The following is a 72,089-nucleotide window of genomic DNA, read 5'->3' as shown; positions in this document are numbered from 1 at the left end:
CTCAAGAATGTGTAATTATGGCTACTGTAGCCTATATATATATATATATGTCACTTTACAGTTTACTGCGACATAGAATGTATGTGTCCATTGCATGCATAGAGATATGCTCTACTGTCCGAGCGTCCTGTTATGGAATGCCTTCTGCCTACATAAATCTATTACGCATTTGTCCCATTTCAGGACATTTACCGACTTCTATCCACAGTATAGACGCTTTCTGTTTTACAACTGAATTATTAGGTAACAGGGTTAAAAACCTGTCCAATTGGAACGGCTGGCCGTGGTCACATGACACTTTTGTTTACGTAATATATATATTTTTTTACAATGATTGTATCATTCATTGTGTTTTATGATATTGTCTCAAAGTAGTGAGTTGAACAGAGGGAAAAGACTTCAGAAAATAAGATAAATACAAATCGACCAGTTACTTCTAAAAAGGGAAGATTGATTTAGCGACTATACTACACAACCGCAGTCATTATGGGAACGGATAATACCGATTGTATGCTGCTTCTTGCGGCAGAAGCTTTTCAATCTAAAAACTTCGGGCTCGCCGCGGACATATACGAATGCCAACTGCTGAACCTCTGCGACCCAAGTACGCAGCAACATCTCTTGGTGAAACGGGCGGATGCCCTGGCATTTGCTGGCAAATTGACCGATGCCTTCGAGATCTACCGAAAAGCCGCTGAAATCGAGAGACTACGACCAGTCCATCTGGATAATCTTATTGAATATCTCTCTAACAGTATTAAAAGACAAGATGGGACAGACAGTCAAAACAACAAGCAGGAGACACGCTCTGATTGCGTTGGATATGATGCAATTACCTGCAAAATATGTTATGGATTTCTATACGAGCCAGTTACCTTGCCTTGTGGACACTGCTTTTGCAAAAAGTGCCTGGACAGAGAAAAAATGCCTGTCTGCTGCAAAGAATGTAATGACAGAAGGCACACCAAACTCAATGATGTGGACAATTATAGAGTAAATGTTGTTCTTAGTAACTTGTTGTCAAAGTGGTTTCCAGTTCAATTACTTGCTGTTCAACTGAGACGTGAGGGGAATGGACTATATTCAGATAAAATAATGGATGCTACTTTGGAAAAATACAACGAAGCAATACAAATAGGTATGGTATTTTAACTTTTCATTTAAACTAATTCTAAATTCAATTAAACATCTGAAATGGATGGCCTATATCTTATGCAATGTTGCAACAGTATGTAGGCTTCTGTTTCCATGGGCTGGTTTTAATTGACAGCTGAATCCGCAGGTGTGTGATGTAACGTCCGTGTGGTGTAAGCTGCTCTACATTTGAGAAATTCTGTGGGGAAATTATTATAACAATGTATCCTGTTTATTACTAGGCTATAAATGTCCCCTTAATTCAGAGACATTCATGCTTATGACATACATGGGAAGATGTATGGAGGGTGATTAGGGCCAGTTCGAAACTGCTAAATAGGAATGTGAAATAATAAATCCCTTTTTATTTTCATATCAGTGCGTATGATTCATGCTACAATTAAATTGCAAAGTTTAAAATGAAATCCAAAAAGGTTAAAGGAAAATTGTAAATGGTAAACATAAATTCTAAATAAAAATAGTAAACGGAAGAAGCCAAATGGTAAACAGAAATTCGTAAATGCAATGTGCATAGTGAGATTGAAATACCTATTTTCATTTTTCAACTACCCAATTCAGCATTCTCTTTTCAATTAATATTTTCAAAGTGTATGCACATTTCTTCTTGGAGGCGTGAACCAGGAGAGCACCACCACACCCACATGTAGTAGTACATCCTAGCCATGCTGTGTTGTAGATTGATTTGAGACTAGTGTAACCAACACCCGGTGCGAACCCAGGTCTTTTGCGCACCAAAAAAAGCATAGGCGTACTAAGCTGAAGCCTAGGCATTGACTCTGGGAGCCAATGCAACTCTTCAGGTCTCAGGCAAGGTTAGGCCTAGTCATCATGCATGTGTGGTAACTGAACCACCCCAGTTACCGATCACCATCCTTTGACCTCCTCCTCCTCCTCCTCCTCCTCCTCCTCACAGAGACCCATCTGAGTCATGGCACAAATATGATTGACAGGGTTCAAACAAGTGTCTTCTGCACATCAGAAGAGCACATTAGTACGCTAAACCAACGCTTATAGCCAAATCTTAAGGTATCAGGTAAGGTTACTCATCATGCGAACAACTAGGAAAAAAGTGGTTCGGTGACCACACACGTGATGAGTAACTTTTCAGAGTGTTGAGTAACTTTGCCTGAGACCAGAAAGATTGCTTTGCCTCCTAGGATTTGGCTTAGCAGGCTCATATGTTCTTCTGGTGTACAGGACACCAGGTTCGAACCCCGTCGGTTACACTAGTCTAAAATGAATGCACAGAGAGCGTGTCATGTTTCTCTCCTGGTTCACGCCTCCAGGAAGTAATTTGCATACATTTTACAAATTAAAAGAGAAACGAGAATGCTCAAATGGGCAATTGGAAAATGAAAAAAGCCACTTTCCATTTCATTTTGAACATTGCATTTACCATTTTCTGTTGACCATTTTCATTTAGAATTTCTGTTTACCGTGTCATGAATCATGTGCACTGATATGAAAATATGAAGGCATTTATCATTTCCACATTTCAATTGAGCATTTAAGCATTTTCAAACTGGCACTGATCACCCTACATACAGATGGGCGTGTGAAGGTTGAATAAGATGTTATGTAGGCTAGGGGACCAAACATTGCTTAAGGTAACAAACAGTAAAACAAATCTAGGTCAAGGGTAGTAAAAGTTAAACAGCAGACACAGTTGTATTGGTTTCACTCTCGTGTGCCGCACTGATATTGTTATTGATTAGAGATATACGCTACCGGTCAAAAGTTTTAGAACACCTACTCATTCAAGGGTTTTTATTTATTTTTACAATTTTCTACATTGTAGAATAATAGTGAAGACATCAAAACTATGAAATAACACATGGAATCATGTAGTAACCAAAAAAGTGTTAAACAAATCAAAATATATTTTATATTTGAGATTCTTCAAATATTCACCCTTTGCCGTGATGACAGCTTTGCAGACTCTTGGCATTCTCTCAACCAGCTTCATGAGGTAGTTACCTGGAATGAATTTCAATTAACAGGTGTGCCTTCTTAAAGGTTAATTTGTGGAATTTCTATCCATCTTAATGCGTTTCAGCCAATCAGTTGTGTTGTGACAAGGTAGGGGGAGTATACAGAAGAAAGACCTATTTGGTAAAAGACCAAGTCCATATTATGGCAAGAACAGCTCAAATAAGCAAAGAGAAACGACAGTCCATCATTACTTTTTTATTTTTATTTTTTGTACCTTTATTTAGCTAGGCAAGTCAGTTAAGAACAAATTCTTATTTACAATGACGGCCTACACCGGCCAAACCCGGACGACGCTGGGCCAATTGTGCGCCGCCCTATGGGACTCCCAAACACGGCCGGTTGTGATACAGCCTGGAATCGAACCAGGGGGTCTGTAGTGACGCCTCAAGCACTGAGATGCAGTGCTTTAGACCACTGCACCACTTGGGAGCCCAAAACTTTAAAACATGAAGGTCAGTCAATACGGAACATTTCAAGAACTTCGTGCAGTCGCAAAAACCATCAAGCGCTATGATGAAACTGGCTCTCATGAGGACCGCCACAGGAATGGAAGACCCAGAGTTACCTCTGCTGCAGAGGATAGGTTCATTAGAGTTACCAGCCTCAGAAATTGCAGCCCAAAAAAATGCTTCACAGAGTTCAAGTAACAGACACATCTCAACATCAACTGTTCAGAGGGGACTGTATGAATCAGGCCTTCATGGTGAATTCCTGCAAAGAAACCACTACTAAAGGACACCAATAATAAGAAGAGACTTGCTTAGGCCAAGAAACACGAGCAGGAAATGTGTCTTTTGGTCTGGAGTCCAAATTTGAGATTTTTGGTTCCAACCGCTGTGTCTTTGTGAGACGCAGTGTGGGTGACCGGATGATCTCTGCATGTGTATTTCCCACCGTAAAGCATGGAGGAGGAGGTGTGATGGTGTGGGGTTGCTTTGCTGGTGACACTGTCTGTGATTTATTTAGAATTCAAGGCACACTTAACAAGCATGGCTACCACAGCATTCTGCAGCGATATGCCATCACATCTGGTTTGGGCTTAGTGGGACTATCATTTGTTTTTCAACAGGACAATGACCCAACACACCTCCAGGCTGTGTAAGGGCTATTTTACCAAGAAGGAGAGTGATGGAGTGCTGCATCAGATGACCTGGCCTCCACAATCTCCTGACCTCAACCAAATTGAGATGGATTGGGATGAGTCGGACCGCAGAGTGATGGAAAAGCAGCCAACAAGTGCTCAGCATATGTGGGAACTCCTTCAAGACTGTTGGAAAAACATTCCTCATGAAGCTGGTTGAGAGAATGCGAAGAGTGTGCAAAGCTGTCATCAAGGCAAAGGGTGGCTATTTGAAGAATTTCAAATATAAAATATATTTTGATTTGTTTAACACTTTTTTGGTTACTACATGATTCCATATGTGTTATTTCAATATTTTGTTGTCTTCACTATTATTCTACAATGTAGAAAATAGTACAAATAAAGAAAAACCCTTGAATGAGTAGGTGTTCTAAAACCTTTGACCGGTAGTGTACTTCTTCAAATGTTGAACAACAATTATCACTTTCAACAATAATCCAAAATCTGCACATTTTCACTGTGAACTAAAGAAAACTAGTCTTGTGTGACATAGAATGATGGTTTAATGAATAGATTATCAGTTTCAGCCCCTATTTCAATTTCTATTGAATTTGACCATGTACAGTTATAGTTCTGGTACAAAGTAAATCTCTGTCTATCCAAGTAAATATATGTTTTATTTATTTTCCAGCTCCACGGGACCATGTGCTGTACAGCAACCGATCACAGATCAATTCCAGTCTGAAGAATTACGAGGATGCACTTCATGATGCAGAGATGGCATGCAAACTCATGCCTCTTTGGTCAAAGGTGAGGGTTGGACTTTTTCCTCAATGTTTAATTTAGATCTACCATCAGAGCTTCACAATGCAATATAATGGTATGGTTGTTCTGATTACTAAACATGTGTTTATTTTTCTTCCAGGGACATATTAGAAAAGCACAAGCTTTAGTCAGTCTGGGAAAATGTGAAGAAGCGTTAAGAGAGTACCTGGTCGTCATTACATTAGATCCTGAAAGTAAACTGGCAAAAAAGGAAGCGGAAAAGCTTCTGAGTGATCTTCTGTCCCCTGTCACTGATCAAGTACACAACAGAATCCTGGACGGCACAAGTCTACTATCTTCCAGAAATAAAATTAAAGGTGGCATCCTGAACACCTCAACCTCAAGCTGCAACACCACCACTTCCTCCAAGTCTTACAAGGTAAGAGAAATCCTCCATCTTTTAGGTTTTTAAATATAATAAAGTATTATCATCTAGTGCATTGAGTTGAAATCATGAACTAATTTAAATGTCCTATCATCACCTTTCTCACAGGATTACAAGAATATCATCGCCTCTGATGAGAAGTTGACATCGTATGTCTGCCATCCCACCGTCATCGACAGGAGCGTCTTCCTCAAACGCAAACGTAGCTCGTCCGAGGACAGCCAAGTGGATAGTAGTGACACCTGCAAGTGCTCCAAATCTGGTAAGTTTTAAGACTTTTTGTCTCGCTTCTTAAAATGCCCTTCAATTCAATGGAGCTTTATCGGCATGATATTTACTATAAGGGAAGCAGTTGTTGAGATTCACTATCTTAACTCAAATGTTTCTCCTCCTTAACAGAAGTGACCCAGAATGAAGAGGCGACTTCCTGGAGTACAGTGCTTTCTGACCTCATAGACCCGACTGACCTGGAGTGTTCTCTTTGTATGAGGTGAGAACATCTCCATGCAGCCATCCATCCGTGACAAAACTTGTAGCTGAATTGTAGTATTTTCCACTTTGCGAAGGATAGTAATATAGTATTCTGCTTTTGAATCAGATTTTCTATGATTACTGAAACTCCTTTTCTCATAGCCTCACAAAAGTCATAGTTATTTTACAAGTGAACACAATATATTCATCTTCCTTTCTGATAGTATGAAGCAATAAAGATTCAGTATGAAGCAATAAAGATTAATAGGTAAACATTTAGCCTTTTTTTCATGCTTATAGCCTACATTTAATTATCAAACAATGTAATGAAAATGCAATGAGCTATATGTAAATAAGAACCTGAAAGTAATCAATAATAGAGTAGCGAGAGACATTGTACCACTCTATTGTACAATATTGTGTCCTTTCTCTCCATGGTATACCCTAGGCTCTTTTATGAACCAGTCACCACTCCTTGTGGCCACACCTTCTGTCTGAAATGCCTTGAGCGATGCCTGGACCACAACCCCAAGTGTCCCCTCTGCAAGATGGAGCTGGAAGAGTATCTGGCAGAAAGTAAATACAACAAGACTGTCTTGATGGAGAACCTCATCTGCAAGTATCTGCCAATCGAGCTCATGGACAGGCAGAAAGTCAACGCGGAGGAGATTGCAGATTTATCCAAGTAAGATTAAAAGCAGCATACAGACATTATCCGATTGCTTCCGTACTGTGTAACAATGACATCAGAAACTTTATAAAATGTTACTTCATCTGTAACTTTGGATGTATTATATCCTCAAACCTTCTTCTTTTGCAGTCTAAACAAGAACGTGCCTATATTTGTTTGCACCATGGCCTTCCCCACCGTTCCATGCCCTCTTCACATCTTCGAGCCCTGCTACCGGCTGATGATCCGCAGGTGTATGGAGATGGGTACCAAGCAGTTTGGAATGTGCCTCGGCGATAACCTCAAAGGGTGAGTAAAGCCTGGAGAAAGCAGAGAAACATTGTGTTTTGTGTTCCTTAGTCAGGCAGGGGATATTGGTGCCACCTGGCAGTAAATTTGAATAGCTGCTTGAGGGCCTTAGGCTATTATCAGAGCTGAGCAGGTTTTGCACGTTGTATTGCAGCGTATCCCAAACTCAGTCCTGGGGAGAGGTCTTCTCAGGTCCAAAAAGTTGTGCCCATTCAGAAATTGACCCGGGGCTTTCCTCCCAGGACCCTACCCGATACATTTATGTTTTAAATATGGAGACCCGGTCCGAATGGATCTGAGGACAACCAGACCCGGCCCGTATAGAGCCAGTCGGGTCCAGATCCAGTCCCGATCAGAGTCAGGGAAGCAGCAGAAGATATACATTTTTAGCTACGCTATTAACTGAAGCTGTTAATGCACACACTGAGGAATAGAGGAACGGAGCTATTATCAGGCGGGGGGCGGCACCATGCTGTGTGGACCGAGTTGTTTAAGCAGATAGTTTATATAGCCTACTTTGTTGTTTCTGTCCTCCTGTGAATGCCTTAGACACATTTTGGGTCTTATTTGCTTACCATATCTACTTATTTGCCTTCCCCATAGATTTGCCGATTACGGTAGCCTCCTGGAGATCCGAAACGTGGAATTCTTTGCAGATGGCCGCTCCATTGTGGACACCATTGGGATAAGAAGGTTCAAGGTCATTGAGCACAACCAGAGAGATGGATACAACACAGCAAACATTGAATACTTGGAAGACGTTAAGGTCATTATTAATCACAAACTAAAGGATTGCATGAATGTTGTCTGAACAATTTTTTATGTGTATTAGTGTATCTCGTTGTGCTAATAAAGGCTTTTCTTGTTCTGTATAGGTGGAAGTTGTGGCAGAGAAGGAGCTTCAGAGTCTCCATGATGCAGTGTACGACCAGGCCTTAATCTGGGTCAACTCCCTCGAAGCAGAACAGAAGGAGAGGATTGTGGTGCACTTTGGGCGCATGCCAGAGAAAGACTCTGAGCCACAGGTAAATAAGTGAATCCTGGATATACAGTGCATTCGGAAAGTATTCAGACCCCTTGACTTTTTGCACATTTTATTACGTTACAGCCTTATTCTAAAATTGATTAAATACTTTTTTCCCTCATCAATCTACACACAATACCCCATAATGACAAAGCGAAAACAGGTTTTTAGAAATGTTTACAAATTTATTAAAAATAAAAACAGAAATACCTTATTTACATAATTATTCAGACCATTTGCTTGAGAGGATCTGCACAGAAGAATGAGACACTCCCCAAATATGTGCCAAGCTTGTAGCATCATACCCAAGACTCGAGTCTGTAATCGTTGCCAAAGGTGCTTCAACAAAGTATTGAGTGAAGGGTCTGAATACTTATGTAAATGTCATATTTCTGTTTTTTTAATGAATTTGCAAAAATGTCTAAAAACCTGTTTTTGCTTTGTCATAATGGGGTATTGTGTGTAGATTGATGAGAAAAAAACACACAATTTAATCAATTTTAGAATAAGGCTGTAACCTAACAAAATGTGGAGGGGGGCTGAATACTTTCCAAATGCACTGTAGATCACACATATGTTAACTCTATTTTGATTTGACACAGTTTATGTTGAACAGGTTATGGCTGGATTCTTAAGGTTATTCTCCTGCTCTCTCCCCCTATAGGCCAGTCCCAATGGGCCGTCCTGGTGTTGGTGGCTGCTGGCAGTCCTGCCCCTGGCGGGTCGAGCCCAGCTGCCCTTCCTGGCCCTGACGTCTCTGAAGGACCGACTCAGTGGTATCCGCAGAGTACTCCTCTTCATGTCCCGCAACCGCTCTTCTCGGTGACTCCAACCCTCACACAACCATCCATCTCCTCCATGTGGGTTTCTGTTTTGTCTGTTTTTTGTTTTTATCTGAAAGACCACATTTTAACGAAAGCCTTTGTGTAAATGGGTTACTATTGGCAAGTGGGCTTTGAATAGATTACCAAAATGTGATGAAGATGATTTCTTCCTTCCAAGGATTAGAAGAGGCTACTTATGGACTGAATCTTTTAAAGTGTGCTTTAAAGACGATAATGATTGATTTTGTGTTTTGACTTTGTTTTTGTTATTATTGTGAACGTCGCGTGTGCATGCAACATGTTTACACAACTGGGTGTACAATGATGACTTATTATTTCCAAAGGGTTTATTAACCACAAATTACATATTATAAAACCCAAAACCCCTTAGAATATGTAGAAAATTAGAGGGGAAAATTACAATACAGAACAGTACAAGTTCTGATGACACTTTAGCTGTATCATTCAAAGGATAATGCGATTTTCTCCCTGTTTTGGTGTATATGAGTGCAATACACCTTCAGTTAAAATGAACCATCTCCTATATGTATTGGTATTTATATGTTCTACTTAGCACTGTAGTTGCATCAACAGCATAACTGATACTCACTGTTTTCCATGCATGGTGAGCAAAGATAGGTTGTGAGCTTTGCCTTCAAGAAAGGAAAACATTTATAGTTTTGTTGGATTTGACATATTTCTTTGTCTGCCAGACTTTTTTCATAGTTTTCTACAGTTCTTTTTATGTTATAATGATCACATTTTTATACAGACGATATTGAACCAGGATGGTTATGCTGTGAAATCTTGGGCAAATGTGTTAATTAACAAACATTACATTTTTTATTGCAAGGGCCAATTTTAAGTTATTGCATTTATATAGGGCTTCCTTGGCTCTGCTATTATTTGCATCATAATGTAGGGACGACACAAGTGACAAACAAACAAAAAGTGATTGCAATAACGGTTACCACTTGTGCTGCGTGATTCCTGGCTATTATACAAAAGACAACGACGTGAATGTGAAAATGCAAATAATTGTAGACAAGGGAAATATAAACTTTTAGAGTGTAGAGAGTGCCGGATTTATCAGCCCTGCTGCTTTTACCACTTTCCAATATTCTCTGTTTGATTTGAGATGTTTTACATTTGGTTGTCTTGTCCTAAGCCAAAGACACTCTGAAATGATTTTCCTAACATGCATTACATTCAGTTTAAATAAGCAGCAATCAAACCATTCTAAAAACTCACGAAGGAGTTGGAAGACTGCTTTCTGTCATTTGAACCTCATCATGTTCTCTTTCAAGCTATTGTCCACTGGAATCATAAACTGTAGCATCAAACACTGTGATTTCTAATATTTTTCTACATTTAGTGCCTTTAGTTGGATTTCTTCCATGATGCCAGTACCATGAACTAAGTAGAAGAATTTAGACAAAGACATCATTCCAGCGAGGAAGACTTCAAAAGTTCAAACTATTTAGCTGAATATGTGGTCTTCTCTTTCGAGGACACAAACAGTAAATTAAAAACATTCCAGTCCTGGTTCATTGTATGACGAGTCTTACGGTTGTGGTTACAAATATTGGTAAAACTCCAATCCTGGTTCATTGTATGACGAGTCCTGCGGTTGTGGTTACAAATATTGGTACTATAGTTCTTATATCGTATCACAACTAAATGAAAGTCATCTCATTGCAAGAACACAATGTGAATATTTTCTATTGACTTTCATATACAACAACATTGAGACTTGGTTAAGTCCCGTGTAGCTCAGTTGGTAGAGCATGGCGTTTGCAATGCCAGGGTTGTGGGTTCGTTTCCCACGGGGGACCAGTATGAAAAAATAAATGTATGCACTCACTAACTGTAAGTCACTCTGGATAAGAGCGTCTGCTAAATTATTAAAATGTTAAGGGGATTTTTTTGGGATAAAAGTTAATTGATTGGCATGTCAATTCAAGTAGCTTATATTTCCTCACCAAAACCTCACACATTTACATGTATATTTGTTTGATCTGGCAGTTGCATGTTAGCCAAGTTGTCATTCATCAAAGGTAGTATCTTCCTGACCTTTTTGAATTCCACATTGAACCTTGCACTAGTGATCTAAGTCAATCTACCTCTGACACTCCGGTAGCTCTTCCACCACAGAACATGCTAATTTATTCATATTGACATGTCATTTGTTTCTATGGAGATGAAGTGACCATGTAGTCTTACTTTGGTGGTTGTGTAACACTTGTATAATTGCCTCTAACTGTATGTGTTTACAAAAATGAATGTATGTTGTTGGCATCTTATCCAATGTTATATTTCTGTTTTTATAGAAATGTAGTCATTGCAATGTTATACGAATAAAACTAATGAATAAAAAAGGTTATGCTCTTAATATGTGGAAATAAGAGCTAAACCGATGGTCTTTAATCTGAAGCGTCCCTAGTCCTTTGTTCTATATTTCTCTCCTTTGGTTGCGTGTATCAGTGTAGCTCTTTATAAACGTCTAGAATCTTGGGACATAACGAAAAGCTTATGAAGCGCTGCATTGAGTTTACGTAACACTGTGAATGTAGGTCACGGTTAGAAGGAAAGAAATGCTATTCCACTCCCCCTGCCCCACTGCCTCACATTCTGCAGCCCTGCCTTTTTTTCTGGAGGAGATGACCTGACCCATACCGCACCGAACCGCACCGGGAGGAATGATGGACTCGGAGGGAGGGGGGGACAAGTAGCACCAATGTAATTTGCAGGCTGTCTGTCTGATGGGAGTGAGGGAGAAGCCAGTGGGGATATGTTTAATAGGGCTTACATAACGGGGGCAGCGTCAGACGTTACGTAAACTTTAGGTTAGCGTCTGCAGAGTATCAGTGTATCTTGTTCTCCTGCCTTTGAGAGAGGGCATGTTTCAGCAGTAGGTCCAGGAATATTGCCAAAATGGGAAAGGGAAAGAAAATTCCCGGCATTGTTTTTGTATAAGGTGTCCTGCTCTGTTTATTCAGGACAGAAAAGAAAGTGGGATCTCAAAGGCGTGAAGCAAGGTATTATTAAACTACCGGGGGTCCCACTGGAAATAGATAGTATAAAGATACTATTTTTCAGCATCTGCCTTAAATCAGATCCTTCATCAGTGTGCCCTGGCCAGAGACTGGCCACATAACACTAATCTAATGTTACACGCCAAGTAAGGTTATAACTGAAAGGTTAAGGTCACTAGATGAAGGGGTTGCTATGGGAACTTGGCAGATACACCTACCCCCGATTTTATAAAACGTAGCACACTGACAGAAGTAGGGCAAAGCAGTGCATTGTGGGAAAACTGGTTACCTAACTCACCCAGAAAAGGCATCTGGGAGGTTAAGTTCCCTGTGTTGATGTGATGACAGAACACCCGCTTAGTGCTAGTTAGCCCATCGTAAACCGTGTGGGAAACTGCGTGAGAAGGCTGTGTCAGAGGGCTTGAGTGTGCCCATGTGAGAAGTGCATGACTGTGTGTGCCACAAGCGTATGCTGCCTGTGGATGGATGGCACAGAGGTTGGGCTCTGGCTGCAGTACTGTCTCCTATCGCCTCACTTCTGCAAACACTTACATACTGTGAGACTAACTGTGCTGTGCTTGTGTAATGTGCAGACAGCCTGCCCTCATGTCTCAGCCTTAAGCTGCTGGCGAGGCTGAGGCATCATTGCGAATTAATGCATAATAATGTTAATGTGCTTGAAGTGTTGTATAATGGTTAGACATCACATTGCAGCAGATATTGCAGGGTTTGTCTTTGTAGTCCTCAATGGAAAAGAAAAGCACAAATCCTATAGACCTGCAGCTTGCTCCTCTAAAAATCTTTACACAATCATTGGGCGGTGTCTCCACGGCTGTGTAAACTTGTTGAGTGTACACTGAGTGTGTACAGGCCGGGCCCCTGTGGCGGTCATTATACAGTCATTATACACCTACTGTGTAAGGACCACCACAGGGGCCCGGCCTGCACACATTCAGTTTGTAAAACTGATGTACAACACATTTTTAGGGCAGTTGAATTGTGGGTACATACCACAATGTTGTTGTGTTGTAATTTTAATCACAGACAGATTCCCCACAATGTTGTTGTGTTGTAATTTTAATCACAGACAGATTCCCATTCTATGTTTGATTTTAATAAATACTTTAAGATCAGAAGGAGCGAGCTGCAAAGCGACAGTCACCTGCTCCTGCCACTAGCCTTGCCCCTGTCCAATGGATAGAGAGGGACAGCAGAGGCAACATGATTCACCAAAGACCTGGACAAGAAAGGTCTAAGAAGACCTCAAGACGTAGTACATGTTATGTACCTATTTAGTTTTGTCTGTTTGTTTACGCATGTAAAGTGTAACCACTTTTTCTAAATAGATAGCATTGCCAGCCCTGGCTGCCTCATGTTAATTGTATGTTATTGTCATCAAAAGTCACAGCGGAGGACATGGACCTTACCGGAACAGGTGACCATATTGCAGCTAATGTCGGGGGTGAGTATCACCCTAAATAGAGCTTGACTCTGGGGCATCTGACCCTAAAACTGTGTTTCCCAACCCTCTCCACCGCCCACCCCAGATGTTTCACATTTTAGTTTGAACCCAAAACTGCCACACCTGATTTAATTAGTCAAAGGCTTGATGATTATTTGACTAACTGAACAAGGTGTGCCAGTTAAGGGTTAAAACAAAAATGTGAAACGTCTGGAGGGGCCTGAGGAGAGGTTTTGGGGAAACCCTGCCCTAAAGGAACCCCAAGGGAGATGCCAAGAGCGAGATCTCCCATGGGGGATTTCTTAACAGACTTATCAAGGCTAGGATTGTTACACTACTCCCTTGGTTTAGAAAACACAACCTGTACTTCTCTATCACAAATCCCTCACGCCTTAACAGGACATGCTTTTGACCCTCATACACTATCCTACTTTTGCTCATCAGAGTAGCAAATGGTAGGAGGGGGTATCGACCCGAGGTAGGCTTGAAGCCAGGTCGCTTGACCCTAAGGAAATCACGCTACAAACAACAACCCCAAGAGAGTAAGGGCCTCATCAAGGCTAGTGTCGTTGAACTTGTCATGCAGCATGACTACCTTGTTAGGAAATGTCTAACTAGTGCTAAATGCAGTTGCAATATACTGACCAATTTTAGCTGGCACGCTGGCTTTCATTTCAATGTGGGATTAAATACAAAGTAGTGCTATAAAACATTCAAATCCTCAGACCGATTGACTGTAACCTAAGCCTCTGTCTTGCAGGAATTAACTGTTAGGTTGCATGTATTGAAAATAGATTCCAAATATTATATTACTCTCAAAATAAGACGAACCACAACTAATGTACATTAAAACCACATAGTTATGCACATGTAATTTAATGACATACAGTGCCTTCGGAAAGCATTCAGACCCCTTGACTTTTGCCACATTTTGTTAGGTTACAGCCTTATTCTAAAATTGATTAAATCGTTTTTTTCCCCCTCTTCAATCTACACACACTACCCCATAATGACAAAGCATAAACAGGTTTTTAGAAACGTTCACTAATTTATTACAAATAAAAAAGAGAAATATTTCACATTTACATAAGTATTCAGACCCTTTATTCAGTACTTTGTTGAAGCACCTTTGGCAGCAATTACAGCCTCGAGTCTTATTGGGTATGACTCTACAAGCTTGGCACACCTGTATTTGGGGAGCAGCGTCGCTGCACAGCTATTTTCAGGTCTCTCCAGAGATGTTCGATCGGGTTCAAGTCGGGGCTCTGGCTGGGCCACTCAAGGACATTCAGAGACTTGTCCCAAAGCCACACCTGCATTGTCTTGGCTGTGTGCTTAGGGTCATTGTCCTGTTGGAAGGTGAACCTTCGCCCCAGTCTGAGGTCCTGAACGCTCTGGAGCAGGTTTTCATCAAGGATCTCTCTGTACTTTGCTCCATTCATCTTTTCCTCGATCCTGACTAGTCTCCCAGTCCCTGCAGCTGAAAAACACCCCCACAGCATGATGCTGCCACCACCATGCTTCACCATAGGGATGGTGCCAGGTTTCCTCCAGACGTGACGCTTGGCATTCAGGCCAAAGAGTTGAATCTTGGTTTCATCAGACCAGAGAATCTTGTTTTCCATGGTATGAGAGTATTTAGGTGCCTTTTGGCAAACTCCAAGCGGCCTGTCATGTGCCTCTTACTAAGGAGTGGCTTCCGTCTGGCCACTCTACCATAAAGGCCTGATTGGGGGAGTGCTGCAGAGATGGTTGTCCTTCTGGAAGGTTCTCCCATCTCCAAAGAGGAACACTGGAGCTCTGTCAGAGTGACCATCGAGTTCTTGGTCACCTCCCTTTCCAAGGACCTTCTCCCCCGATGGCTCAGTTTGGCCGGGCGGCCAGCTCTAGGAAGAGTCTAGGTGTTTCCAAACTTCGTCCATTTAAGCATGATGGAGGCCATGGTGTTCCAGGGGACCTTCAATGCTGCAGAATTGTTTTTGGTACCCTTCCCCAGATCTGTGCATCGACACAATCCTGTCTCGGAGCTCTTCGGACAATTCCTTCGACCTCATGGCTTGGGTTTTGCTCTGACATGCACTGTCAACTGTGGGACCTTATATAGACAGGTGTGTGCCTTTCCAAATCATGTCCAATGAATTGAATTTCCCACAGGTGGACTCCAATCAAGTTGTAGAAACATTTCAAGGATGATCAATGGAAACAGGATGCACCTGAGCTTAATTTCGAGACTCATAGCAATGGGTCTGAATACTTATGTAAATAAGGTTTTTTTGTTTTGTTTTTATAAATGTGCAAATAAAAATCATTATGGGTATTGTGTGTAGATTGCTGAGTATTTTTATTTTATTTAATCCATTTTAGAATAAGGCTGTAACGTAACAAAATGTGGAAAAAGTCAAGGGGTCTGAATACTTTCCAAATGCTCTGTATATGGTATGTGTCTTGTGCAATGCTGGACGGTTTTGTGCAATCACATACTCTGCTTTAAATTGAGGTAATAGCAATGTGAAACAAAACGTGGCAACGGTGTGCTTTAGGACCATGTGGATGCCTCCGAGCGGTCGGTTAGGCTGTTTAGAGTGTTTAAACGACTGGATTTAGGACCCTGGGAACACCACAGAGCTGGCTGACAGGCTGTGTGAAGTCAAAGCTTCTGGATGGCTGGCTGGACCAGCATGGGAGAATTTAGCATAGTTCAGTCAGTGTGTACGTGTTGAGCTCTTTCACCGAGTTGTAAAAGGAAGCAGAACAGATAATTGTATTTTACCTTTATTTAACTAGGCAAGTCAGTTAAGAACAAATTCTTATTTACAATGACGGCCTACACCGGCCAAACCAGGACGACGCTGGGCCAATTGTGCGCCGCCCTATGGGACTCCCAATCACAGCCTGGAATCGAACCAGGGGGTCTATAGTGATGCCTCAAGCGCTGAGATGCAGTGCCTTAGACCACTGCACCACTCGGGAGCCCAATAATGGCTACTCTTTAGCTGACTGATGTAGCTGGCAAGGTAACTGCTGTTTAACTCAACAGAAAAAAAACGAAACTAGTGTTTATTCGCAGTGCTGAGCTAGTATTGTAACTGACATGTAACATTAGCTAATGTTTCATCCCCTCTTGACTGAGGTGTATGAATAAGCTACGCTAGCCAGTAGCTCCCACAGCCAGGTCAGCTCTAGCCTCTAGTTATCTGTCAGATAGTAATAATAGCCACCTCATATCGCTATCTAACAGCAGTTGTTTGTATGGAAATGTCTGTAGCCTTTGTTTTGTCCCGTTTCAAAAGTAAATGAAGAGTGAGCGAGAGAGAGAGCTAGCCAAAAGTTGGCTTACATTAGCTATTATTTTTGCCTCAATCAAACTAGACCTAAATCAAACGATGAAACAATCGGCCAACTCACAGGCAGATTAAGGTATAAGCACATGCTGGCTTTCTGTCTGACTCCCACCCGCTAACACAAGAACTGGTCCCAAACCCAACCACAGTCCCGCAATGTTATTTTAGGCGTATGTGACGCAGCTCACTTGCCAGCCATGGTCCCAGCAATTTTGTGCCCTATAGGCAATATCAAATGGTCAAAAATAACTTAAGAAATAGGTTAAATTACCAGAGATTCTCACATGGCCCTTACATTGTATTAATGGGCTATATCAGCCAAAATGCTAGATGTAGTTTGAAGAGAGCAGAGTTGGAGAGACTTGGATTTTCTCGAGCTATTTTTATAGCCTAACTTTTAGGAATTGGGAGATTTTCAGACGGAGAAATATGGGTGATCAATATTTAGGCCTATTTAGGCCTAAGTGGTGGTCGAATGGCAGCCCGCTGTCTACCTTGGCAGGAATATGGTGTGGTTCGGACAAAAGTTTGATTCTGACATTTATTTGATAGCGAGGGACACATTTCACTTTACGTCTGGTAAGTAGAGTTCCTAGTGATTATACTATACATATGCTTTTGTTGACAGGAAACATTGTCGGGTGAAACTGGCTATATTGTGGTTTGGTTATTTTCCATCGCCAACCAGAATGACGCACAACTTAGGGAGTCCAACCAATACACAGACTCCCAATGTTGTGTCCCAAAGCTAGAAGAATGTATGAGAATTTAGCATAGACATTACCCCTACTTCTCATCATCATCAGATTTCTACAGTTTAGGCATATAGCTAGCTAGGCCTAGCTAGTTGTTGTGTTATCCAGCTAGCTTGTGTTGACACAAGTAGCTAGCTAGCTAATGTTAACATGCTGGGTGTGTCTCATGCAAAACCCTTGGGGAACGGATACCCTGAGAACAAGGTTCAGGGATGATAAGACCATCGAGCCCAGTTAACGTTAGCTAGCTAGCATCAACCATAGCATATTTGCCAGCTTTAGGTAGCTAGCTAGCTAGTCAAGGTTAGAAAACTAGCTAGCTAGCTAGAGTGCTAGCTAATCCATAAAACTGAACAGATTGCATAGAAAGTATATTCTGTTGATGGTAACTAGTTAGCTAGCCTAAATGGTAGGCTCAACAAAAATGCCAGCTAACGATAGCTAGCTAGCCAACACTAGGCTAGCTAGCTACAAAGATTGCAGATATACTGACAAGATACATGTCTTCTCCGCTCTAACAATGGGAGTAGTTGTCCACAAAGCGGCACCGCAAGCTGTCTAGCTCCTCCTGCCTATCCTTTCTTTGGATTGGTGGATACATCTCATTATTGTAATCCTTTTTTGAATATTCGATGAGGGTTGCTGATGTCAACGGCCTGTATTCAATGGAGATGCTATGCTTCTAGCCTCATACCATGAATATGCATAGCCATCTCGAGACAACGCCAATATAAAAGTGTTTTTTAATCAAAGTTGCCGGGATGACACGTGTCCTACTTATATCAGTACACTGGTAACAACTTAAACATTACGAAACTTCTGTTAGATCAAATAAACCTCACATAGTAAATAAGCCATTCATTTTTTTGTTGACCAAATTCAACACTCTCTCATTGACAATCATACAAAAACTCCTTGCTTGGTGGGCAAAACAATGAAAACCGTCCAGTAAAATTCATGTATCCAAAAAAGCAAAACAAATTGCATGGAAAACTTACTTTCTCTCTCCTGTGTTGACATTTCTGACCTATAACACTTTGTTTCATTCACGGCAAGCTTTCATGTCTGGATTTTGTGCAAGGCACTTTCCAAACTGTGATTTTGCTGCCTTTCACAGTTTGGAAAGTGCATTGCACATTTGTTCACAAAAAAAAGGAAATGGGGGAAAAAAGAAAAGTGCACCGCCATCTAACAGAGCATTGGGAAAGTATTCAGACCCCTTGACCTTTTCCATATTTTCTTTTGTTACAGCCTTATTCCAAAATGGATTAAACACTTTTTTTTCTCATCAATCTACACACAATACCCCATAATGACAAAGCAAAAACAGGTTTTTAGAAATTGTTGCAAATGTATTACAAATAAAAAAACTGAAATACCTTATTTACATAAGTATTCAGACCCTGCTATGAGACTCGAATTTGAGCTCAGGTGCATCCTGTTTCCATTGATCATCGATTAGATGTTTCTACAACTTGATTGAAGTCCACCTGTGGTAAATTCAATTGATTGGACATGATTTGGAAAGGCACACACCTGTCTATATAAGGTCCCACAGTTGACAGTTCATGTCAGAGCAAAACCCAAGCCATGAGGTCGAAGGAATTGTCCGTAGAACTCAGAGACAGGATTGTGTCGATGCACAGATCTGGGGAAGGGTACCAAAAAAAATTCTGCAGCATTGAAGGTCCCCAGGAACAGCCTCCATCATTCTTAAATGGAAGAAGTTTGGAACCATCAAGACTCTTCCTAGAGCTGGCCGCCCTGCCAAACTGAGCAATCGGGAGAGAAAGGCCTTGGTCAGGGAGGTGACCAAGAACCCGATGGTCACTCTGACAGAGCTCCAGAGTTCCTCTGTGGAGATGGGAGAACCTTCTAGAAGGACAACCATCTCTGCAGGACCCACCAATCAGGCCTTTATGGTAGAGTGGCCAGACAGAAGCCACTCCTCAGTAAAAGGCACATGACAGCCCGCTTGGAGTTTGCCAAAAGGCACCTAAAGGACTCTCAGACCATGAGAAACAAGATTTTCTGGTCTGAGGAAACCAAAATGGAACTCTTTGTCTTGAATGCCAAGCGTCACGTCTGGAGGAAACCTGGCACCATCCCTACGGTGAAGCATGGTGGTGGCAGCATCATGCTGTGGGGATGTTTTTCAGCGGCAGGGACTGAGAATCTAGTCAGGATCGAGGGAAAGATGAACAGAGCAAAGTACAGAGAGATCCTTGATGCTCCAGAGCGCTCAGGACCTCAGACGGGGGCGAAGGTTTACCTTCCAACAGGACAACGACACTAAGCACACAGACAAGACAATGCAGGAGTGGCTTTGGGACAAGTCCCAATGTCCTTGAGTGGTCCAGTCAGAGCCCGGACTTCAACCTGATCGAACATCTCTGGAGAAACCTGAAAATAGCTGTGCAGCGACGCCCCCCATCCAACCTGACAGAGCTTGAGAGGATCTACAGAGGAGAATGTGAGAAACTCCCTAAATACAGCTGTGCCAAGCTTGTAGCGTCATACCCAAGAAGACTCTAGGCTGTAATCACTGCCAAAGGTGCTTCGACAAAGTACTGAGTATAGGGTCTGAATACTTACGCAAATGTAATATTTCCGTCATGTAATATTTGGGGTATTGTGTGTAGATTGAGAATGGCAAAAAACAATTGAATCAATTTTAGAATACGGCTGTAACGTAGCAAAATGTGGAAAAAATCAAGGGGTCTGAATACTTTACGAATGCACTGTACATACACCACTATCCCCAACACACCCCACCACCCCTTCCCAGTACTTTGGCCCCAACAGAACCTACTCCAGGCAGTCGGCCTGGGAGGCAGGAACCCCTTTTCTTTTTTGAACTGTGCCTTTATTACTCCTGTTTTTTTTGGAGAAAAAAAAGTCCTCTGCACCCCCCACCCCCACTCCACCAAGTCTGCGTCGCACCAAACAGCGTGCATCACAGACGCTGGGGATCCCCAACTTCAGTTGATCCACCTTAACACTCAACCCCACCCCAATTATCACTCCTTTCAGCGTCGCTCTGGTCCAGAGAGCAAAGCAGGCCACCGCTTTCGTCCTGACTCTCGAAAAGTGCAGCGCCCTCTCCCTCGCAGCAGAAGACAGAAAACAATCAAGCTCTGTCCACCTCTGGATACTTTGACCAAAAAGGCATGGATCTACTTCCTCCACAAATCGTACTCCCATTGGGTCAAAGTCATCTCGGAAGCCTTCACCTCACCTGATGATGCAGGTTCTTTCTCCTTACTTTTGTCAGGGTCAATTTCAAGTTCACTATCCATCGACTGCTCAGGGCCTTCAGGCACGTAACATGTATTTTTATCTCCTGTACTTGTCTCAAAGGAGAAGGTACCCGGCTTGTCGGTTTGGGTTTGCCTTAATTCCTGGGATAAATAAATAATTGCACTAATGCATCCCATCCAAAAGTGAGAATGTTCCTCAACAGTGAAACCCTTGCAAGGTTGTATGATGAAATAAGATTTTGTCTTGTGACCCTTTTAAGTGCATTTATAAACCATTACAATTTGGCAAGCACAAATGACTGTCTCACAATTTTAACCATAACTGTTTATTAATGTGTCTAAGAAAATGTAATTGATGGTTAAAGTAATTGACCCATTGTCAAATGCACCGTTAAATTATTTAACAATAAAAAATATAAAACATTATGTGAACCGTTTGTGAACTGATTTCTGCCATTGGGCCTGAGCATCAGACTCCAGATCTTTATGGCAGAGTTGTGTCAATGAGGTGGTCGGTTTTCAATTGGCTAACACTCATCACGTGGTTTGTGCATGCTGTAATATGGTGCGTTGGGATGCATATCGGAAACGTTAACATTTGTAACAAGCATAGTAACAAGCATTCGTTGTTACACCCCTGTAATTACAAACTGCAATTACCACCAGTTACATGTTCTTACAGTGTAAATATTAATTATTACAATTACAATACTTGTTAGTGTAATTACATATGTAATTGCAATGTAATAAGGAACCCTTAAAATTAAGTGTTACCTCAAGTTCTAATTTTTCTGTGCCCACTATAACAAAAACAATACTTAAATACATGTAATTTTGTCCTTGAAACATTTCATTGAAATACTGTAGAATTCCATTCATTCCTATGGAGGACTGCTTCTTCTGAGGAGTGCCAATATGGCCGACCGGTGGCTTCAAAGCCTCTCATTGGCCAATACATAACATCAGCAATCCAGGGTTTATATAAATCAAAACACTCACTCAAAATAAAAAAGGTGCGTAAACACTGTTTGTGTGTTTACCCTCCACTACTCCACTGTACGAAGCACAGGTACGAGGCGGAGAACAACTGATCAAGGAGGAATTCAGTGGTATTTACCACCAGTGGAGTTTTGAGAAGGGTCCGACTGCTGCATGCATCTTTGCATGGGGGTTTCCTGCCATCTCTCATTGGCTATCCACAGGGCTGGCCTTGGCCAATAAGCGACACAAGCCGTCGTTGCTAGGTGCACCCCCCCCCATTAGCTAATGTTTACAGTTATCCTCACTAGGGCCATACACATTCAATTAACTGTTTAACAGATTTCATTTTTGAAAAGTGAGGCGAGTGAGAAAATAAAAAATAATAAGTATTTGAACCCCTTGTAAAAAATACTAAGCGTACTGTTCGCAATCCACAAATGCTTATTTTGATTCCCATGATTCGATTCACTCGGATTGAACTGAATCCCAACTACTAAAAGATATAATATATAATAATATCAAAGTGATTTGTTCAATTCATCTAAAATAATTGTTTAAAAGGAATCGTTCATATGAATCAAATACATACAAAAAATTTTGGGGGTAGAAATGTGAAGCGGGGCATCTGTTTAACAGTAAAACAATATTATACGGCCTAAGTATGCCTATACCTTTCAGATTAAACAGATGGCTATGATTATATCTTTGGTGCACTATTGGCAGTAGGTACAAAGAAGAGTAACATTCACAGTTTTTTGTATCTTACTGTTCTTAAGGAGAGATGACAAAGAGAAACAACGATTCCATTTGTTATTTTCTGCACATTTAATGTACACATGTTCAAAGGCCATACAAAAATAAAACAAAAATACATAAAACATACATGAAAGAGATTTAATAAATACAAAGAAAAAACCTTCAGTTCTTTCTCTCCATCTATGCTTTTTCATCCTCCAAATCAAAGATTAAGGCTAGGTTTAAAGATTTGACACACCGGACCCACACTCATACAAGGAATACTGACAATAACACTTAAGAAATTAAAACAAAAAACTATCATTCAATCATTGGTTGGTTTTACATAAAGATATATAATGTCAATGAATTCAATCTTATGCCATAACTTTTAATAATTTGGCCCATTTCCCAACTGACTCCTTTCACCGCGGCACGTGATTGGAGGGTTTCAGCATCTGTCCAATCAGAAACCCGAAGGTATTAGAAGACAAAAGATATACTCTGGTTGTGCAAATGCATTCTGATCCATCAGTGGACGGATGGTTCGGTTTGAGACGGCCCGTCTTTACTGCACTATCTGGGGCATCTCGCTCCAGGCTTTGGCTTTCTTTTTGGCCAGGGCCATCCATGGGGGCTCATCCTGGGCCAAGGCTGTAGGTGCAGGGTGAGCCAGGGCTCTCTTCCCCTCTTTCTCAACCACGGCAGGCTGGGAACACAACACTATGGGCAACGAGCAGAGAACAACATCTTTAGTGACACAATCACTCTGCATTCTCCTAAAGAGACTGTGATAAAATGAAGTCTCAGATACAGAACATTTTAAACGGGAACATTCTATTCACACGTTTCATCCACATGGGGGCAGCAGTGTATCAATCGCACTCAGTACTTCGTGAGAACAATGAAAACACTCTTTATAAGAAAGAGATATATGTGTGGTAGCAGAGTGGGATACTGATGAGTCAAACCTTTTATAGGAGGTCCTGGAGGCTTGGCTTGGTCTTTGTTGACAGGACTCGTCAATGTAGGAATGGAACCTTTTCTGTTAGGCTCCTCCTGGAAAGAGATTGAATGAACTGCTTATTCATTCCAACATGTATAACATAAAGTAAATGGCACTTACACAACTTCACAGTCATATAAAATCTGGATATTGCGTCAAAAGGTGGATCCTGTTGTGATAGCAGAAGAAATGCTAACAAGAGCTGAGGACTGGATGAATAAATGGATGGATGGGTTGATGACAAGTCAACTGTTTTCCTCTCTGAAACAGTGGGCTTCTCGTTAAACAAAAGAATACATGAAACAATGTGCACCATCCCTACCTTCTCCGCAGGGACCTTCTTCTCCGTGGTTTCCTCCAATGAGTTCTCTTTGAAGATCCTTTGCTTTTGTCTGGCCACTGAGATCCAGCTTGGCGATTCAGATCCCCCACTAGGCACTCGACCCACAGACAGATCTGAAACAGAAGAACACAGGAGAATGTCTTCAAATGGTGTGGAATATGTTATGAGTGGCCTGGTAATTTAATTTGGCATAATGTTTTTGTTTAGAGTGGAAATGTAAGATAAAGAGGTGCGAACCAATGAAAGACAAATGCAGAGAATCAATAGCATTCGAATACAGCTAATTAGTTGATCGAAATAGTCATAGGGATTTAGAGGAATCTCTCCTTGGTGTTTATAGGTCTCTTTTTAGATAGCTCTCAATAAGTCTGCTCTCAACAGCACTCATGGACCTGTTTCAGTATGAATTGTTAGTCCAGCAGGAGTCCATATTCCTAAAACATACATACACAGACTAAATGTTTTGTCATCTGAAGTCTATTGAGCTCAACATTTTAAAAATAGATATAAACAAAGCTGACATTGCGAGTGAAGGATATGCCATATATCACGTGTGTCTGTAAACACTGTGACTGGAGTGATGGTGACTAAGATGGTTTTAGTACCTGGTGTTCTCTTGGGCTTGACGACACCGTCCAGCTCTGAGGGCTTTCTGAGCAGGGCAGGTTTGCTTTGTGGCTGTGGCTGTGGTTCAGTGAACGAGACCCTCTGTGGTTCTATGGGAAGTGAGTGTCCTGGGGATGAGGGGGGAGTTTCACTCTCTGATCCTAAGCGCAGCATACCCACAGAGGTCTTCCTCAGCCTAACACCAAACGGATTCTCAGGGGTCCCTTCCTCCTGGGCTGCAGGGGGAGTGTCTTTAGGGGGAATGATGGGTGCCGTGGTGCTCTGTGTTCCGCTGGGACTAGCAGGGACTTCAGCCACCACAGGGCTAAGTGGCTCCACTCTACTTGGGGGATCTGTCTTTGCTGTAACCCCCGCTTCCACAGCCCCAGGCACAGTGACAGAGGGGGAGGGAGCGGGGGAGGGAGATGGAGAAGGGGAGGTTGGCTCTTTGGTGGCCAACCTTTGCCAGGCGGGGGAAATGGTGAACCTGGGTCTACTCTGCTCAGAGCCACAAGATGGCTTCCCATGATCCTCTGTGGCAGTTGGTCCACTACAGGGCTCCTGGGGGCTCTGCTCTGGGCCAGCAGCTGCACTGGGACTGGTTATACTGGGCTGGTCAGTCGTTACACTGGGCTCTTCCTGGTCCTGTGTGGTGTGTGTAGGGGACTCAGGCTGGTCTAGGGACTCTGGAGAAGGTGTTCTGCTATTTGGCAGCTGGGAGACACAGGCTTGGTCCCTAACTGTTTGGTCAGGCAGCTCAGTGGGGCACTCAGAGCTCTCACAAGCTCTCTCAGGGTCTGTGTCATTGTCTGGAACCTGCTGTGCATCATCCTCCACAGAGGTTGGTGTTACATCCTCTTCCTCCAATAAGGCTCTCTGCACTGGCACCTCTGAGATTGGCTCTGTTTTTTCCTCCTTCTCCCTCCTCTCATCTTTCTTTTCCTCCTCTGCCTCCTCTTGCACAACCTCCTCTGCTTCCTCTACTACCTCCTCCTCTATTTCCTTTTCCTCTACGTCTGCCTCCTCCCTCTCCTCTTCCTTCTCTTCTTCTTTCTCTTCCTCACTATCTTCTTCTTCCTCATTTTTCATATAAACTGAAGGAATGTCCTGATCTTCTTTGGTTAAGTATTCAGGGTTGATTTTCTCTGCATCCTCCTCTTCCTCCTCCTCTGGTTTGAAATGTTGTACCACTAACTCCTCCTCAGACTCATAAGGCTCACCCTCCACCTCTTCTTGGGACTCTGCTGGGCAGTCAGGTCCATCACTGGGGAGACAGGCTTCTTCCTGTTGGTTTGGGTCTGAAGGAAGGGACGGATGCTCAGGCTCATCAGCCAGCTCATCCACCCGGCTCTCAGGGTCTGAGCCCTTCGCATTCACCTCCACCTCCAGGGGCACAGCCTCCATCTCCAACCCCAGGACAGACGTCAAGGGACACTTGAGGGAGCTCAGCACCTCCTGGAGTAGAGAGCTACCCTCCTCAGCCGCCTCACACCCAGTAGGGGCCAGGAGGAAGTCATCGTAGTCTCTAGTAGGGGGCTCCAGAGAGTCCAGGGAGCCAGGCAGGGGGGCAGTCTGGGTCTGCAGCCGGGGCTGGGGAGTTGGAGCCTTAGCCAGGCCTGAGAGACATTCCTCAGAGTCAGACTCATTCTGTATGGAGGGGGATGGGGATGAGGAGGAGGCATCCTGAGACACTTCCTGTTGGTCCCCCTGCTCATCCTCCTCCTCCTTATCTGGGGCTGATCTCTCGGCCTGCTGGGATACCACGGCACCATCTGGCTGCTCCTTCTCCTCCTCGGCAACACCAGCCTGCTCACGTTTCACATCTGGAACACACATAACTACGTCTGAGCAGGGCCACTATAAGCAAGTCACTATAGCATTTTATCACATCATTCATTGTATTGAGTAAGAATGGTTATCTTTCTGATATTTCACCAATATGTTGTGTAATGTTACTGTAATAAGGATAATTTATATTACCTTCCTCCTTGTCCTCCTCCACAGATTCTGGAATGACAAAACTCAGTCTTTCCTCTTGGAATGATTCTCCCTCAGCCCTGCGATCAACCCTCTGAGCAAAAGAAAGATGGCAGAGATGAGTCATAATGTAATCTTAACGATACAGTTCATTTAAAGATAATTAATCTTTCCAGCTTCATATGGGGCACATGTTTTACACAGATCTGGTAGACTCATCAGCCATGCATGTTGACGGCAGGCTGGCGCGTTGTGGTTGGGCTAGATGGGCTGGACACTTGGCTCATGGGATGGATTTTTATGGGGTTCTGCTCTGGTGATCAGAGGGGACTTGGGCTGGGTATGGAATAGAAGCGGGTGGGTTTGGTGTGTGTTGGCCAGGGGAGTCGGGAGAGGGGCTGGTTGTGCTGGAAAGGGATGGGTATGTATATATCTTACAGTGGTGGGTTTCCTCATCTTGGAGCAGGCCTTGTGTCGGACGGCCAGGCGGTGGCGAGCAGCAGTGTTGTCCAGGCAGCCCATGGGACTTGCAGGCTGGCTGAAGTCTACAGGCAGGGAGACCAGGGGACTGACCGATCTGGAGCCCGCCTCACAGGACATCTACATATGAGGGGAGAGAGCGGCCATTTTAACACAGTAAATAATATAATTATTACAACCTCTTACAACTTACAACCTCAATGTCTTCAGACATCTCTGTCCACACACGTCATTTACTCTCTGCTGATGCCAGGTGCCAGCTAAACAGATTCAAGAATACTGTATTGTGGATCAAATATAGTTTATCTCCTGAAATGGATTAACCATATCCTAAGACATGGGTGAGTTTCCTACTCAAGACTAAGGAAAAGCATTAAGACACAGAGAAGAGGAGAGGAAAGGGAGGACTGACTGTCTGTCTGTACAGCTGGATAAACAATGTCAGGGACACCATTATCAAGACCTAGTAGTTTCGAGCGTCACAAAAAATTCCCAGCCTCTGAAGTCCCAGGCAGAGCTACATCCTGGCATGTTTCTGCCTGGCTCCCCCTGACATTAGCTGAACAAATACAGGCCTCTGCTCTCAGTGCTCTGGAATGTAGGTTTGCTCTACTGTTTCAGACAACAATTCACTCTGAAAGGTAAATAGATTGACAGAGGACTGGAGAGTGAATGGTCTTCAGTGACACCCTGATTTACTTTAAGTCACCTGTAATGACAACTTGTCTAACCTGAAGTGAGGAAGCTCAAAAGAAGACGCAAATGGGTCACCTCTGACCTAACATCTTGCTTTCATACTAGAAGTGGATTCTTACGATAAATAGCCATTTGTCATATACAATACAGATTTTACACAAACATGGAAATATTAGCAAATAGGATTGCTGCCATTATGGGCATCAAAGTATTTGTATTTGCCCTGTGTAACCAGAGACAGGTTGTCATAAGTGAAACTACCTATGTGTTTTTATTGTATCCAGCAGAGTGGATTAGATATACAGTCAATTAAATGTATTGTTTGCTCTATAGCCAGAGCTCGGCTTGGCAGGGCCTCCTGACTCTGTGAGTGGTGTAATATCCCCATTTGCAGCAGACAGCCTGACTGCCAGAGAAAACCAATGGAATGCATTCAGACCACACGGAAGACTCAATAGCAACCCTTTTCTCCGAGTCAAACAATACATCCTGTAGAAACAGACCAGCAGAATGACATGCAGCATTATTACTGTCAGGTCATCATCTTCAGCTGAAGATTTGTGGTGGGATTCTCAGTGGTGTTTGCGCAGGCAGACGAAGGGAGTGTACTGCCACCCCTTCCCATTTCAAAAGAGGTCAAACCAACAGCACGCTGCCTTTTATGGCTCGAAAAACAATCTTCTAGCTTGTTACAGCTCCGGGTCCAACTGAAGGCATCACAAGCGAGGCAAAACACAAGCGCATGACAACTATTTGGAATTCCGGGAACAAACAAGTGCATCTGTGTGTGTGTGCCTGCGTCATGTTTGTCATTCAGAACGAACAGTCAGAAACTACTGAAAATCACACATGGTAAGATAGTACACCAGTTCCTATGGGACTTTTCCCCCCCCATCTTCCTGTCATCCCACGAGGCAGCAATTGGAATGCTGAGTGGAGTGATTTACTCTGGAGGTTTTTCATTTTATTCTGACCCCTTTTTAAACTCGTGGAAAAGACAGCTCAAGAGAAAAATAGTCTACTATCGTATATACAAAAACAATAGAAGCTACTGTTGAATGTGCTATTGGAGGTCTGTGTAAGTCTTTTTAAGTCCATCAAATGCCAACTGTGGTCTTCCTTTTTAGGACATTCCTTTCACAACTTCAGAGGATTATTTGGAGTCCCTTGGCAGATTCCTTTCAATCAAATTCAATTGAGAAAGGATTAAAAGATTCAATCAACATTCATAGAAACTAGCCAAGTATCTATTCATCCCATTGGTCCCATTGTGCAGAGTGTGAGCGTGCCAGCTGAGATAATAACACCAGCTACACTTCACACAGCATTATACCACTGACTGTCTTGTTTACGCTAACTCATTAATAAGTTGCAGTAATTACATTTGATCATGAGACTCTTCTGCCAAATAATTCACAGACAGAGAGAGGCAGAAAAGAGCAGTATCTAAGGATCCTAAATTCTGATGTTTATAACAAACCATTGTGTACATGTATGGTGTAAATATGGCTTACACAACTCATGTAGCTGCTCTGAGCCTGTCGCATATGGTATACATATCATCGATGTATGAAGCTCAACAATGCCTCCATCCTGATTCACTCCTATTGCTTAACACTGCATCTGACATGGAAGCTTTCATTTCTCGAAGAGTACAAACTTCATCAAAAGACACACAGCTTTATACTTCATCAAAAGACGGATGTACTCTAAGACGTCAACTTGTGTAATACATCTGGGGAACATTTATTCTTCTTAAAATCAAATGACAATACAACCCACTCATCTTGATCCACATCATGTCCTTTTACAGACGATAGAGGAGCCTCCTCTCCTCCTCTTTGGGCTAATGATGCATTCTGATTGGTCATGATGGTCAAATGACCAGGAGGATCCTTCACTGTGTCCACTGAATAGGAAGCGCATGTCTAGATTAACAAAATAGCATACTGGAGACATGGATAACGGGTTATTACCTGGTCTTCATCGCTGTCTGTTCCCTCCAGACTCAGGGAGCTGTTCCTCTGCACCAGTTTGGAAGGAGAGACCGACAGGATGAGTGACAATGCACTTATAAAAGGGTGATATACAGTAATAGATCTGTAGACGTAAGCATGAGTGCATGGAGTCATCCTCACGGTAGCTTTCAAGAAACATGAATGTGTGGTATGTGCAGGTATGTATGGTATTGTACAGTGAAGGAAAAAAGTATTTGATCCCCTGCTGATTTTGTACGTTTGCCCACTGACAAAGAAATTGTCAGTCTATAATTTTAATGGTAGGTTTATTTGAACAGTGAGAGACAGAATAACAACAAAGAAATCCAGAACACCATCCCAAGAACACCATCCCCACCGTCAAACATGGAGGTGGAAACATTATGCTTTGGGGGTGTTTTTCTGCTAAGGGGACAGGACAACTTCACTGCATCAAAGGGACGATGGACAGGGTCACGTACCGTCAAACCTTGGGTGAGAACCTCCTTCCCTCAGCCAGGGCATTGAAAATGGGTCGTGGATGGGTATTCCAGCATGACAATGACCCAAAACACACGGCCAAGGCAACAAAGGAGTGGCTCAAGAAGAAGCACATTAAGGTCCTGGAGTGGCCTAGCCAGTCTCCAGACCTTAATCCCATAGAACATCTGTGGAGGGAGCTGAAGGTTCGAGTTGCCAAACGTCAGCCTCGAAACCTTAATGACTTGGTGAAGATCTGCAAAGAGGAGTGGGACAAAATCCCTCCTGAGACTACAAGAAACATCTGACCTCTGTGATTGCCAACAAGGGTTTTGCCACCAAGTACTAAGTCATGTTTTGCAGAGGGGTCAAATACTTATTTCCCATTTTATATATAACATGCGTTTTTCTGTATTTTTTTGTTGTTATTCTGTCTCTCACTGTTCAAATAAACCTACCATTAAAATTATAGACTGATCATTTCTTTGTCAGTGGGCAAACGTACAAAATCAGCAGGGGATCAAATACTTTTTTCTCTCACTGTATGTGACAGGTATCAAGTGACTGCAGTCACGTAGTACATACCACACAATTATAATCATAATAGGGACAGAAGACCAGAATTAGCTATGTAGCTAATCTGGTGCAATGATCGCTAACATGAAGTTGACCCCATGAATCCATGAAAACTATGCCAGTCCTGGCTGCATAATGATGCGTACCCTGTGGGACACCCCAGCCAGGACAGTGTGCAGGGTGGAGTACTCTGGTGGGCTGCAGGGAAGGCCGTCATCCTCAGACAGAGTCTCTGCGTCATCCCCCTTCTTCACACACAGAGACGGAGGAGAGCCTAGCCTGATTGCCTGTTTCAGCTGGAGCTGCAGGACAATAGCATACGTATCAACCTTGATTTTGCAATGTGTTAATGGCAAACTCCTTTACAAATATGACCCGTGTGCAGCAATAGTGTACTAAGATTGGCTTTTCCCTTTCAGATCACGTGTTTTCTGAGAGCATGCTACCCTACCTAGTGGTTAAGAACTCTTGTCAAAGTGGAATGATAAGTAAAGTGAAAGTGAGTTAAGCAGCAATAGGTCCATTCTAGCTGAAAAATTGACTTTGGGTGGTGAAAGAAAGCAGTATCACAGATACACACACTGAATGAACACTATCTGTATGAGCTCAGCTGCTCTCAAGGACACAGTCTCTGCTCTGTCTCCTTCCAAAAAAGGTTTTAGAATCCCTATCCTTCTCCAAATGGACTTATTATAGGCTGAACAACACCAGCCAAGTCGGTTTCTGTTCTCTCCTCTGTTTTAGCATGTTGTTGTGCCTAGCCAACACTAACTGTTGTGCATCAGACTGCTGTATGTATTAGCCTGCGCGTACACTCTGGCCCTCTGTGGGAGTCTGTCCAGAACACTCCAGGTAGTAAGACCTAAGGATGAGCCTTAGCTAGCTAGCGCCCAGTCTACCCGGCTTATGACCAGACTGGCACATTTTATACCCAGGTTCTACAGACAGAGTGCCTACGCTAATACCGATTAAGAGAGCTGAATATCGGATACTAACACGAGCCACGGAGACACATTGTTTTCACTTGTTGTGGGTGTATGATATAGGACTATAGGTACAACAGCCAGAATTCCAGTCAGTCCCAGTATGGAGGAATGGAACACAGGCTTAACTACCCACCTGTAGAGACTTGACTTTCCCATGGATGCTGTCCTGAGAGGCTCCCAGACCCTCATTTACCTCTGACAGGGGCAAATCGGAGACAAAGACACTGTCATGTGACAGAGCCTTATTTCCCATGTAGATTTTTGACCTTGGAAAGAAAGAAATAGAGCAATTGAGTATGAGATTTCATGTTAAATGACAAATCAGACCATTTGGGGCCTCATTTACAAACGCTACCCCAAAACGTGCAGCGCAGGTTCACGCAAAATTTGGCATTTATAAACATTTTACTTGATGTGAGAATGTGCTTAACTTCCCACAAACATTAGACCATGCGTGCACACAATTTCTGATAGTTGAAGTATTGCCTTGCAAGCAGGCAAGTAGTATATTGTGCAAATGGGGGAAATGATGACATGCTTATTCATAAAAACCAAAAAACATGATGCAATCATTTGCCGTTAGTGAGAAGAGCGAAAATCGATTCATTTGTAATATAAAAATAAATAATGTATTTTCTGATTATTGCACAGAATAGGTTCCTCACCTTTTCTGACTGTGATGGTTTCATACTCCCGAAGTAGCTTATACAACAAATTAAGATACAATTCATCCCATCTCTCATTTAATTGGAACTACTTCACAGTAGTAAATAGATATGTTATTATGGTTATGTTGGCTACATTAGTTAGCTACATTACAACGTTAAAAAAAGTTGGCTACTTTAGAACAGACAGTTCACCTTGTAATTTCAAATGCATCGAGTAGGCCTAGACAATGTTTCAGAATTCGCAGGCAGTGCACCATAGTTAGGTTGGGGGACATAGTCAATGCAAAACATTGTTAAATAAAATGTTCAGCAAATGTAAAAAGATTTCATTGATTTTTTATTTCAGAAATAGTCACAGTCCTTTGCTGAATACTACAGCGATAGTCTGAGTCACTGCAAAACATTGTTAAATAAAATGTTCAGAAACGTAACAACAATTTGTCATAGATTTTTAATTTCAGAAATAGTCACTGCCCTTTGCTGAATACTACAGCGATAGTCTGAGTCACTGCAAAACATTCTGGCAACACACCTTAGAAAATGCTGTGGCCTAATTCCAAAAGTTTCAAATCAAACTGCAAATAGGGCTGTTATTGTCAACATAAAAAGGTCAGCTGGCCGTTTTCCAGGCGGAATTATAATGCTCGTTCATGATGCACACAATTTACGACAGGTCTGATTTATAACAGGAAACAGGCGCATGTATGGCGTGATCTCAATATTTGTTGACGTATGCAGTCTTTTCAGAAATGGCACACGCAGATATTTAGTGTGAAATTTACACAATGGTTATAAATGAGGCCCCAGAGCTCTCCTCTAAGTAGCAGGCAGGCCGTGGCTGGGTCATCTCCATTCAAACATGTAGGAATACATCGAATAACATTTGTAGAAAAACCTAAAGGAGCAGTAATGACAAGTCAATAGTTCTGCCTGTGTCCCAAATGTCACCCTACTCCCTGTATAGTGAAATACTTTTAAACCGGAACCCTATGGATCCTGATCAAAAGTAGTGCACTAAATAGGGAATAGGGTGCCATTTGGGACTTAGATCCTGTCTCTGGGCAAGATGTCTGCAGCAGGTAATTAAGGAAAATTCACTAAACTCTAAAATTAGCGGACAAGACTTGGTTTATTATTCAGGTGACTAAATGGTAGGCAGAATGTTAATTCCCAGCTTTCCACTCTATATTAGGACAAATATGTGCCTTTAAAGTAGTAAACATACGTAGAGGAGAAATTCAATGACACATTTGTACTTTGTTAAGGATTAAATGAAATTGCTTGTATTTTCTCATTTAACTGTAAGATGTGAACATTGTGTTTATTGTTCCTGGAGGCTGTTGCCATAGTGATAACCAAAAGATACCTGTGAGAAGAATATAATCTTACCCAGAGCCCTCGTCTTTCTCAGAGCGGATGAGGAGTGCTGGTTCAGGGGCATTGACATTGTCACTGGACTGGCTAGACTTCAACCCATTGTCCCCGGCAGGAGTGGCTCCCTCTTTTCTCTTCTTCTTAGCAAAAAAGTTCTTGAAGGTCTGGAACTTGGACTTCTTCTTGCCTACAATGGAGATAGATAACATCATGGTTAAAGCATGACAGAGGTTAAACATCTCCAGTTGACAATGGGAGCTATTCCTTCACTACCTTTGTCTTTTCACCACCAAACAAAGAAGACCACCTTATGAAAGCTTTTAAACGAACATCTATCATTATTTACATTTGAACTTCTCCCTCATGTGAGCTCAAGTAAAGTGAGAGTAATTTACCCTGTGTTGGTCAAAACCCATGTAGCATTACTGAGTGAGAGGGGTAGTAAAACACTTCAAGTGTTCCATTTAAATTTAGCACCACAGTGGAAAATCTCAACACCTCTTTTTAACTACTTATTTATTTTTCTTCTGTAAAAAACTCTGTCCACTACCCCAAACCTTTGTTGAGAATAATAGCAGGCAGAGATCTTAAAACACGTTTGCTAGGGTGCCTGTGAACAATTCATAATACAACACATAATCACACACTATTTTAGAAAGAATATGACATTACGCCAAAATAGCAGCAGAAGGAGAAACAACGCTGCAGAAAGGCCAATTATCAAGGAGAAGGTCAAGTTAGTTGGATCCATAGAAATGTTGCCAATATTTGAGAGGAGATGACTGCAACATGAACAATCCTAGGATGGAGACCTTTAGCAGCCAGGAATGCAATTGTCTGATTAAAGAGCAAGCACTGCCTTGGAGGAGTGAAGGTTGGCAGTAGTGACAGACTATATTTATATATAAAGCCACACAATCCTGTGGCTCACATGCTCTGGAAAACACTTGAGATCCAATTACAGACAAGACCTTGAGCTGGCATGATCACACACTTTGAATTGGGCCATTCAGTATGGCTGAAGTCAACAATCAAGGGAAAACTCAATTCCTGTAGGAGAGGGACTACTACAGATGTATGGTTGCATATAGTAGATGAAAATGTTAAAAAAAAGTATCCTATAGCTGAGACCAAGATATTTTGTCCAGAGAGGGTATTTTTGACCAACAGGCCATATTTGGGCTTAGATGGGACATAAATAAACAGTCAGACACAATAAAAACTTCTCTCCCACTGAATATCCTCATTGATCTAGTGAGCACTGCTGTACCCAACAACAACTTACTCTCCTTGAGTTTATGTTAATTCTATTACAAACTGTAACCCTGGGAAGAGGCATGGCCAAGACCCCTCTAACACCATGGGCGTAGTACATACAGGGCTTCTATCTTGACTGCAGCTTAACCCCCTCCCCCTCTCTCCGACTATCAGGGCACGCCACATTATCCCCTGGCCCGCCGCCTGGCCAGCACACCTCCAGCCATTGACAAATTATTTACTTTAATGGACTTCGCCCTCCGCTTTAGAAGTTCAATCCAATAGAGGAGATTACCCCCCTTGTCAGTGTGATTTATTCCTGAAGGAAAGGGCTAATCCACGTCCTGGCTAGCCCTCCAGAGACAGGGCCGAGCCTGACCTTGCAGTCCCTGACTTCCTCGTTTCCAGAGCACATCACAGCAGGGGTGAAGGGTTGGCGGACGGACATTGGAAAAATATGTTCTTTAGGGGTGCTGAGATGTATCTTGTTGTACTTACTTTCCTGCCAATAAAACTGTAATAAAATATATTTTTTAAGCTTGGCCTGATCCTCCCTGAAGCCCAATGCTTTCTGAGAGAGCTTACAGCACATGGGTCTAGAAGAAACACTAATAATTTTGCATGGATCATGTGGAGGGATTCTCACCATGATAAAATTCTCTCACTTCAACTTGCAATGAACCCCAAGGCTTCTCAGACATAGATCCTCAGAGGAGGCATAGATCCATGTCAACTGTGTGGACAAGGAGTAGTGTTGCCATTCCCTCCCTACAGACTAGATACTGTAAATCTGATCAGATAGGATCTGCCGTAATGCAGTCATAGCACTACCAAAGACAGAGTTTCCTATCTACCAATGACAAGAGAAAAGTGAAGAGCCCCTTTAAAGGGCTATCAAAGCCTGTTAAAGTGTGGGTTTACCTGTCCACTCTTCTGGGGTGTCTGCTGGATCCTGGTTGGGCATCACATCTGATGGTCCAGAGGCCATGATGCTGCAGTCACTGCTGCGAGGGAGAGGGAGAGACAGGCATTTACTATGGAGCAGAGGGAGAGACTGTTAACTATATTACAGAGGGAAGCCTTCCAGGGATTTGGGCAACTAATAAAATAGACCACAGTAGATTCAAATCAGGCACTGCATTTTATTCATCACTATTTACTGTAACTCAGCTGTGTGTGTGTATCTCCATCGATGGCAACAACCACTTACATAACCCTTTGCTCTATATAAGGAGAGATCAGGGAGGGTCTACCACAATGCCCTCCATGCCACCGCCCTGCCGTGGCACAGGAAGAGGCTGAGATAAGCAGCCTGTGCCTGGCTGGGGCAGATTACTGGAGGGGGCTGTCTGGAGGCTGGAGCTAGCTCTGGTCTGGAGCGCCCAGCAGGATAGCCTCAGACGCACCACGCCAACCCAGCAGGAGGAAGTCATCAGCGGGTCACTGACAGCCAGTCCCAGCCCCTGGCCTCACAGAATGACTAAACAGGATGTGGAGGCAATTTGGAGTTCGACCACACATGCAAAACTAGTTACTCCATTAATAAAGATGATTCAAATGCAATTACCTCCTCGGCATGTATGACTTCCTGCCAACCTTATTAAGGGCATGATGAGGGGTTAGAGCTTATGAGAGTGGCTATGCTTTGTGCAAATCAATATCCCTGGCTCGGGGGCAGTCTTAATAAAGTATTTTCAAATGCAATTACTTATGAGTGACTTGTTCATTTCCACATTATCTTAAGTCTGGATGTAACGATTATAAAAACAGGGAACATTAACAGAATGAGTGAACGAAAGGGAGAGAACTTACAATACTAACACTTTCAATCATCACACTCAGCAGCATAGTACAAATACCTGAGGCAGTCAGAGAATAAATGGGTGGTTGACGTGCCACTGCTTTTTTTCACTCCAATGTGTCAAAAACATGCATAACTTACTTTCATTTGTGAAAACTCTTTATTGTATGGTTAAGAAGATACTGCTTTGTTTGGATCATCTGCAGACTCATACAATGAATAACATTTGTATAATGTTATTTTCAACTAAATGTGTAAAGTGTTCCAGAAAATTCAAATATACATAAAAAAAACAAAAAATAAGCGAATCCCTTCTCTCCAATATGTAGCATGTTAACACAGATGTCTATTTGTGAGAATTATATTTCCCAAGTCCATCCATATAAAAATTAATAAATATTTATAATCAAATACATTTGTTCAGAGAAAGTTATGTCCACCGGTGTGGCGGAATATTGTGATATTAAAATGAGCTATTATCTGGAAACCATTGCGGTTGGAGGGTCCTTGCTCAACCAGGAAGTGCAGAAGACATGACTGGAGCACATGGCATGATCTGAGGGTGAGGTTTTGATTACGAATGTATCAATTTATAGGACTTTTTCGACCCTCCCACATTAGTACCCATTTTATTTTCATTTGGTGCAACCCCTTTTACATGACAATGCTTGAAAGCGTTAATCTGTATGAAGTAATGTGAACATATTTTAGTGGGTACAGTAGTAGAATGCTAGCTAAACCCCACACGGCTCCAGATTGCCCAAACTGCATGAAACATCCTTTCCTCTTTTCCCTTTCCACTTCACACTTGTTCTCATGTCACACTAGAAGGACACTACTGTCATTTCATGGACAGCTTTTTTCCATCTTCATAACATTGCTGAAATCAGAAACTTTTGCAGAAAAGCTAATCCATGCTTTTGTCACTTCTAAATTAGACTACCGCATTGTTCTACTCTCCAGCTACCTGGCTAAAGCACTAAATAAACTTCATTTAGTGCTAAACACGGCTGCTAGAATCCTGACTAGAACCAAAAAATTTGATCACATTACTCCAGTGCTAGCCTCTCTACATTGGCTTCCTGTTAAGGCTAGGGCTGATTTCAAGGTTTTACTGCTAACCTACAAAGCATTACATGGGCTTGCTCCTACCTATCTCTCCGATTTGCTACGGTCACAAGACGCAGGCCTCCTTATTGTCCCTATAATTTCTAAGCAAACACCTGGAGGCAGGGATTTCTCCTATAGAGCTGAATTTTTATGGAATGATCTGCCTATCCATGTGAGAGACGCTGACTCGGTATCGACCTTTAAGTCTTTACTGAAGACTCATTTCTTCAGTAGGTCCTATGATTGAGTGTAGTCTGGCCCAGGGGTGCGAAGGTGAACGGCAACGCACTGTAGCGACGAACTGCCCTTGCTGTCTCTGCCTGGCCGGCTCCCCTCTCTCCACTGGGATTCTCTGCCTCTGACCCTATTATGGGGGCTGTGTCACTAGCTTACTAGTGCTCTTCCATGCCGTCCCTAGGAGGGGTGCATCACTTGAGTGGGTTGAGTCACAGACGTGATCTTCCTGTCCGGTTTTGCATCCCCTCGGGCTTGTGCGGTGGAGGAGATCTTCGTGGGCTATACTCAGCCTTGTCACAGGGTAGTAAGTTGGTGGTCTGTTGATATCCCTCTAGTGGTGTGAGGGCTGTGCTTTGGCAAAGTGGGTGGGGTTATATCCTGCCTGGTTGGCCCTGTCCGGGGGTATCGTCGGACGGGGCCACAGTGTCCCCCGACCCACCCGTCTCAGTGTCTGTATCTATGTATCTATGCTGCAATAGTCTATGTGCCGGCTAGGGTCAGTCTGTTATATCTGGTGTAATTCTCCTGTCTTATCTGGTGTCCTGTGTGAATTTAAGTATGCTCCCTCTAATTCTCTCTCTCTCCGTCCCCTCCCGGAGGACCTGAGCCCTAGGATCATGCCTCAGGACTACCTGGCCTGATGACTCCTGGCTGTGCCCAGTCCAACTGGTCGTGTTGCTGCTCCAGTTTCAACTGTTCTGCCTGCGGCTAGGGAACCCTGACCTGTTCACCGGACATGCTACCTTGTCCCGGACCTGCTGTTTTCGACTCCCTCTCTACCGCACCTGCTGTCTCGACTTCTGAATGCTCGGCTATGAAAAGCCAACTGACATTTACTCCAGAGGTACTGACCTGTTGCACCCTCTACAACCACTGTGATTATTTTTTGACCCTGCTTGTCGTCTATGAACGTCTGAACATCTTGAAGAACAATCTGGCCTTAAATGGCCATGTACTCTTATAACCTCCACCCGGCCCAGCCAGAAGAGGACGGGCCACCCCTCAGAGCCTGGTTCCTCTCTAGGTTTCTTCCTAGGTTCCTGCCTTTCTAGGGAGTTTTTCCTAGCCACCATGCTTCTACATCTGCATTGCTTGCTGTTTGGGGTTTTAGGCTGGGTTTCTGTATAGCACTTTGTGACATCTGCTGATGTAAAAAGGGCTTTATACAGTGAGGGAAAAAAGTATTTGATCCCGTGCTGATTTTGTACGTTTGCCCACTGACAAAGAAATGATCAGTCTATAATTTTAATGGTAGGTTTATTTGAACAGTGAGAGACAGAATAACAACAAAAATCCAGAAAAACGCATGTCAAAAATGTTATAAATTGATTTGCATTTTAATGAGGGAAATAAGTATTTGATCCCCTCTCAATCAGAAAGATTTCTGGCTCCCAGGTGTCTTTTATACAGGTAACGAGCTGAGATTAGGAGCACACTCTTAAAGGGAGTGCTCCTAATCTCAGCTTGTTACCTGTATAAAAGACACCTGTCCACAGAAGCAATCAATCAATCAGATTCCAAACTCTCCACCATGGCCAAGACCAAATAGCTCTCCAAGGATCTCAGGGACAAGATTGTAGACCTACACAAGGCTGGAATGGGCTACAAGACCATTGCCAAGCAGCTTGGTGAGAAGGTGACAACACAAAAGAACTGTCAATATCCCTTGGCCTGGGGCTCCATGCAATATCTCACCTCGTGGAGTTGCAATGATCATGAGAACGGTGAGGAATCAGCCCAGAACTACACGGGAGGATCTTGTCAATGATCTCAAGGCAGCTGGGACCATAGTCACCAAGAAAACAATTGGTAACACACTACGCCGTGAAGGACTGAAATCCTGCAGCGCCCGCAAGGTCCCCCTGCTCAAGAAAGCACATATACATGCCCGTCTGAAGTTTGCCAATGAACATCTGAATGATTCAGAGGAGAACTGGGTGAAAGTGTTGTGGTCAGATGAGACCAAAATTGAGCTTTTGGCATCAACTCAACTCGCCGTGTTTGGAGGAGGAGGAATGCTGCCTATGACCCCAAGAACACCATCCCCACCGTCAAACATGGAGGTGGATGGGTCGTGGACGGGTATTCCAGCATGACAATGAAACATTATGCTTTGGGGGTGTTTTTCTGCTAAGGGGACAGGACAACTTCACCGCATCAAAGGGACGATGGACGGGGCCATGTACCACCAAATCTTGGGTGAGAACCTCCTTCCCTCAGCCAGGGCATTGAAAATGGGTCGTGGATGGGTATTCCAGCATGACAATGACCCAAAACACACGGCAAAGGCAACAAAGGAGTGGCTCAAGAAGAGGAACCAGTCTCCAGACCTTAATCTCATAGAAAATCTGTGGAGGGAGCTGAATGTTCGAGTTGCCAAACGTCAGCCTCGAAACCTTAATGACTTGGAGAAGATCTGCAAAGAGGAGTGGGACAAAATCCCTCCTGAGATGTGTGCAAACCTGGTGGCCAACTACAAGAAACGTCTGACCTCTGTGATTGCCAGCAAGGGTTTTGCCACCAAGTACTAAGTCATGTTTTGCAGAGGGGTCAAATACTTATTTCCCTCATTAAAATGCAAATCAATTTATAACATTTTTGTTGTTATTCTGACTCTCACTGTTCAAATAAAACTACCATTAAAATTATAGACTGATCATTTCTTTGTCAGTGGGCAAATGTACAAAATCAGCAGGGGATCAAATACTTTTTTCCCTCACTGTAAATACATTTGATTGATTGATTGATTGATTGACTTCATAAGTCATGATTTACTTTTCAGACATTTCCGTTCCCAAATGACTAGTTTGTTATTTTCGTAAGTAAGTTCATTATTAGCATTTTTTTCACAACATCCTAAAATAATAAAAGCATGCACGTGCACACACACATATTCTGAACAAAAATATAAACGCAGCATGCAACAATTTAAACAATTTTATTGAGTTACAGTTCATTTAAGGAAATCAGTCAATTGAAATAAATTAATTAGGATTTCTATGGATTTTACATGACTGGGAATGCAGATATGCATCTGTTGGTCACAGATACCTGAAAAAAAGGTAGGGGCATGGATCAGAAAACCAGTCAGTATCTGGTGTGACCACCATTTGCCTCATGCAGCTCAACACATCTCTTTTGCATAGAGTTGATCAGGCTGTTGATTGTGGCCTGTGGAATGTTGTCCCACTCCTCTTCAATGGCGGTGCGAAGTTGCTGGATATTGGCGGGAACTGGAACACACTGTCGTACACATCAATCCAGAGCATCCCAAACATACTCAACGGGTGACATGTCTGGTGAGTATGCAGGCAATGCATTTTCAGCTTCCAGGAATTATGTACAGATCCTTGAGTGCATTATCATGCTGAAACATGAGGTGATGGCGGCAGATGAATTGCACAACAATGGGCCTCAGGATCTCGTCACGGTATCTCTGTGCATTCAAATTGCCAACGATGCAATTGTGCAATTGTGTTCGTTGTCCGTAGCTTATGCCTGCCCATACCATAACCCCACCGCCACCATGGGGCACTCTGTTCACAACGTTGACATCGGTAAACTGTTCACCCACACAACGCCATGCACGTTGTGAGGCCAGTGGGACGTACTGCCAAATTCTCTAAAACAACGTTGAAGGCGGCTTATGGTAGAGAAATTACCATTAATTTCTCTGGCAACAGCTCTGGTGGACATTCCTGCAGTCAGCATGCCAATTGCACACTCTCTCAAAACTTGAGACATCTGTGGCATTGTGCTGTGTGACAAAACTGCACATTTTAGAGTGTAATGATCATACTATTTAATCAGCTTCTATATATTCCACACCTGTCAGGTCGATGGATTATCTTGGCAAAGGAGAAATGCTCACTAAAAGGGATGTAAACAAATTTGTGCACACAATTTGTGAGAAATTAGCTTTTTGTGCGTATGGAAAGTTTCTGGGATCTTTTATTTCAGCTCATGAAACATGGGACCAACACTTTACATGTTGCGTTTATATTTTTGTTCAGTACAAATCAAGATCCTGGGTACATTGTTAGATAGACTTGTTTTCTTTTTGCAAGTTTTGTCTGCTTGAGACAGAGAGATGTGGAGTGCAGAGAAAACACGGAGATACAGGGAGCGACAATATAGTAAACAGAAAATATGAAAAACAGAAGCTTGATAGTTTAACATACTTGAAAGTTGTAATTCATTATGTGAATCTAAATGATTGTCCTAATCAGGGGTGAAAGTAAGTCGGAATGGTCCGGTAGGAAGTACTGTATGCTATTACACTATTTATAATTACCGCATGTCAGTCGCATTAGAAATGAGCAAAGACACTCCAAAATGTGGTGTGGTTCAATGATAATAAACATTTTGCTGAAATTCTGCCACTGCAGAGATGAGTGTCCGAGAGCGAAACGCGTGTGGACAGCAGTGTACGCATCAATTCAGGTTACAAGACTTGTGTAGGCCTAATGAATGATGACAAATCACTGAATGTCATTCATAACACTTTTTTGGTGTTTTGTAAGTAATGTCTCTTTTTATTTATCAAATGGCACTGTATGGATGCCGTACTTATTTTAAAGTGGAGTAGCCTAATAGTTGGAATAGTAACTCAAGTCTGGACACTGAATGTAGGCCTTACATGTAGCCTATTATAATATTAACTCCTGCAGAATTAAGTGTTCCTCGCAGTAAAATTATAGACCAAATGCTAATTTTGTCTCGCTAACAGGAGTGGAGCATCATGATTTATTTATTTCAGCATCTTGAGAGAATGCGAATGTGCACTTAAGCACCTGTTGTGTAGCATTAACATGCAATTTCATTCAGCGACATAAAAGCTGACAGTATTTCATTTTCAACCACAAAAACAATGCATGCAAGACGAACTGAAAATCTATCAGAAACATGTTGGATCTATTTCCACAGCTTTTAATTTCCTTAAAACCAGTCAAACTGATGTCATTTGGAAATCTCCCTGGTCACTAAACATCCTCGCTCTGTGAGAGAAGCAGAAATGAAAAGATAAAACTTTACCGATATCAACTAGATTGTTGATGATGCATTGATCATTCTATCGATTTATGACATTCTGGTGAGCAAAGCTTTATTTAGTATTCTAGACAAGGATCAAGTAATGGGAGAAGAGAATATAATATAATAATAATATGCCATTTAGCAGACGCTTTTATCCAAAGCGACTTACAGTCATGCGTGCATAATTATTATTTTTTTGTGTATGGGTGGTCCCGGGGATCGAACCCACTACCTTGGCGTTACAAGCGCCGTGCTCTACCAGCTGAGCTGCATGTATCTAATTATAGACAAGTTGATCAATAAATAGCCTACCAAATGTCAGAAATTATGAGCAGAAAAATATCTACAGTGCATTCGGAAAGTATTCAGACTCCTTCACTTTTTCTAAATTTTGTTATGTTACAGCCTTATTCTAAAAATGATTAAATTGTTTTTTCCCCCTCATCAATCTACACACAATACCCCATTATAAAAAAGCTTTTTTTTGTTGCTAAATCCACCCCCCCTCAGAAAATATAAATATTACATTTACATCAGTATTCAGACCCTTTACTCAGTACTCAGTAGTAGAATCACCACTCTCGACGGGTCTGACCTAGAGTATGTGGACAACTACAAATACCTAGGTGTCTGGTTAGACTGTAAACTCAACTTCCAGACTCACATAAAGAATCTCCAATCCAAAGTTAAATCTAGAATCGGCTTCCTATTTCGCAATAAAGCCTCCTTCACTCATGCTGCCAAACATGCCCTCGTAAAACTGACTATCCTACCGATCCTTGACTTCGGCGATGTAATTTACAAAATAGCCTCCAACACTCTACTCAGCAAATTGGATGTAGTCTATCACAGTGCCATCCGTTTTGTCTCCAAAGCCCCATACACTACCCACCACTGTGACCTGTACGCTCTTGTTGGCTGGTCCTCACTACATGTTCGTCGTCAAACCCACTGGCTCCAGGCCATCTATAAATCACTGCTAGGTAAATCCCCGCCTTATCTTAGCTCATTGGTCACCATAGCAGCACCCACCCGTAGTCTGCGCTCCAGCAGGTATATCTCACTGGTCATTCCCAAAGCCAACACCTCCTTTGGCCGCCATTCCTTCCAGTTCTCTGCTGCCAATGACTGGAACGAATTGCAAAAATCTCTGAAGCTGGAGACTCTTATCTCCCTCAATAACTTTAAGCATCAGTTGTCAGAGCACCTTACCGATCACTGCACCTGTACACAGCCCATCCGAAATTAGCCCACCCAACTACCTCATCCCTATATTGTTATTTATTTTGCTCTTTTGCACCCCAGTATCTCTATTTGCACATAATCTCTTGCACATCTAGCATTCCAGTGTTAATACTATTGTAATTATTCTGCACTATAGCCTATTTATTGCCTTACCTCCATAACTTGCTACATTTGCACACACTGTATATATATTTTCTGTTGTATTTCTGACTTTATGTTTTTTTTTTACCCCATATGTAACTCTGTTGTTTTTATTGCACTACTTTGCTTTATCTTGGCCAGGTCGCAGTTGTAAATGAGAACCTGTTCTCAACTGGCTTACCTGGTTAAATAAAGGTGAAATAAATAAATAAATAAAAAACTTTGTTGAAGCCCCTTTAGCAGCGATTACAACCTCGATTCTTGTTGGGTATGACGCTAGAAGCTTGGCACACCTGTATTTGGGGAATTTCTCCCAATCTTCTCGGCAGACCCTCGCAAGCTCTGTCAGGTTGGATGGGGAGCGTTGCTGCACAGCTATTTTCAGGTCTCTCCAGAGATGTTCCATCAGGGTCAAGTCCGGGCTCTGGCTGGGCCACTCAAGGACATTCAGAGACTTGTCCTGAAGCCACTCCTGCGTTGTCTTGGCTGTGTGCTTAAGGTCATTGTCCTGTTGGAAGGTGAACCTTCACCCCAGTCTGAGGTCCTGAGCACTGAAAACCTGTTTTCCCTTTGTCATTATGGGGTATTGTGTGTAGATTGATGAGGATTATTATTTTTTAAATATCAATTTTAGAATAAGGCTGTAATGTAACAAAATGTGGAAAAATTGAAGGGGTCTGAATACTTTCCGAATGCACTGTAAATGAGGCTTAAAAACTATTTTTTTCTGAAACGGTCGTCTTTCTGCCGTCCCTGAGTAACATGTACAGGGAGCCTACATTATCCTTTTGAAGTAATTGTTTGACAATAAGTTGAAAATATCATGACTTGTTGTGTTAATACCACATTAAAAGGTAGGCTAATACATTTTAAAAGTTAAGACAAATCTTTACTATTAGGCCCATAGACATCCTATTAAATTAATAGGGATTATATATGTAATTCTATGATTAGGCCCATAAAAAAGTGCCTGCACACATAGGAGGTCCCCATTCTGGGAAGAAATTAAATCTACTTTCACCCCTTATCCTAATTGAATATCAGGCCTACTTTTGAGACTGTAATTTTATTTTCTAGATATCAAGAGCAGAAATCCAGGGGGGAAATTGAAAGAATTAGAATGAAGCCTTTGCGACCGTCACAAAGAGAAAAGCTTCAGGAGAAATGGAGAAACTCAAAGAAGAGGAGAAACTCAAAGAAGAGGTGTAGAGAAAGTTTAGAACTGTTCAACTCATTCACTCACTACAGTAATGTTGTTTTAAGATGAACCAATTCAAGTGTTTTTTTTAAAACTCTGAACATGAGAATGATTTATATGTTCACTTTTTAGCATTGTTAACGGGTGATTGTATTAACACCAGAATGTTCTTCACTGGTGCTGTCTCCTTGACACCTATGAGCTTTAACATTTTACAGCACAATGTTGCTTAATGGAGCAATGTTCTTGTTTTTTTAAGTGTTTTATTTGAAGTATTTAATGTTGTTCTATAACAAATATTTTTTATTTTTTTTAGTTGATACAATATACTTTTTTAAACATAATCTGACTGCTTCTTTTATTTTGACCTATGTTAAGACATCATGTCCTTTGGTGTGATATTAGAAATGTTGAATGAAATGTTTTCCCTGCATGGCAAAACATAAAAATCACAAATGGAACATGTGGCAAGTGATCTCAGCATGCCCCACGAGCAGATTTGTGGATTCATAAAGTTTGTCAAAATTAATGTAACCCCCCCCCCTCATAATTGACTTTGCCTTATTTTACTGAATTTCCACAAGGTAATACATTATTGTGAGATCGGAATGACAGAGAATGATGACAAGCAATTTCTCATACAAATTACATCATTTTTTATATTTTAACCACCCAAATATAAACCATGCTGAGAAAATGCAGAGGCTGTACTGTCTCATGGGAATAAGCAGCTGCAGAGTGTACTGAACTCCACTTCCTGGTGTGACATAAGCTGCTGTGAGCATCCTGTGTGTCTGCTGTCACATCTACAATTACAGTTGAAGTCGGAAGTTTCAATACACCTTAGCCAAATACATTTAAACTCAGTTTTTCACAATTCCTGACATTTCATCCTAGTAAAAATGTCTTGTCTTAGGTCAGTTAGGATCACCACATTATTTTAAGAATGTGAAATGTCAGAATAATAGTAGAGAGAAATATTTATTTAAGCTTTTATTTCTTTCATCACATTCCCAGTGGGTCAGAAGTTTACATACACTCAATTAGTATTTGGTAGCATTGCCTTTAAATTGTTTAACTTGGGTCAAACATTTCAAGTAGCCTTCCACATAATTCCCACAATAAGTTGGGTGAATTTTGGCCCATTCCTCCTGACAGAGCTGGTGTAACTGAGTCAGGTTTGTAGGCCTCCTTGCTTGCACATGCTTTTTCAGTTCTGCCCACACATTTTCTATAGGATTGAGGTCAGCGATTTGTGATGGCCACTCCAATACCTTGACTTTTTTGCCCTTAAGCCATTTTGCCACAACTTTGGAAGTATGCTTGGGGTAATTGTCCATTTGGGAGACCCATTTGCGACCAAGCTTTAACTTCCTGACTGATGTCTTGAGATGTTGCTTCAATACAGTGAGGGAAAAAAGTATTTGATCCCCTGCTGATTTTGTACGTTTGCCCACTGACAAAGACATGTTCAGTCTATAATTTTAAATGGTAGGTTTATTTGAACAGTGAGAGACAGAATAACAACACAATAATCCAGAAAAACGCATGTTAAAAATAGATTTGCATTTTAATGAGGGAAATAAGTATTTGACCCCTCTGCAAAACATTACTTTGCCACCAAGTACTGAGGTCAGACGTTTCTTGTAGTTGGCCACCAGGTTTGCACACATCTCAGGAGGGATTTTGTCCCACTCCTCTTTGCAGATCTTCTCCAAGTCATTAAGGTTTCGAGGCTGACGTTTGGCAACTCAAACCTTCAGCTCCCACCACAGATTTTCTATGGGATTACGGTCTGGAGACTGGCTAGGCCACTCCAGGACCTTAATGTGCTTCTTCTTGAGCCACTCCTTTCTTAACTTGGCTGTGTGTTTTGGGTCATTGTCATGCTGGAATACCCATCCACGACCCATTTTCAATGCCCTGGCTGAGGGAAGGAGGTTCTCACCCAAGATTTGACGGTACATGGCCCCGTCCATCGTCCCTTTGATGCGGTGAAGTTGTCCTGTCCCCTTAGCAGAAAAAACACCCCCAAACCATAATGTTTCCACCTCCATGTTTGACGGTGGGGATGGTGTTCTTGGGGTCATAGGCAGCATTCCTCCTCCTCCAAACACGGCGAGTTGAGTTGATGCCAAAGAGCTCGATTTTGGTCTCATCTGACCACAACACTTTCACCCAGTTCTCCTCTGAATCATTCAGATGTTCATTGGCAAACTTCAGACGGGCCTGTATACAGTATGTGCTTTATTGAGCAGGGGGACCTTGCGGGCGCTGCAGGATTTCAGTCCTTCATGGCATAGTGTTTTACCAATTGTTTTCTTGGTGACTATGGTCCCAGCTGCCTTGAGATCATTGACAAGATCCTACCGTGTAATTCTGGGCTGATTCCTCACCGTTCACAATCATTGCAACTCAAATATTAAGTTATGCTTTTCTGATGTATCAAATACTTATGTCATGCAATAAAATGCAAATTAATTACTTAAAAATCATACAATGTGATTTTCTGGATTTTTGTTTTAGATTCTGTCTCTCACAGTTGCATTTTATTGCATGACATAAGTATTTGATACATCAGAAAAGCATAACTTAATATTTGGTACAGAAACCTTTGTTTGCAATTACAGAGATCATACTTTTCCTGTAGGTCTTGACCAGGTTTGCACACACTGCAGCAGGGATTTTTGCCCACTCCTCCATACAGACCTTCTCCAGATCCTTCAGGTTTCGGGGCTGTTGCTGGGCAATACGGACTTTCAGCTCCCTCCAAAGATTTTCTATTGGGTTCAGGTCTGGAGACTGGCTAGGCCACTCCAGGACCTTGAGATGCTTCTTACGGAGCCACTCCTTAGTTGCCCTGGCTGTGTGTTTCGGGTCGTTGTCATGCTGGAAGACCCAGCCACGACCCATCTTCCTGAGTGAAGGAGGTTGTTGGCCAAGATCTCGTGATACATGGCCCCATCCATCCTCCCCTCAATACGGTGCAGTCGTCCTGTCCCCTTTGCAGAAAAGCATCCCCAAAGAATTATGTTTCCACCTCCATGCTTCACGGTTGGGATGGTGTTATTGGGGTTGTACTCATCCTTTTTCTTCCTCCAAACACGGCGAGTGAAGTTTAGACCAAAAAGCTCTATTTTTGTCTCATCAGACCACATGACCTTCTCCCATTCCTCCTCTGGATCATCCAGATGGTCATTGGCAAACTTCAGATGGGCCTGGACATGCGCTGGCTTGAGCAGGGGGACCTTGCGTGCGCTGCCGGATTTTAATCCATGACGGCGTAGTGTGTTACTAATAGTTTTCTTTGAGACTGTGGTCCCAGCTCTCTTCAGGTCATTGACCAGGTCCTGCCGTGTAGTTCTGGGCTGATCCCTCACCTTCCTCATTATCATTGATGCCCCACGAGGTGAGATCTTGCATGGAGCCCCAGACCGGGGGTGATTGACCGTCATCTTGAACTTCTTCCATTTTCTAGTAATTGCGCTAACAGTTGTTGCCTTCTCACCAAGCTGCTTGCCTATTGTCCTGTAGCCCATCCCAGCCTTGTGCAGGTCTACAATTGTATCCCTGATGTCCTTACACAGCTCTCTGGTCTTGGCCATTGTGGAGAGGTTGGAGTCTGTTTGATTGAGTGTGTGGACAGGTGTCTTTTATACAGGTAACGAGTTCAAACAGGTGCAGTTAATACAGGTAATGAGTGGAGAACAGGAGGGCTTCTTAAAGAAAAACTAACAGGTCTGTGAGAGACTGAATTCTTACTGGTTGGTAGGTGATCAAATACTTATGTCATTCAATAAAATTCAAATTAATTACTTAAAAATCATACAATGTGATTTTCTGGATTTTTGTTTTAGATTCCGTCTCTCACAGTAAAAGTGTACCTATGATAAAAATTACAGACCTCTACATGCTTTGTAAATAGGAAAACCTGCAAAATCGCCAGTGTATCAAATACTTGTTCTCCCCACTGTGTGTGTGTGTATATATATATATATACACATACAGTGGAGGAAAAAAGTATGTAGTCAGCCACCAATTGTGCAAGTTCTCCCACTTAAAAAGATGAGAGAGGCCTGTAGTTTTCATCAAAGGTACACGTCAACTATGACAGACAAAATGAGAATTTTTTTTCCAGAAAATCACATTGTAGGATTTTTAATGAATTTATTTGCAAATTATGGTGGAAAATAAGTATTTGGTCAATAACAAAAGTTTCTCAATACTTTGTTATACACCCTTTGTTGGCAATGACACAGGTCAAACGTTTTCTGTAAGTCTTCACAAGGTTTTCACACACTGTTGCTGGTATTTTGGCCCATTCCTCCATGCAGATCTCCTCTAGAGCAGTGATGTTTTGGGGCTGTCGCTTGGCAACACGGACTTTCAACTCCCTCCAAAGATTTTCTATGGGGTTGAGATCTGGAGACTGGCTAGGCCACTCCAGGACCTTGAAATGCTTCTTACGAAGCCACTCCTTCGTTGCCCGGGCGGTGTGTTTGGGATCATTGTCATGCTGAAAGACCCAGCCACGTTTCATCTTCAATGCCCTTGCTTTTTTGGGGAAAAAAGTATTTAGTCAGCCACCAATTGTGCAAGTTCTCCCACATAAAAAGATGAGAGAGGCCTGTAATTTTCATCATAGGTACACGTCAACTATGACAGACAAATTGAGAAACAAAATTCCAGAAAATCACATTGTAGGATTTTTAATGAATTTATTTGCAAATTATGGTGGAAAATAAGTATTTGGTCACCTACAAACAAGCAAGATTTCTGGCTCTCACAGACCTGTAACTTCTTCTTTAAGAGGCTCCTCTGTCCTCCACTCGTTACCTGTATTAATGGCACCTGTTTGAACTTGTTATCAGTATAAAAGACACCTGTCCACAACCTCAAACAGTCACACTCCAAACTCCACTATGGCCAAGACCAAAGAGCTGTCAAAGGACACCAGAAACAAAATTGTAGACCTGCACCAGGCTGGGAAGACTGAATCTGCAATAGGTAAGCAGCTTGGTTTGAAGAAATCAACTGTGGGAGCAATTATTAGGAAATGGAAGACATACAAGACCACTGATAATCTCCCTCGATCTGGGGCTCCACGCAAGATCTCACCCCGTGGGGTCAAAATGATCACAAGAACGGTGAGCAAAAATCCCAGAACCACACGGGGGGACCTAGTGAATGACCTGCAGAGAGCTGGGACCAAAGTAACAAAGCCTACCATCAGTAACACACTACGCCGCCAGGGTCTCAAATCCTGCAGTGCCAGACGTGTCCCCCTGCTTAAGCCAGTACATGTCCAGGCCCGTCTGAAGTTTGCTAGAGTGCATTTGGATGATCAAGAAGAGGATTGGGAGAATGTCATATGGTCAGATGAAATCAAAATATAACTTTTTGGTAAAAACTCAACTCGTCATGTTTGGAGGACAAAGAATGCTGAGTTGCATCCAAAGAACACCATACCTACTGTGAAGCATGGGGGTGGAAACATCATGCTTTGGGGCTGTTTTTCTGCAAAGGGACCAGGACGACTGATCCGTGTAAAGGAAAGAATGAATGGGGCCATGTATCGTGAGATTTTGAGTGAAAACCTCCTTCCATCAGCAAGGGCATTGAAGATGAAACGTGGCTGGGTCTTTCAGCATGACAATGATCCCAAACACACCGCCCGGGCAACGAAGGAGTGGCTTCGTAAGAAGCATTTCAAGGTCCTGGAGTGGCCTAGCCAGTCTCCAGATCTCAACCCCATAGAAAATCTTTGGAGGGAGTTGAAAGTCCGTGTTGCCCAGCGACAGCCCCAAAACATCACTGCTCTAGAGGAGATCTGCATGGAGGAATGGGCCAAAATACCAGCAACAGTGTGTGAAAACCTTGTGAAGACTTACAGAAAACGTTTGACCTGTGTCATTGCCAACAAAGGGTATATAACAAAGTATTGAGAAACTTTTGTTATTGACCAAATACTTAATTTCCACCATAATTTGCAAATAAATTCATTAAAAATCCTACAATGTGATTTTCTGGATTTTTTTTTCTCATTTTGTCTGTCATAGTTGACGTGTATCTATGATGAAAATTACAGGCCTCTCTCATCTTTTTAAGTGGGAGAACTTGCACAATTGGTGGCTGACTAAATACTTTTTTCCCCCACTGTACATACATTTCCTTTTTTAAATGTATTTCCCTTTATTACTTTTCAACCCCATCACCCCTTCCCCAATTGGAGTAAACTAGTGAACAACAATGCTTAGGCCTCTACTTCCAGCTTGTACATACTATATACATTTAATGGACACAGTCAATTTTACAATAATTATATTTTGTTTGTTTTTACTCCTGAACTTCCTCTACCCTCAACCTCTCCGATAATTTTCATGATGTCCATCCGGTTTGCTTCTGTATGCCATATCTTTCTAACTGTGCTCTTTCACAAAAGCTCTCAACCTATAACATATATACTTATTATGGACACAGTATGCTTACATTATTAGTTATCTTGTTTTTGTTAGTTGTTGTTAGTTGTTATTAGTCCCATCCTTCAACTCCATTTAATGACTCCATCATAAGTGTATGTAAACTTCCGACTTCAACTGTATATCCCTGCTGAATTCCAAGGCCCTGTCCCAATAGCTTGAAGAACAATCTGAGATACCAAAAATATTTTCCGCTCCCGCTGGCGTGAAATCGGCCAGTTGAAACATTCCACAGCGTTCGTCAGGCGACAAAAGCAGCACAGTCATTGACTTCAACACATGAGAGCAGAGAGAGAGAGAGAGCTCCGATCTAATGAGAGTCTGACTTCTCTGAACGACGGCCATCTTTACCATTACTCTCCCATCTGATACTGCCTATTCATTTCCTCTGTCATACTCGGAGAAAATGTTCCCAATCCCTGCTTCACAGAGAAATAAAGCTTCAAAAGATACAGAGGCATTATTACCTAGGTGGACAATGTGTGACTGACAAAAACCACCACCAATACAAAGAGATGTACATATACAACACAAACACACCACCCACAGTTGATTTAGACTACGGGATAATAAAAGAGATTGGGGACTGTGTGGATGTGGGGACCTGTATAGACTAGACCAAAGGGAAGCATACTAGTTTTACTTATGAACAACAGCATTCTGGGGGGAATATGCCACCTGGGGTTGCTGTCACAGTTAGCCTATGGACCATAACCTCCCAGGGTCTGACCACGTGACCAACCCGTCACACAGTTTTGCTTCCCAAGAGGAACATCCTCAAGAAAAGCAGAGAGCCCAACTGAGTACGCACTACTCAGTGGGGCAGCATGGTTCAGAGGCAGCAGATTTCAGCTGGGCTAACGGACTGACCTTGGACTGCCTCCAATACTGACCAGCAGCGATGACGTCCGCCGTTTCATGTCTTAACTTTTCAGGGGGGGTTGAAAGGGAGGAGAGAGAGTTGGTGGAAAGGAGCAGCATTAAATGATAGAAACAAAAGACTGTTAGATAAACATACAAACAAACCATTATTTAGAAGATGAGAAAGCATTTGAGCACAGGCAGTTGTAGGGAATTTAAACCGATGAGTCTGCCAGTTCCATATAAGGACACAGCCAGGTTTGAGTATTGTTTTTGAACTAGAGATCCCCTATTTCAAAGCCAGATGTGAGGAGTCACCTATGTTATGCAATCGAGGATTAAAGGATAGCAACTAGCAACGTGTACGAGACAAAGACAACACCTTGATTATAACTTTCACACACACTCTTCAGCTGAGTCAGTGGAGAGCCATCTGGTTTTCACAGCTGATGTTGACAAAACTGAGGCCCAAATCCAGACTCAAAATCCATATTTGCTGTGCTGAACATATTGTTCGATTGAACTTATAGTGTCCTTTGAGACTGTCTTCTTGTCAACATCCAGCATAATTCTAATATTTGTGGAATAGGAAGTAAAGGGCTCTATTTTAAAGGTCCAATGCAGCCATTTTTATGTCAATATCAAATCATTTCTGGGTAACAATTAAGTATCTTACTGTGAGTGTTTCCAATAAAAATGATTAAAAATAAACAAAAATAGCTTCTTAGCAAAGAGCAATTTCTCAAGTAAGAATTTTGCTACGACTGTCTGGGAGTGGTCTGAGTGGGGAAGGCAAAACGGAAAACTAGCTGTTATTGGCAGAGAGGTTTGGAACTCTATTTTTTATTGGTCTATTAAATAATTTACCGGTGATGTCACCAGGCAGGCCAAAACTCCATCCCACCAAAACAGGCAGAAATTTCAGGCAGTCTTTTTAAACAGCTATATATATTAAAAAGGGCATTCCCACTGTGCACACACTGGTTGAATTAACATTGTTTCCACGTCATTTCAATGAAATTATGCTGAGCCAATGTGGAATAGACGTCGAATTGACATCTGTGCCCAGGATTATCCTAATTGTCACAATTTCACAGTATTATTCGAAACCTCAGTGTGGAAATATATATAAAACACAGGAAAATCATGTTTTTGACAGCACTGGAACTTTAACAAATCTAACTCAATGGCAAATCTTAGCGCTCCTCAACTAGAAAATACTAGGCTCCCGTAAATTGTATTGTATCTGTGAGGCACGTTCTCAATAAGCAAGATATAGCCTAGGCCTACCGTTGATATGGCATTATAGGACTGAATAATTTGAATACGTTAGGAGGAGCGTGTCTTTGGTAAACAGACAAGAGGTGCTCTTTGAAAATGGGGATGGATACAAAACTAATGGAATATGCATTGCAGGTAGGCCTATGTGAATTGTAAATAATGCAAAAGCATGACGGCAAAAGCCTCACGAGTAGACCATTTAGAAACCTTTTACAGTGGCTTGCGAAAGTACTCACCCCCTTGGAATTTTTCCTATTTTGTTGCCTTACAACCTGGAGTTAAATTTGATTTTTTTGGGGTTTGTATCATTTGATTTACACAACATGCCTACCACTTTGAAGATGCAAAATCATTTTTATTGTGAAACAAACAAGTAATAAGACAAAAAAACAGAAAACTTGAGCGTGCATAACTATTCACCCCCCCAAAGTCAATACTTTGTAGAGCCACCTTTTGCAGTTGGATTGAGGTCTGGGCTTTGACTAGGCCATTTCAAGACATTGATATGTTTCCTCTTAAACCACTCGAGTGTTGCTTTAGCAGTATGCTTAGGGCCATTGTTCTGCTGGAAGGTGAACCTCCGTCCCAGTCTCAAATCTCTGGAAGACAGAAACAGGTTTCCCTCAAGAATTTCCCTGTATTTACATTTACATTTACATTTACGTCATTTAGCAGACGCTCTTATCCAGAGCGACTTACAAATTGGTGCATTCACCCTATAACCACTTTACATTTTTTTTTTATTTTTTTTTTGGGGGGGGGGGGGGGGGGTGGGGGGGGTGGGGGGGGGGTAGAAGGATTACTTTATCCTATCCCAGGTATTCCTTAAAGAGGTGGGGTTTCAAATGTCTCCGGAAGGTGGTGAGTGACTCCGCTGTCCTGGCGTCGTGAGGGAGCTTGTTCCACCATTGGGGTGCCAGAGCAGCGAACAGTTTTGACTGGGCTGAGCGGGAACTATGCTTCCGCAGAGGAAGGGGAGCCAGCAGGCCATTTAGCGCCATCCATCATTCCTTCAATTCTGACCAGTTTCCCATTCCCTGCCAATGAAAAACATCCCCACAGCATGATGCTGCCACCACCATGCTTCACTGTGAAGATGGTGTTCTCAGGGTGATGAGAGGTGTTGGGTTTGCGCCAGACATAGTGTTTTCCTTGATGGCCAAAAAGCTCAATTTTAGTCTCATCTGACCAGAGTACCTTCTTCCATATGTTTGGGGAGTCTCCCACATGCCTTTTGGCGAACACCAAATGTGTTTGATACTTTTTTTCTTTAAGCAATGGCTTTTTTCTGGCCACTTCCGTAAAGCCCAGCTCTGTGGAGTGTACAGCTTAAAGTGGTCCTATGGACAGATAACCCTGAAGGAGCTGAGATTGGAGTATCTTTGGTCTCTTTGTTGCCTCTCTGATTAATGCCCTCCTTGCCTGGTCCGTGAGTTTTGGTGGGTGGCCCTCTCTTGGTAGGTTTGTTGTGGTGCCATATTCTTTCAATTTTTTTCATAATGGATTTAATGGTGCGCCGTGGGACGTTCAAAGTTTCAGATATTTTTTTATAACCCAACCCTGATCTGTACTTCTCCACAACTTTGTCCCTGACCTGTTTGGAGAGCCCCTTGCTTAGTGGTGTTGCAGACTCTGGGGCCTTTCAGAACAGGTGTATATATACACTGAGATCATGTGACAGATCATGTGATACTTAGATTGCACACAGGTGGACTTTATTTAACTAATTATGTGACTTCTGAAGGTAACTGGTTGCACCAGATCTTATTTAGGGGCTTCATAGCAAAGGGGGTGAATACATATGCACACACCACTTTTCCATTATTTATTTTGTAGACATTTTTTAAACAAGTAATTTTTTTCGTTTAACTTCACCAATTTGGACTATGTTGTCCATTACATGAAATCCAAATAAATATCAATTTAAATTACAGGTTGTAATGCAAAAAAATTGGAAAAACGCCAAGGGGGATGAATACTCTTGCAAGGTACTGTACAGATAGGGGCAATTCCACGGTAACGGAATTGCGCTGAGACTCAGATTTTTCACTTAAAATGTATGCGAAACAAAAACCATTGATTTCAAAGTTTAACAAACCATCCAACAATTTTAACAATTTACACTAAACATTTGACAAAAACACATTTGCTGGAAGAACTGTGCAGATGTAAAGTTTGGTAACAGAATTACGGTAAAATATCCCTCAGTTTATATGCTCCGAATTAAGATTCAAAGATGTGTGCAGAAAGAATGGGGTGTTAGCTATGACATGACACAGTGAGTTTGAAAAAAATCTATTTTGGTTATTGAACTACAGTAAGTGAAGTGGATTTACACACGGTGACATAATTGTGGTATCGGAATTTCATCATGGGTCCCTGATCTCTACTACACAGAAATGTATAATGATGGATATGAATGTCATTCTCTTCATGGTGATGTACCCTAAATAGGTACACTAAGGTAGGAATATGCAATATCCTTTGCATATTTAGGTATTATTCCACACACTGGCTATTAATGCAATCAGTCACCAAACATGACCAAATGTTGATGGTCCGAACCAATCATAGACATCTATGTTTCACAAGTCTGGACATCAAAGTACAGCACAGAAGAGCTCAGTAGAGTACAGTACAGCACAGAACAGTCGAGTAGAGTACAGTGAGGTACAATAAAGTTCAGTACAGTACATTATAGTGTAGTCAAGTCTAGTGTGCTCTACTGTGTACTGTACTCTACTCCACTCTACTTTTATTTACTGTACTATACTGTAATTGACTGTACTGTGCTGTCCAAACTTGTGAAACACAGACATTATGATTGGTTTTATTTGGTCCGCAGATATGCCTCTTTTCTTATTTGTCGGAATACTTGGTGAACAGATTTCCCAAATGAAACAAATGTGTTGCTGAATTCCTGGTGATTTTAGTCTTTTTTGACCAAAAACGAAAATCCAAATTTTATTTTATATATTTTCTGCAAAAACTTTGGGGGGTCAAAAACAATCACTCGTGGGCTGGTTTTGGCCCACCAGCCTCCTGTTGCCAACCCCTGCAATATAGAGTTATCTGTCTATGGAACCAGTGCAAACCATCAACTGGGTTAAATAAGTGACTACATTATCTTAAGCCACAACAAATTTCAACAGTTATGTTGAACACAAGAATCCCCTGAAACTTCAAGGCCTTCATGCCTATTTTTTAAAGGTAAAAATAAAATGCTCCATGTGAATATTGTTACTGAACGGCAGTGCCAAGCAATGATACTGGGCATTTTGTTTAGTAGTTTATACTTTAATTTCAACTGGCGAGAGAGTCCTCTGACAGTCTAAATTATACACAGCCTGTGGAGCATGGAGCACTGAGGACAGATATAGATTGTGTGCAAGTCAATTGCCCACATTACTGAATGCAATGTGGGCAAACGGATCCCAATTATTTTCCTAGCGTCCATTTTCAGCCCCGTGCAGGAAACCATCACAGAACAGAACTATGTTTGTATCATATCAAGAGGGCCACAACAACCAAACAGGATATCCAATAAAACATAGTAAGAGAAGAACAGTAACCAGCCCATTCCAAACAAGGCTACTGCAGGGCAAAGCTGCCTGGAAGGAAGAACTACTATAGTATTTACAATGGACAGTTGTCTATTTTTTGAACCCAACTTTATTTGCTATACTGAGTGAACACTTTTCAGTGGGTGGAGCCCCCATATGAGGCTACATTTCTAAAGTGGTTGGTCAGCTTGTCACAGCACAGTTCTTCTTTTCCAAAGTTATTTAAGCTGTTGAGTAAAACCTCACATACCTTAATGTTTGTCTAGAACCAGAGGCACAAAACCATGGAATTTCCTTAACTTCTGGTTTCTAAATGAAAGGAGTGACTAAGTCTGACTATGCAATAGGTATCATGCATTTACAAGTTGTATCAAGGGTGCATTCACACAAGTAGAAGCCTGTCAACAAAAGGGTTAGGCTGCACATCTGCCCCAAATACGAGGCGTATAGCAAGAAAGACATTCTGGGACAACATTGATGTTGCGTGCAACAGGGCATAACATGCTTCAATGCATTAATCTAACTTGAACATGTTAATCCAACAAGGAAAAAAAAAAACATTAGGTGTTAGTATAGTACAGTTCAAAACAGCCCTTCTTACTGACTTGGAGGAGTATTAGCATTAAACCAGATCCATCTGGAAAAGGTAAGAAGGCTTCAACTGTCCAGAGAAGACTGCTTAAAAGAGCACCATGTGAAACAGTGCAGGTGTCCCACACATCTTAGCCGAGTTGTTTACTTTAGGATGGTATGTCTTGTACTCTACTGTGCTTGGCATCCATACTGTATATGGTCTCCATTTCTAACTTGGTCTGTGTACAAGATGTCACATGAAAGCCAGTTCTTAGCCAGACTGCTACTAAGAGGAACTTAGTTGGGACAGCTGACACGTTTACATTTTAGTCATTTAGCAGACACTCTTATCCAGAGCGACTTTACAGTTAGTGAGTGCATAAATTTTTTTTTTTCTTTCCATACTGGCCCCCCGTGGGAAATGAACCCACAACCCTGGCGTTGCAAGCGCCATGCTCTACCAACTGAGCTACACAGGGCCTGAAATGGGTGTTTGGGGTTTGGGATGTGGGGGTGGGGGTGGGGGTGGATGGATGTGAATAAACCGTGGCAGTCAGGGGAGAATAACTGATCCCTTTCAGGCTGAGTTACTGTTAAGTGAGTCAGTTCACAGGGTTAACAAAAGGGCTGCCTGGCTCTCTCTGACATTTTTTCAACGAACTAAGTGAGGGGTTAATAAAGCTTTTATTGTCTTAAATGTCATGAGACCGAAGGATAAAGGGTTTCCACTAGATTCTACATCCACAAAGTCAAAACTGGCTATATCATACAAATTAATGAAAACAAAAATGTGCTTTTTGGTCTGAATTTAAGGTTAGGCATAACAGTGTGGTTAAGTTTAGGGTTAAAATACAATTTTAAGAAGATACATTCTACAAATAGGCAGGGTTTATGACTTTGTGGATGTAGAAGCTAGTGACGACTAGGATAAAGGGGGAGATGGTTCTCTGACACTGCAAATAAACAGCCCATATACAGAGTATTCACAATCCAGTCCTCGCTACAGTTTCAAATGAACCATTTATTCACATGCTATGACTTGCAAAACCAATGCAGGCCTACTGTGTCCTAATATTAGGGTTAGTAACATAATTATAGCCCTTATCTAAGACATACATGTACACACACCATGTACTTTAAGCAGACTGCCAGAGACACATATCATAAATGAGTATGTTCCCTTGAGATAAATGCTCTGGTGATAGATATATTTCCTCAGACCCTGACAGGATATCAAACATCTCTAACCAGAAAAGCAGAGCACACTTACGTTTTCCCCCGCAAACAGCCGTAAAATCCAGCCATGGTTTCTAGATGGGAATACTCAAGCAATACAAATGGCAGCAGATTCCCTCTTTAGTACATCCTTTACCAGCTTGTCTGAGTGATGATGGCACGTTGAAGTCCCTGTGCAAGCCCCGACTGCAATGTTGAAGGCCAACAGTCCACTAAACATAAATACCCCTCTTCTTAATGCACATGAATTAAGACAGAAAGGGCAGCTGGTGGCAAGACAAAGATAAAGACAGAGCTAACTTTGAGTTGAGGCTGCCTGCCTGCCCTCCCAGTGACTAGCCTACAGTGGGAGGACATGAGTGTGAACTAACAGCCCGCCCCAAGCTGCTCTTCCCCACCCCCCTCCACCTCCCACTCCCTCCCCGTCACATAGCCTAATCCCAAGCGGTAGCCTGCAGCTATTGTCTCAACCAGGCAGCTTACTTCCAGCCGATCTGACCCGTGTCTCTGTGATAATTAGCTAGGGGCGTTGTGAGGAGATGTGGGGATTGTCCTGGCTGGGAACTCACTCATCTCATCCCCATCAGAAAAACAAAACACCCCAACAAACAGTGCCACCCTGCCATAGAGCCTGAGTCAACAGATGTCTAAATCTCAACCTCTAGGTTCAACCTTTGTGTCAGTCATGTTGGGATGTCAAGTCATATGACTAAGGATGACTAAGTAGAAAATCAATATGGTCTATTAATGTACAGGTTTGATAATAGGCCTAATTCTCAGATAACTATGTTATTGCAGAATGCCAACATGCAAAACAATACAAATGTGAATTGAACGACTACAACAATATATATTTTACTTATGGATAATTTAAGTCAGAGGAGCCTGAAAGTGTTTTAATAAATAAATATCTCTATGTGAGATTGGAGGCTGCAACTCCAGCTGACTAGTTTCATTTTCCGGTCTGTAAAGGATTTGGTAAAGCTCAATCAGAATACAACCATACAAAATGGCCAGATCTGCTCGGAGAACAATCCAAGTGGCCCATTTTCCTGGGAATAAAGAAAGTAAACAATCATCGACTCAAACTCTTTATTAACTCCAGACCTCTGAAGCTCCTTTTCAAAATGAAACATTTCCTTTGACCTAAAAGTGTAAACACATTAGAAGACTGTGGCCACAGAGCGTGATAACAGCACTTCTACCCAAATAACTTTTACTCTACTAAATGGCATTTCAAATAAATATGATTTGGGTGAATACAAACAATTGATAAAATACATCATTAGAATCAATACATTTAGCTTATCAACTCAATATATACAGTCTGGTATGACTATCAGTATGCTAAAGAGATTTTCCAGAGGTTTGAAAACTAACTCGTTATTTTTAAAACCTCCAGTTTTGGACTCGACGTGTAAATAAAATAAAATCTATAGCTCATACATGCATAATAAATGATCTACAGTCCTCCCAGTGGGAAAAGGCACCGAATCTTTACATTATATCATGCCATAATTTAGTGTATGAGACCTACGCGCTCATTCTTGTCATGTAGTGAACATGCTCTCTGAAGCAAGTGGGATGAGTGGCTGCATGCGTTTACCATTATAAGAGCAACAAATACATTGAATGCGTCGATCAAATCCATGAATCAAATATTAGAAAGCATCTGAAATGAGAAGTTAGATCTATTAGACCTCGGTAGTAGCTGCATTTCTCTCTTTCAATGGATTTCTCTGCAAACCAGAAAATATTGTGCGCTAAAGATGGCATCGTAGCCACACAAATACATTAGAGGATAATTGTCAACCTGATCAGAAACACTGTGCTGACAACCTTTAGCTCCTAAATGGTGTCGCTGGTGAATTTTGGAATATACAGTATTTCACAATAGGCTAAGGTTGTTACCAGGCGCGCCTCCATCCATTTATCCCGATCACCATTCACGACACAACACACATATTGATGTGCTCATGAAATGCATACTGAAGTGTTACAGGAGGGGGTCGCAGTTCCGGACCAATCCACTAGGTGTCCTCCTCCGACAACCTTAGGCACCTCCTCACTTCCTCACTCACAGTCTGGACTAATCATTATCCTATTGGTGTCACCTGTGTCTACCTGTTCACCTGTGTATTTATGCCCTCACTTCCCAGTGTTCCATTGCTCAGTTTTCTCTGCTAGTTTCTCTATGCCCAGCAGTACTAATCAGTGTCTGATCGGAGACGTATGTACAGGTACTTGAGAAGTGTTCTCCCTGTTTCTTTATTTGTTTCAGTCGTAGTTAGTATTTCGTATTTTGGCTGTCAGCCTGTTTTTGGAGACTTATTTGCTCCACCTTTCTTTTATCGTGTTAAGTCCGTTATTTTGTATTTTGGCTTCGGGACCACCAGTAAAGATCCTTGTTTCACCATCTATGCCTACTGTCTATCCTGCACCGCACCTGGGTCACACCACACACCAACCCTTACACTGAAGCAAACTTTCATAAACTTTTTGGACAAGAAAATATTGGCCTACCTTTCTGTTGTGTCAACCATCAATCCAAATCAAATAATTTCATGTGTCCACCTTTTGTCCTTATATACGTTCACACAGATATTCCATGATATGGGGTAATCAAAAACTGCAGTTGATTGCCAGCGATCATTATTCATCACGTAGGCAAATGCTATATATAATCAATACACGACTTTCAAGGAGTAGGACATCTGACGCTAACATATACAGGTAACTGCCAAAAAAAGGAAACACTTAAGTAAATGAGGGATACAAAGTATATTGAGAGCAGGTGCTTCCACACAGGTGTGGTTCCTGAGTTAATTAAGCAATTAACATCCCATCAAGCTTAGGGTCATGTATAGAAATACCCAGTTGCCCATTATTTTGGCTACCATGGCTAGAAGAGATCTCTGTGACTTTGAAAGACGGGTCTCAAAGGAGCATAAGGGGTTTAAAGGGTGTGTGTGTGTGGACGTGTTTAGCTATTCCAGAAGTCCCCACAAGAATAGTAAACAAACTTAAATTTGACCAACTGGGGACATTTTGTTAGCATTTGACCTTGTGGGGACTATTTCCAGGGGGTTTAGAATTAGTGTTAGAATTACGTTAAGGGTTAGGGTTAGGAGCTAGGGTTAGGTTTAGGGCTAGGGTTAAGGTTAGGTTTTTGGGTTAGGGTTAGGGTAAGAGTATGGGTTAGGGTTATGTTTAGGGTTAGGGATTAGGATTTTGAATGGGACTGAATTGTGTGTCCCCACAAGGTTAGCTGTACAAGACTGTGTGTGTCAGTCTCAACCCAAATGAACACTTGTAGGAGATTCTTAAGCAGCGCCTGAGACAGCATTTTCTACCATAATCAACAAAACACCAAATGATGGAATTTCTTGTGGAAGAATGGTGTCACATCCCTTCAATTGAGTTCCAGACACTTGTAGAATCTATGCTAAGGTGCATTGAAGCTGTTCTGGCGGCTCGTGGTGGCCCAAAGCCCTATTATGTTGGTGTTTCTTTTATTTTGGCAGTTACCTGTAAGTATAACAATTATCACAATCACTTGCTTGCCATACTAGTCACGGAAACTAGCCACAACCGAACATTAGGGAAAATGTTGATTGGCAAGTGGAATGAAGATGTACAATGAGTTTGCAAGTTTAAAGTGGGAGGCGGAATCAGATCGGCACAGCATTGTCAAATTAGGTTGCGGGGTGAGCCCAAGCACACGCACTCTGCAGGGGGCTCGAGAGCAATTAAGTTACGACATTGTACAAAATGTTGCACAATTTACTGGGACCCTTTTTGTCTATTGGGCGCTACTTTCAGAACTACTGGCTAAAAAGTATACAAAACTTCTGGAAAATCTCTTTAAAAAAGGTCCAATGTAGCCTTCTTTATCTCAATATCAAATCATTTATGGGTGACAATTAAGTACCTTACTGTGATTGTTTTAAATTAAAATTGTCAAAAAGAAACAAAAACAGCTTCTTAGCCTAACAGCAAATTATCAAGCAAAAATTGTGATAGGACTGTCTGGGAGTGGTCTGAGTGGGGAGGGGAAAATAAAACAATTAGCCTTTATTGGCAAATAGGTTTGGAACTCTTTCTTATTGGTGTATTAACTAATTTACCACCTGGTGATGTCACCAGGCAGGCCAAAACTCCATCCCACCAAAACAGGCTGAAATTTCAGGCTGTCTTTTCAAACAGCTCTCACATTAAAAGGGCATTATCATTTTCACAGTATTGTTCCAACCTTAGTGTGGAAATATATATACACTATATAAAACACAGGAAAATCATGTTTTTGACTGCACTGGGCCTTTAAGATGTCTACTATACACCAATAGCAATCACAAGTAGCTTTCATCTTAGTATTCAAACATCCAGACAGACTACATCAGAGTAGAATCTCACGCATGGGAAATCTCCATTCATACAAACTATGTGGACCCATTTGAAAAACACATCTATCCCTGTTTTTAAAGCTATGAGGAATGTCGGTCAGTTTTCCTCCTTGAAAAAAATGTTGGTATTTCCTGAAACATTTTTTCACTGCCCCCACAGAATCCCATGCTTGCTTGGGTCATAACTGAGAAAGTATAGAAACTCCTGATAAGGAGAATATGTACAATGACGGTTAGTGTATGAGATAACTTGCAAAACACATGTAAGCATTGCTCAATCCTTAAAACACACCGATTGTCATAAACTTTGTGGTTCACCAAAATACTGTAGGGTAAAAGAACATGCTGTTTTCAACTCTAGATAGTTACTAATATAAAGCTGAATTCTGAAGAGTTAAATCTGTGCCCATGATTGAGCAAGAGGCCCCTTTCCCCCTGCTCTCTCGAATCCCTCGTCCCCTCAACAGTTTGCTCTGACTCAAGTTTCTTTAGTCAACTCCTGCAGAGTACGGTTTCTTTTCTTTACAAAGCGCTTGGAATTCCTACTCACATCTGGAACACATCTTCTGTGAGCAGCGAGCTCTCTGGTCCAAACTCTTATTAAGACCATGTATGCAGAACTGTAAATAACAAAACAATTATACCCCAGAGCTGAGCTAGGGAGCTTGCCATGCTGGGTGGGAGGGTGAGGCTGAATGTGTCACGGATAGACAGGGATGTGTATACAGCAAAAACAACACACAGTCCTCCTCTCCTCTCTGCCTGCCTGCCTGTGGTTATCTTCTCATGGTGCTGGAAACCTGTCAGAGCTGACCCTTGAAATGACCCACTCTGTTCTCACGCTCTCCATATGAAAAGGGATCCTGCTGGGTTTTACTGCTTGATAAACTGCTAAAAGGCCCTCTAGTCTGCCATTTACCTACAGTTGGGACCCTTTTCACAAGGCATTCCTTATACTACAAATCATTTGCTGCACTGTATGTGTGGGCCGTGAGGGCATGCGAGAAGTGATTTATCTGAAGGATTTAAATGCATGGTGATAATCAAATAATTGTGACACATTTTTTAAGTGTTTTGCTCTTCGCTGTATCCTAAATTCCCAGTTGGCCCATTTAGAACATGTAATTAGTGCTATGGCTCAATCTGGTTGGTCCTACTGGTCAGCTGTGTGTGGTTTACAAGGCTAAGGACAGCTGTGACCACTATACTGACCCCTGTTCAACTTTGTGACATTATGCTCAGATATAATGCTATGCATCATTGTAAAAAAAAACACTCACGGTCAAGAACAATCCAGATTAAACTTGTTGCATTCAATTTGTACAATAAACTGCTACAATAATCCAGATGGCACAGGGAGACTATACTTGAGCACGTTTATCCTTTGATGTCACTATATAATTCCATCATTATAAAGAGATATACAATGGGATATTTCTTCAAGATTTGCCGATATTCGTAATAATAACAAAACTGGACTGGACACACCATGCATCATCAGATGGCCACGGGAGACTTTCTAAAAGCCCTATGATGGAATTTCAATGTATTTGCCATAAATGTGCCACCCAGTTCTGCTGACATAAGTACAGTAATTAGGTATTATATATGTATAGATATTTCCTTTATAATGGAAAATTCCAGGTTGGAGCTCCTGCATTTGCATGCCTGGAACATCTGCAGACAGATTTGACAATATCTTTGTTTTTATTCCACACAGTGGCTCAAGTCAACACCTTTCTGCCCTGCACCAAACCAGGGACATAAAGTATATTGATTTATGTGCATCAAATAAGGAATTATGTAAAGTTATTGATGGACATATCATACCAGATAGCTGCTGGGAATATGCAACTGAGGTGGACAAAATATTGACTATCTAGTATCTTAACCATAGCCTATTGAAACCGTGTAAAAACAACAATCACCATTATCCTTCTGTGTTGTCAAAGAGGAGCAGACAATTATAGCCTATAGGCCATTGAAAATCGGACTAAATTTTTAAGAAAGCAATAGCTAATTGTCTTTAAAAAGTAAATATAAGTCAAATATATTTGTAACCAAAATCAACTCAAGAGGATGACGAGTCACATTATGCTAAAGATAACACATCAGATTATGTGGGAGTTACTTCAAGTGAGAGGTATAATTCAACAACATCGCATCCGTAATAAAGAAGAGCGCAGTTTATGGTAACAATCTTCCAAGAAAGGTTGGACCCCACCACCAACTGAATTCAACAGTTTTTTTTTTGCGAATCCTACAAGCAAAATAGAAAAAGCAACTGGTGCGAACCATATTCAATCTTATCAAACAATATGTCTCTGTAAGTTCGTCATGAAAGAAAATGTTACTTACAAACTGAGTTAGGCGCTATATTTTAAAGTATGCAGTCATCCATCAAAAAAGTCAAAAAGACGTCGGTGATTTGTGATGATTAGATCTGGCCCATTGAGGTCTCGTGTCTTTCTTCAACTAGCCAGCAGAAGCACTAGAGTACCGCGCATGCTTTCTCTTCGAGGAAGTAACTTAATTGTGTGCAGTAGTTGACTCACTGAGAATTTGCTCTCAAAGGTCTATAGATAAAGATCAACTTTAAAACCAAGCTAACATTGATGGTGTATTTTTAACAACTCCATTTAGGTCTGCTTTATATGCTCAGTGTATGGTGTAGGAGAATTTGATCATGCTGAAAAATGAACCACCTGATTGGAAACAATATTGCTGTTAGTCCTTGACCAAAACCCCTAAAATAAAGAAACTATATTTTAGGACTACTGTAGTCGGCTCAAATATTATACACCATTTGTAATCTCTGTAACAACAGGTATCTTTCAAAATGATTTTATGGTCAAATACCCTCATTTTATGTCCATAGAAAAAGTCAAATAGTTTTTGGGGAAATCTGAGAATTGAGGGGTAAATCTGTGGGCAGCTATGCTCTCTAGTGGTAGCTTTTTTGTATGCATTAGAGGATGTTTGCTTAAAATAGGAAACGTCTATGAATTATAAAAGTTGACCAGTGACCACACAATGACATTTCCAGTTGATGTATTCAGAAAATAGAATGTATTTCACAGCTTTGATTTATTCAGAGAAGTAATTTTACTGCTTTGATTTATTCAGAAAATAGAAGACATGTACTGAATATTTTCACCATAGGTAGAATCAAAGACTGGTGTATATAATGAAGAGACTCTTCAATAACCCTGGCTTTTGAACCATTGAGATCTGGCAACAACATCATTGGAATAGTCACCCCCAGTGGTGCCCACGTCCATTCGCTCATAGGTGCGGACATTTTTGTCCCCAGCATTGTAGGCTGAAATTCCCCCTGAAAAGATATACAATAGGTTTTTGCCATGGTATCCATGCATTTGCATACACAACAAACATGTAACTCCTCACTTCTATCAAACTACAGAGCAAAAAGGTGGGTGAGCAATACGGTACCTTTAAGCTGGTGCTCCTTGGGCCACGCAGGGAATTTAGCCTGGATCCTTCGGATAAACTCAATTAGAATCTCAGTGCCTTGACTGATATGCTCCTCACTGTCCCATGCCCCCACTATCTTGTGGTAGCGCTTGTCAACCTATGAAAATAAAATATTTAGAAATAAATCACGGCACTTTTATTGCATTACAAAAATATCCTATAGTACAATCTAAAAGAGGAAGAGAAAGATGCTATCAAACTTCCCAGATTTCAAGAGAAATCCCCTTGGTAAGTTCTGCTTCCTCATTCTCACACACAATCAACGACACATGTACACAAATGTTGTGGCAACTGCCAACCAACCTGCATGAGCCCAAAGCCGTTCCCATGATCTCCCCAGCCATGGTCAAGCACTGCCCCCGCCCGGGACTCTCTGGAGATGATGCCAGCAATGATAGCTGGGTCCAGGCCATGCTTCTGCCCCACCCTGGTGATGAGCTCCTTGTACTGCTTCATCCTCACCAGGTCACGCTCAGCCAGTTTATGAGAGGCATCCACCCCTTTAGAGAATTAGGATTGATAGTAAAATAAATATAAAATATTAACTTTGTATGTCATTTGTTTCCTATAAAATTATATAGATTCGATGGATGGACTATTATTGATTATTGGAAGGTTCTGAATACCAGTCACTCACATACCTTGGACGGTTAGCTTGTCTTGTCTAGCGGTGATCGCTGAAGCCCCACTGGTGTCAACCTTTGTAATGTCTCCAAAACGAGAGGCTAAAGTCAAGAAAGTAATGAATCCACCAATTCCAACTCCTATCCAAATTAGAGAAATACAGATACAATAGGTTGTTTTAGCTGGTGCCCTTTTTAAAATAGTTTATGTGAAATAAATATACTTATATGATTACAAATGATCATACAGTTGAACAGAGCTCACCCATGTTGCTGTCTTTCTCTTGGTGATTTCCTGTAAATGAAAGTTCCTCAGATTGATCTATTGCACGTGACAGGTGTGGTTGAGCAACATACAGGCAGTTCCTGAGACTGCCACGCAGCTCCCCCGGGACTGCGGAGCAGAGTGCAAAATAAATATCAGCCTATGGAGAGAAGAACGAGATTTAACTTCTCAACTTTCCTTTACTGTGGCAATTGTGATGAATCAACGCGATATGATCCAATGCAACATACCGAAACAAAACGAACTATGCAAGAGATGTTGTTGTAGGCAGAACGCATCGGAGTAGGATTCTATTGTGCATGACTCAGCCTGTACTCTACACAGACCGGTGCAGCATAACCAGTTAGAGCTGCAGTAGGCCTATATGCAAATAGACAATTTCCTATTATGGATCTGTCTCATTTACTTTGAACTGGACAGTGTTTACAGCTGTGGTCATGAGTAGATGTGCTTGTTTTGAAATCAAAGCAAGAGCTCCATGTAGCCATGTGTGGACATTTTGTTCAAATCCTTCGCTAGTTAGTGAGTTATTAGCCCAGTTATAGATAATTTGTAGTCAGCAATAGGGGAGTGATTGCTTCCTACAAGAGCACAAAATGTGTACATTTCTAGACATCTTTGAAAAGCAAGTCAGATAAAGAGCTTTTTTTGTGTCTTAAAGGGGCACTGTTGTATTTTGACACAGGCCTGAATAAGCTAAGTAGCCAATAGGCAGAGGGTAGCATTTTTTTCAGATTCTCAAATAATGGTATGGGAATAATAATGCATTTTATTTTGTAAAGTGGTTTCTTGCATCAAACAACACAATAACCATTCAGTCACCTCCTTATCTGAAGGACAAGTGGATAAACAGGTTAATGTCAAGGCCTGCATATTTTTTTCAAAAGTCTCATGGAATGTAAGCCTACATTGAACACCACACATTGGCTGCTGCTGTAGTCCGAGCTTTGACTGGACCACTCAAGGACATTCAGAGACTTGTCCTGAAGCCACTCCTGCATTGTCTTGGCTGTGTGCTTAGGGTCGTGGTCCTGTTGGAAGGTGAACCTTCGTCCCAGTCTGAGTTCCTGAGCACTCTGGAGCAGGTTTTCATTAAGGATCAATCTGTACTTTGCTCAGTTCATCTTTCCCTCGATCCACCACCATGCTTCACCGTAGGGATGGTATTGGCCAGGTGATGAGCGGTGCCTGGTTTCCTCCAGACGTAACGCTTGGCGTTCAGGCCAAAGAGTTCAATCTTGGTTTCATCAGACCAGGGAATCTTGTTTCTCATGGTCTGACAGTCCTTTAGGTGCCTTTTGGCAAACTCCAAGCGGGATGGCATGTGTCTTTTACTGAGTAGTGGCTTCCGTCTGGCCACTCTACCATAAAGGCCTTATTGGTGGAGTGCTGCAGAGATGGTTGTCCTTCTGGAAGTTTCTCCCATCTCCACAGAGGAACTCTGGAGTTCTGTCAGTGACCATCGGGTTCTTGGTCACCTCCCTGACCAAGGCCCTTCTCCCCCGATTGCTCAGTTTGTCCTGGCGGCCAGCTCTAGGAAGAGTTTGGTGGTTCCAAACTTCTTCCATTTAAGAATGATGGAGGCCACTGTGTTCTTGGGGACCAATGCTGCAGAAATGTTTTGGTACCCTTCCTTAGATTTGTGCCTCGACACAATCCTGTCTCGGAGCTCTACGGAATATTCCTTTGATCTCATGGCTTGGTTTTTGCTCTGACATGCACTGTCAACTATGGGACCTTATATTGACAGGTGTGTACCTTTCCAAATCATGTCCAATCAATTGAATTTACCACAGGTGGACTCCAATCAAGTTGTAGAAACATCTCAAGGATGATCAATGGAAACAGGATGCACCTGAGCTCAATTTCGAGTCTCATAGCAAAGGGTCTGAATACTTATGTAAATAATTAATAATTTCTGCTTTTAATTTGTAATACATTTGCAAACATTTCTAAAAACCTGCTTCCACTTTGTCATTATGGGGTATTGTGTGTAGATTGCTGAGGATGTTTGTTTATTTAATCAATTTTAGAATAAGGGTGTAACGTAACAAAATGTGGAAAAAGTCAAGGGGTCTGAATACTTTCCGAAGGCACTGTACAGGTATGAGCTCCCTATGAATAATGTAAATGATCAATAAGACATCAAAGGTGAAAATATTCTGAACATGGGAGTCTGGTACATCACAATCTTGTCATGTAATCAGACATTCATTTATGTTATTTGTAAATAATAATTTTGTGCATATTGAAAATGAAAGAAAGATGATAAACAGCAACATACACAAAGGAAGGCGGGGAGTCTGTATTTCAGAGTGTGACGTAGCCTTTCAAACGACCAATGGAAACAAAGTGTGGGGGGGGGGGGGGGGGGGGGACGACTTAACCTGACTAACAGGTTGTTACAATTTCAACATAATCATCAGAACTGTGTATACGTTGAAATTGCGTTAAATTCCAAGTGGAAATGAAACTAATATTTTTCATCCTATATTCAGTACTGAGTATAGTGGATTTAACAAGTGACAATCAATAAGGGATCATAGCTTTCACCTGGATTCACCTGGTCAGTCTATGTCATGGAAAGAGCAGGTGTTCCTAATGTTTTGTACCCTACTTTAGCAATGTCATCGTATTTCCATGTCACTCTAAGTTAGTGTAATTTAGACGAAACAGTCACATAAGCCTCCGAGGTGCAACCCAAGTCTAGGGCCCAAATATATATTGGATGCAGCTATGGTGGTATTAGCTAACTTATGTCGATCTACAACAGTGTACTAACTAGCAGCAACAAACTCAAACCAACCCAGGGCCATGGCAAAACATGTCACAGTTGGTTGAATAGTGTAACGGCGTCACCGGCCTGAATCTAATCAAATTTGGAGCCAGTCAGTCTGCAAAGCATAGAATTACCTTCCAAAATGAGAGTACGTTATTTCTCGAGCTACACTACATAACCAAAAGTTACACTACATAACCAAAAACCTGCTCATTCCAAAATCAGGGGCATTCATATGGAGCTGTCATGCTGAAACAGGAAAGGGCCTTCCACAAACTGTTGCCACAAAGTTGGAAGCACAGAATGGTCTAGAATGTCATTGTGTGCTGTAGCGTTAAGATTTCCCTTTACTGGAACTAAGGGGCCTAACCCGAACCATGAAAAACAGCCCCAGACCATTATTCCTCCTCCACCAAACTTTACAGTTGGCACTATGCATTCGTGCAGGTAGCGTTCTCCTGGCATCCGCCAAACCCAGATTTGTCCGTTTCCACTGCTCCAGAGTCCAATGGAGGCGAGCTTTACACCGCTCCCTTGTTGCTCCCAGACTTTTCCAATTCACAATAACAGCACTTACAGTTGACCAGGGAAGCTCTAACAGGGCAGAAAATTGACTAACTGACTTGTTGGAAAGCTGGCATCCTATAACGGTGCCACGTTGAAAGTCACTGAGCTCTTCAGGAAGGCCATTCTACTGCCAATGTTTGTCTATGGAGATTGCATGGCTGTTTGCTCGATTTTATACACCTGTCAGCAACGGGTGTGGCTGAAATAGCCAAATTCACTAATTTGAAGGGGTGTCCAAATACTTTTGTTTTATAAACAGTACCTTCGGAAAGTATTCTGACCCCTTGACTTTTTCCATATTTTGTTACGTTACAGACTTTTTCTAAAATTGATTAAATAAATACAAATCCTCAGCAACTCAACTCGCCATGTTTGGTGAAGGAGGAATGCTGCCTATGACCCCAAGAACACCATCCCCACCGTCAAACATGGAGGTGGAAACATTAT

General features: G+C 41.9%; 3 protein-coding genes across 7 annotated transcripts; 1 reads left to right on the top strand and 2 right to left on the bottom strand.

Moving 5' to 3' along the window:
• The first annotated feature begins 397 nt into the window (after window positions 1–397).
• LOC311107455 (LON peptidase N-terminal domain and RING finger protein 3-like) lies at window positions 398–11,087 on the top strand. The gene is made up of 10 exons (XM_084149951.1): window positions 398–1,138; window positions 4,920–5,038; window positions 5,154–5,432; window positions 5,547–5,700; window positions 5,838–5,928; window positions 6,358–6,594; window positions 6,730–6,888; window positions 7,492–7,654; window positions 7,764–7,913; window positions 8,577–11,087. Exons 1-10 carry the CDS (start codon window positions 487–489, stop codon window positions 8,736–8,738), a joined length of 2,166 nt encoding a protein of 721 aa, XP_084006077.1. The 5' UTR covers window positions 398–486; the 3' UTR covers window positions 8,739–11,087.
• An 11,286-nt stretch (window positions 11,088–22,373) lies between these two features.
• LOC311107773 (uncharacterized protein) lies at window positions 22,374–66,370 on the bottom strand. Of its 4 annotated transcripts, XM_084150308.1 has the most exons (13): window positions 59,524–59,831; window positions 52,846–52,902; window positions 35,652–35,734; window positions 33,489–33,660; window positions 31,565–31,697; window positions 30,592–30,747; window positions 29,390–29,437; window positions 26,676–26,837; window positions 26,241–26,331; window positions 24,260–26,083; window positions 23,634–23,767; window positions 23,277–23,364; window positions 22,374–23,028 (listed from the first exon to the last, which is right to left on the bottom strand). In XM_084150308.1, exons 2-13 carry the CDS (start codon window positions 52,893–52,895, stop codon window positions 22,874–22,876), a joined length of 3,096 nt encoding a protein of 1,031 aa, XP_084006434.1. In that variant the 5' UTR covers window positions 52,896–52,902; window positions 59,524–59,831; the 3' UTR covers window positions 22,374–22,873. The 4 variants fall into 4 exon arrangements, with proteins under 4 accessions (XP_084006434.1, XP_084006437.1, XP_084006435.1 ...); XM_084150311.1 differs by lacking the exons at window positions 52,846–52,902; window positions 59,524–59,831 and adding an exon at window positions 66,251–66,370; XM_084150309.1 differs by lacking the exon at window positions 52,846–52,902 and having other exon boundaries at window positions 59,524–59,826.
• Window positions 66,371–66,960: 590 nt separating this feature from the next.
• Window positions 66,961–68,595, bottom strand: LOC311107326 (lysozyme g-like). Of its 2 annotated transcripts, none has more exons than XM_084149810.1 (6): window positions 68,527–68,595; window positions 68,276–68,435; window positions 68,029–68,151; window positions 67,691–67,887; window positions 67,346–67,484; window positions 66,961–67,226 (listed from the first exon to the last, which is right to left on the bottom strand). In XM_084149810.1, exons 1-6 carry the CDS (start codon window positions 68,572–68,574, stop codon window positions 67,093–67,095), a joined length of 801 nt encoding a protein of 266 aa, XP_084005936.1. In that variant the 5' UTR covers window positions 68,575–68,595; the 3' UTR covers window positions 66,961–67,092. The 2 variants fall into 2 exon arrangements, with proteins under 2 accessions (XP_084005936.1, XP_084005937.1); XM_084149811.1 differs by having other exon boundaries at window positions 68,029–68,112.
• Window positions 68,596–72,089: the final 3,494 nt, after the last annotated feature.

This window comes from Coregonus lavaretus (genome assembly GCF_964263955.1).
Source record: "Coregonus lavaretus genome assembly, chromosome: 32".
Lineage (NCBI taxonomy): Eukaryota > Metazoa > Chordata > Actinopteri > Salmoniformes > Salmonidae > Coregonus > Coregonus lavaretus.
The sequence above is the reverse complement of the archived record's forward strand: the minus strand, read 5'-3'. Positions and strand labels throughout refer to the sequence as shown.

Excerpts from the sequence above, each read along its gene's own strand:
- LOC311107326 (XM_084149810.1), bottom strand. The coding sequence starts at position 68,574 with ATGCGTTCTGCCTACAACAACATCTCTTGCATAGTTCGTTTTGTTTCG. Across the intron at positions 68,152-68,275 it reads AGAGAAAGACAGCAACATGG|GAGTTGGAATTGGTGGATTC; the intron begins GTGAGCTCTGTT and ends TAATTTGGATAG. Across the intron at positions 67,227-67,345 it reads CAAGGAGCACCAGCTTAAAG|GGGGAATTTCAGCCTACAAT; the intron begins GTACCGTATTGC and ends ATATCTTTTCAG.
- LOC311107773 (XM_084150308.1), bottom strand. The coding sequence starts at position 52,895 with ATGAAACGGCGGACGTCATCGCTGCTGGTCAGTATTGGAGGCAGTCCA. Across the intron at positions 23,365-23,633 it reads AGAAGGTCCCTGCGGAGAAG|GAGGAGCCTAACAGAAAAGG; the intron begins GTAGGGATGGTG and ends ATCTCTTTCCAG. Across the intron at positions 23,029-23,276 it reads TCCAGGACCTCCTATAAAAG|TGTTGTGTTCCCAGCCTGCC; the intron begins GTTTGACTCATC and ends CGTTGCCCATAG.
- LOC311107455 (XM_084149951.1), top strand. The coding sequence starts at position 487 with ATGGGAACGGATAATACCGATTGTATGCTGCTTCTTGCGGCAGAAGCT. Across the intron at positions 6,595-6,729 it reads GAGATTGCAGATTTATCCAA|TCTAAACAAGAACGTGCCTA; the intron begins GTAAGATTAAAA and ends CTTCTTTTGCAG. Across the intron at positions 7,914-8,576 it reads AGAAAGACTCTGAGCCACAG|GCCAGTCCCAATGGGCCGTC; the intron begins GTAAATAAGTGA and ends CTCCCCCTATAG.